At 35.0% G+C, this 72089-nt stretch overlaps 12 protein-coding genes across 17 annotated transcripts; all 12 read right to left on the minus strand.

The window, feature by feature from the left end:
* Positions 1 to 7921: 7921 nt before the first annotated feature.
* On the minus strand, positions 7922 to 8137 carry LOC306638105 (keratin-associated protein 19-7-like; the record flags this gene model as incomplete). The annotated part of the gene is made up of 1 exon (XM_079101208.1): positions 7922 to 8137. The coding sequence occupies one exon, from the start codon at positions 8135 to 8137 to the stop codon at positions 7922 to 7924; it is 216 nt and encodes a 71-aa protein (XP_078957334.1).
* Positions 8138 to 11676: 3539 nt separating this feature from the next.
* Positions 11677 to 11886, minus strand: LOC306638107 (keratin-associated protein 20-2-like; the record flags this gene model as incomplete). The annotated part of the gene is made up of 1 exon (XM_079101209.1): positions 11677 to 11886. One exon carries the CDS (start codon positions 11884 to 11886, stop codon positions 11677 to 11679), a length of 210 nt encoding a protein of 69 aa, XP_078957335.1.
* Positions 11887 to 15570: 3684 nt separating this feature from the next.
* LOC306638099 (keratin-associated protein 20-2-like) lies at positions 15571 to 15822 on the minus strand (the record flags this gene model as incomplete). Of its 2 annotated transcripts, XM_079101202.1 has the most annotated exons (2): positions 15571 to 15659; positions 15735 to 15822. In XM_079101202.1, the coding sequence occupies 2 exons, from the start codon at positions 15820 to 15822 to the stop codon at positions 15571 to 15573; spliced, it is 177 nt and encodes a 58-aa protein (XP_078957328.1). The 2 variants fall into 2 exon arrangements, with proteins under 2 accessions (XP_078957328.1, XP_078957327.1); XM_079101201.1 differs by having other exon boundaries at positions 15571 to 15822.
* Positions 15823 to 27487: 11665 nt separating this feature from the next.
* Positions 27488 to 27790, minus strand: LOC306638091 (keratin-associated protein 20-1-like; the record flags this gene model as incomplete). Of its 2 annotated transcripts, XM_079101189.1 has the most annotated exons (2): positions 27488 to 27576; positions 27700 to 27790. In XM_079101189.1, 2 exons carry the CDS (start codon positions 27788 to 27790, stop codon positions 27488 to 27490), a joined length of 180 nt encoding a protein of 59 aa, XP_078957315.1. The 2 variants fall into 2 exon arrangements, with proteins under 2 accessions (XP_078957315.1, XP_078957314.1); XM_079101188.1 differs by having other exon boundaries at positions 27488 to 27790.
* Positions 27791 to 31310: 3520 nt separating this feature from the next.
* LOC306638104 (uncharacterized protein) lies at positions 31311 to 31544 on the minus strand (the record flags this gene model as incomplete). Its single annotated transcript, XM_079101207.1, has 1 exon — positions 31311 to 31544. The coding sequence occupies one exon, from the start codon at positions 31542 to 31544 to the stop codon at positions 31311 to 31313; it is 234 nt and encodes a 77-aa protein (XP_078957333.1).
* A 3371-nt stretch (positions 31545 to 34915) lies between these two features.
* Positions 34916 to 35098, minus strand: LOC306638108 (uncharacterized protein; the record flags this gene model as incomplete). Its single annotated transcript, XM_079101210.1, has 1 exon — positions 34916 to 35098. The coding sequence occupies one exon, from the start codon at positions 35096 to 35098 to the stop codon at positions 34916 to 34918; it is 183 nt and encodes a 60-aa protein (XP_078957336.1).
* A 6783-nt stretch (positions 35099 to 41881) lies between these two features.
* LOC306638100 (keratin-associated protein 20-2-like) lies at positions 41882 to 42124 on the minus strand (the record flags this gene model as incomplete). The annotated part of the gene is made up of 1 exon (XM_079101203.1): positions 41882 to 42124. One exon carries the CDS (start codon positions 42122 to 42124, stop codon positions 41882 to 41884), a length of 243 nt encoding a protein of 80 aa, XP_078957329.1.
* Positions 42125 to 46266: 4142 nt separating this feature from the next.
* Positions 46267 to 46500, minus strand: LOC306638102 (uncharacterized protein; the record flags this gene model as incomplete). Its single annotated transcript, XM_079101205.1, has 1 exon — positions 46267 to 46500. One exon carries the CDS (start codon positions 46498 to 46500, stop codon positions 46267 to 46269), a length of 234 nt encoding a protein of 77 aa, XP_078957331.1.
* Positions 46501 to 49806: 3306 nt separating this feature from the next.
* On the minus strand, positions 49807 to 49965 carry LOC306638109 (keratin-associated protein 20-2-like; the record flags this gene model as incomplete). Its single annotated transcript, XM_079101211.1, has 1 exon — positions 49807 to 49965. One exon carries the CDS (start codon positions 49963 to 49965, stop codon positions 49807 to 49809), a length of 159 nt encoding a protein of 52 aa, XP_078957337.1.
* Positions 49966 to 52943: 2978 nt separating this feature from the next.
* LOC306638103 (uncharacterized protein) lies at positions 52944 to 53177 on the minus strand (the record flags this gene model as incomplete). Its single annotated transcript, XM_079101206.1, has 1 exon — positions 52944 to 53177. The coding sequence occupies one exon, from the start codon at positions 53175 to 53177 to the stop codon at positions 52944 to 52946; it is 234 nt and encodes a 77-aa protein (XP_078957332.1).
* Positions 53178 to 56600: 3423 nt separating this feature from the next.
* Positions 56601 to 56900, minus strand: LOC306638093 (keratin-associated protein 20-1-like; the record flags this gene model as incomplete). 4 transcript variants are annotated; one of them, XM_079101195.1, is made up of 2 exons in its annotated part: positions 56601 to 56689; positions 56825 to 56900. In XM_079101195.1, the coding sequence occupies 2 exons, from the start codon at positions 56898 to 56900 to the stop codon at positions 56601 to 56603; spliced, it is 165 nt and encodes a 54-aa protein (XP_078957321.1). The 4 variants fall into 4 exon arrangements, with proteins under 4 accessions (XP_078957321.1, XP_078957320.1, XP_078957319.1 ...); XM_079101194.1 differs by having other exon boundaries at positions 56810 to 56900; XM_079101193.1 differs by having other exon boundaries at positions 56786 to 56900.
* A 7398-nt stretch (positions 56901 to 64298) lies between these two features.
* On the minus strand, positions 64299 to 64535 carry LOC306638101 (keratin-associated protein 20-2-like; the record flags this gene model as incomplete). Its single annotated transcript, XM_079101204.1, has 1 exon — positions 64299 to 64535. The coding sequence occupies one exon, from the start codon at positions 64533 to 64535 to the stop codon at positions 64299 to 64301; it is 237 nt and encodes a 78-aa protein (XP_078957330.1).
* Between the last annotated feature and the right edge of the window lie 7554 nt (positions 64536 to 72089).

Below are 72089 nucleotides of genomic sequence, written 5' to 3' on the forward strand. Positions count from 1 at the left end.
GGAAAATCTGTGTAGCTGTATTAATATTAGACATAGTAGGCAATGAAAATTGCTATAAATAAAGAAGAAAATATAACCCTAAAGGGACCAATCATCCAGAAAACAAAAGTAAATTTTATTCAACTTGGTATAAATAGCATAGCTATAATATTAAGCAAAAGTACTTGCCTCTATTGTAATGGGATAAAGTAAGACATGTATCTTAATAACTGAAATTAAAAAAAAAAACTCACAACAGTTCTTTGAAAAGCAAGAACACAGAAGATTTGAATAATGTAATTAATGAAGTTTACCAAAATGTGAAAATAAACCATCAAACACAATATCAGAAAACAGTTTTCAGGAGCAAATGGGGCACTCATGAAACTGATCACGTGTTGAGATATATGCAAGACTTGGACTATTATGGAGGACTTAAAGAACTTATTTTCCCTTATCAAAGGAAATGAATTATAGAAATCAATAGCCAAAATCAACAAGACAAGCACCTAATGTTTCAAATCAAGTGATAGACTTGAGGATCAAATACAAATCCACAATGAAAATTAAACAAAAAAATTAAAAATGGAACTGAAGATTTAGTACCTTCACATTTGTGGGACAGAACAAAAGCAATATTTAGAGGGAAATTCAGAGATTTTAATTGCCTAAATAATTTGACACTGTGTGTACATACCTACCTACAAGAGTTCAACTGAATTTGAATTGAAAATCTTTGGGGAAAATAATTGCATCTTCTGAACATGTACAGACAGTTTTTTTTTCTTGTTATGATTTCCTAAACAATACAATATAACAACTATTAATATAGCATTTATATCATGTAAATACTAGAAGTAATCTAGAAGTGATTTAAGATATAAGGGAGGATGTGCCCAGGTATATGCAAATACTGTATCAGTTTACATAAGGAATTTGAGCACCTGTGGATTTGGTGCATTTGCAGAGGTCTTAGAGCTAATACTCCAGGAATACAGAGGGCTGACTGTATCAACAAAAGCAAAAACAAAAAGGAAGAAAGAGAGAAAAAAACAAGAGGTGTAACAGTAGTCTGTGGGTACATGATTATCTTTTCAGTTTATTGTGTAGTTGATTAGAACTTCATGTGAATAAAAATATTCCTGCCACATTGCACCACATAAAATCACTTTAAAATGGATTACAATTATAAAAGATAAATTAGTAAAATTTTTAGAAGAAAATATAAGAAATTTTATTCATAATCATAAACTAGACTACAACTTGAACAATAAAGTAATTAATTTAACTATATTTAATTAAGAATTTATTTGTAAAAATATCAAGAAAATATAAGATACCTACAGTACATATATGTCATAATTCCAGGATTCTTAAAGAATTATATTAAATAAATAAAAGAGAGACAATCAATTAAAAGCTGTCAAAATACATGAACAGGTACTATGAAAAGGTATTTATCCTCATTTTTTATCTTAAAAATGCAAAATAAATTCACAATAAGGCAAATGAATCCCAAGTGGATAATTTTTAAATTGTAAGTTTTAAGTAAGTGGAGCAACTTAAACTTTTATGTATAGTTAAAAATACTATAGATTTTTACAATCTCTTTGGAACATTGTTTTCTATGGTCCATGGAGTGAACCTCTTACTGTATACAGAGAATGGTACAAATATACTTACTGGAAATTTGTGAAATAATATTTATAGCAGCACTATTCATAATACCTAAAATTCATAAATTACAAATATCCAACTAACAGTCAAGTAAATTGTGGCATATTCATACAAAAGAGTAACTTAATTGTACTATCCCATAGGGCACCCATTATCCACAGGTGGCTATTTACACTTAAATTTTGCAGATACTATATGCTTGGTACATAGTTTTCCAATATTTTCACTTTAAATTTTCCTAGTAATTTTTTGAAAGTGAATTCTTATAGATAGCACATTGTTGCACTGCATGTTTATTCTGCTTATCTCTGTGTTTTAATTGGTATATTTATATTATTTATATTTAACACAATTATTGATATTTTAGAAATTACATTAGCCATTTCATTACTTGTTTTCTATTTGTTTTGTTTCTTAAAATAACTGGTTTTCACACTTAAACCACAAAACTATGGCAATTGAAAGAGACCACTAGAGAAATATCTCTTTTTATCTGTTGAATTAAAAAAATGGACTAAAATTATTGTACAATGTTACTGAGATTTTAAGCCATGACTTCTCCAAATATTAAGTAAATACTTATTCTGATTGAAAATATTTTCAAACAGTGAACATAAATTTAGTGTAGCTAAAATATACTCTAGAAGAATATCTGGCTATATTAAGAATAAGCCAAACGGACTTATTCTTGATAGTTGGAACCATAGCCTAAGTGAAATACTTTGAAGTGCAAAACAATGCATGGTTCAATCCCAACATGCAGTCAGGAACAGGCTAAGAACAGAGATACCAAAATAGCACCATGGAAAATGAGGCTCCCCTTGTGGAACATATTATTAAGTAATGAAGGTAGTTGTTAGATACAGTTTCAGTTTATGCAGAAAAGGTGTATGCAGGGTATGCAGTTTGTGCAGAAAAGGTGTATGCAGGTGTTTATGCAGTGCATGACAAAGGTGTTGATAATGGCGCTGGCTATATTGGTACATGAATGGACATTTGTACGTTAGTGATGCTTAGGATGACTTTGGGAGGCAAATCAGGCAGTCTTCTGTCATGATCACTCAGAACCAATGGAAATGGACCAAGTCAGGGTAAACCAATTAAAACTGACAATGATGGTCCTGTTTTAAAATGAAGTTTGCATTTTATGTCCATGAAAACTTTTTAATTAAAATATATGTAGAATTATAAAGGAAGTATACTTTGAGAGAAAAATTCTAAAACTCAAAACATATTTCATGATTTCTATCAACCAAGCTGAAATGTGATGGCTTTGAACCTTCCTCAGCCTCACCCCCCACTGCTCCTAACAATTCAGAATGAGCCAGCCACTGAAAAGAGATGGAAACAGCCAAGCCAGGAGAGTCTAGTAAACCAAGCTGCTCCAGGAATTCCTATGTGGAATGCATAGGATTGGGATCTTCCACAGCCCAAAAGCAAGGCAGCTACTGCATCCATTAATACCCGAGCCACAGTCCAGACTGACTACAGCCATAACTCTGGTCATCTGGGCAATTTCAGTGGAAGCACATCATGTCAGATGGCCGACTCAGTTGAGAAATAGGGAAAATATACCCGCACAACCTGTAATCAATTGCCCAGGACCCTGTTTATAAAACCCTCGAAAATAGATGGAAGAAAATAAAGGTAGTATTTACCACATATTCTGTGCTAATTTTCATTAGGAATCTTTAGAATCCCTTGATTCATATGACAAAATGAGTTCTTCATAAATGAAGTTCATTTGACACAGCTTTTGTATTCCTACAATTAGATCAACAAAGTTTTAAAATGAGGCATTTCTTCAAAATAAGGGAACAATCAAATTGAATAAAATATGGATAAATATCTGAACAGGTATCTTATCCAAAAAGATCTGTAGATAACAAATAGGCACATTTCATTAGGAAACTATGAATTAAAACAACAGTGAGGTATTACTACATATCTGTTAGGAAGGTCAAATCTAAAATACTGAGGAAAAAAAAAAAAAAAAACAAACACAAAAATTGCCAAGAAAGTAGAGCAACATGAATTCCTGTTCAATGCCAGTGGGAATACAAACTTGTTCAGTCACATTGGAAAATGGTGCAGCAGTCTCTTACAAAATTAAACCTACTTTCACTGTGCTATCTGGCAAATGCAGTCCTTGTTATTTACTCAGAGAGGTTGAAGGTTTATATCCATACAAAATCCTGCACTTGGATGTTTCTAGCAGTTATGCATTACTGCCAAAAAATCGGAACTTATCTAAATGTCCTCCATCAATGAATGATGAACTGCGATGTATATTGGCAATAGAACGATATGCAGCACTAAAAAAGAAAAATCAAGAGGGAAAAGTCAAGGAGGAAACCTAAATGCTTGTTGCTACATTAAAGAAGTGTGTCCGAAAAGGTCACATCCTTTGTACCATATGATTTTGATATAATTAACAAAAACAGTATAATGAAGACAATTATTAATGGTTACCAGGAGTTTGGGAGGTAGCAGGGAGGAATAAATAGGTAAAACAAGGATGATTTTAGGACTATGAAACTATTTTGCATGATACTTTAGTACTGCACATATATTATCATACACTAGTCAAACCCACAGAATGTAAACACAATGTGAACTATGAATGTTAGTTAATAATATATCAATATTGGCTTACCAACATAGCAAATGTACAACAATAATGTTAACAATAGAGGAAAATGGAGGAGGAAGCATGAGAGAATATATGGGAATTCTGTATACATTTTGCTTCATTGTTCATTATTTCTGGAACTGATCAGAAAATAGTCTGTACATTTGAAGAGAGGCATTTGATATAGAGGTCTGCCAAATTGCTCATCTGTTCTCAGGAGAAAGCATACCTTGTTGGTCAGATCATGTTTGGAACAGAATGCTTTTAGAGAACAGGCAACATATATTGTATAGTCCTTAAAAAACAAGAAAACCCTATTTATGAATACTGTATGACATACAAAGTGTTGGTAAGCCTTGAGAGTAGATAGAACTTGATAAATTTTCACAGAGAAAACCTTCTTTAATCAGAACAGGTATCCCCAAATCACATAAAATTAACATCTCAGATTATTCCCATTATACTCTTTCCTATTCAGTACCAGCACAAAGGAATAACCTTGCCTGACTTACAACATCATGGATTTTTCTTAACAATGTTTTAACCTTAAATTAATTGGTTCACATTACTAGGTTTCTTTAGCTCCACATTTTGTTTTAAGACTCATAAATTTATTTTTTGCATTAATTCTTTTTGCATATGAATTCTTAACTGCTATATAAATTTACAATTAGACTGGAACAAGAAGTTCCTGTGTGCTATGTAACAGTAGGGTGACTATAAATAACAGAAATGTAATGCCATTTTAAAAAACTGGAAGAAAGGCTTTTAAAATATTTTACCATAAAGAAATGATGTGTTTTTGATGAGTTTGATATGTCAAATCTGATTTAAATATTATATAATTTATGCATGAATCAAAACATCATCCCATCCCATTAATATGTACAATGTTAAAGTACCAGCTAAAATAAATTTAATTATAAAAATGACCCCTCAAATCATGTCATATAGCATTAGCATTTATGTCTTGCTCATGTGCTTGAGGGTTGACTGGGATTTGGCCAACATAATCTGGGCGGTAGGGGGTTTCAAGCCTTCTCCTAGTGACCATTCTCTTCCTTGGACTGGCAGCTTGCTGGAACATCTTCTCTAGATAGAAAGGAAGGAGTATGACAGACAAATCCCAGACATGCATGCCCAAACATCCTCTCCAAGCGTGTCTGCCAACACTCCACTGGCCAAGGCAGACACCACGGCCAAGCAGGAGGGTGAGGGACATGGAGATGCACTCTGTCCATGCTAAGGTCCAAACAAGTGACACTGGTGACCCTATTACAAGGGGGTAGGTCACAGGCCCCCATTCTAAAGGTGAGAGAGGAAAGAATAACTTCTGTTCAATAATATTCTAACCCAGGGGTACACAAAAATTCTCACTATTTGTGTAGTAAGTAAAATTTTACAGGAAAGCACCCACCTCCCTTCCTTTCCTTGGGATCCACTTATCACTGTCAACTGGATCGACTGTCACTCTTCTTTTCTGCAGAGCCTGGGCCTTAGATCTGGCTGTTCTTTGTACTCTGATATTTTGTGTTGTACATGTTATTTTCTCATTTTCTACACATAAAAACATTGAAAGAAACAGTCATCGGTATTTCTGCACAAATATTTATTTACATTTTTTAGTTAAATGGTGAAGGTCCATATTTGCCTGATGCACTTTCCTTCTGCCTAAATAAGCCTATTATTTTTCAGAGTGCATACTCAAAAGAAAAAAAAAAATTTACTTTGTCTAGAAACTTCTATTTTTATTTTCTTTATTTTAAAGATGATATTCTATTCATGTATTTACTTATTTTATTTTGCTATCTGGACATTTTGTTTGTATGAGAGTCTAGATTGATAGTCATTTGTAATTGACACTTAAAAAATACTATCACCTTTCCATCTAACTGCCTTTGTTTCTGTTAAGGCAATAATGGCAAATTTATTCTCACATTTGTAGATAATATTTTTTTTCACTAGTTAAATTAAGATTTGGATTTTGCATTTAATTTTCACCTATTGAGTTATGCCTACTTGTGATTTTAATTGGAGTTCTCCTTTTTGACAGAGCACAGTATTTAGAATTTGTGGGTTGATGCTATTCAACAGTTTAAAAAAATGCAGTCTATTTTCTATTCAGAAATGCATTCATTTTTTTCTCCCTTGCTGAACTTCAGTTACAGGTATGTCTTACCAGTCCTGAGGTATGATACCCTTAATAATCTTTTCATTACTTTACATTCCAGTTTGTCTATCAGTCTAAGCGTTTTTAAAAGTCTATGTTTCAGTTTAATTATTCAAATTTTTCTTAAGTTAAATTTATTAAATTTTCAACTACATTTTTCATATTCTCTTTATAAGAACTGGAATTTGAATTTGATTATTTGGTATATATCTACTATTTTAGCATGTTTTCTATATTATCTGTTACTTCTTTTGCAAATATCCACTGGCTCAACATATTATATTAAAAATCTCAGAAGATTTAGAACAATATTATATTTCACCATACAATTTTTTGGGTTGTTTTTATTGCTCTTGGGCTGTTAGAAAAGATCTGAAGGTCCAAATTCAAGCACAGACTGACATAAAAAAAAATGACTGCAGAAATTTTGGCTAGAGTCTGTTTACCTATTTTGGTGGAGCCAAAATTCCAGATACTCTTCTGTCTCTTTCAATTAAGAGACTTCTTTGTAGCAGTTCCTGAGTTCTAGTGACTATTTTTCTCATGATTCAGATAAGGACAAAATTTCCATCTAATTTTCAAGATGTACTGTGTGGTGTCAGAAAACTGACCAAGCCACCTGAGAATTTCTAAACACCTCTGTGAAGTTCAGTGCCATCTGGCACGTTCTTATCAGGATGTGTCCTCTCATGTCTCCGACTATGGTTTTCCAGCCCCCAAAATTAAAAAGAAATTCTCGGGCTACTCGTTGTCACAGCAACCTCTTGCCTGGCTCCTAGAAATGTCAAATGTCATTCGACCTTTCACCACACTTTGTCCATCTTCAGAACACTGGTCCTTTATTCTTACTTTTTCTGTCACCATATCGGTATGCTAATGCTGTCAGTTTCAGTTTCCCAAGTGAAATAATTCAATTCTGGAGAAAATTGGCATATGCAGATATCTACAAATATATAAGAAAATATTTTGTAAAAGTGGTAAAAAATTTTAATTGATTTACCCTGTTAATTTTCAGATTCTCGTTTACCACAGAAGAGCACGGCTCCTTCTCTCTCTCATATCTGTAAACCACCACACACCCATGACTAATCACATGCAAATAGACAAATAGTCATTCCACACTGATGAAGACAATTCAATAAAATTGTAACACACCAATGTTTCCAATGAAATACAGTTTATTTCATACTATGTATTTTTTATAAATTGAGAGTCAAATTTGATCACATTTTATATCATATAGTAATGATGTTTATCAAAGGAAACCTTTTCTCCAAATTATCACACAATCCAAGAGGTAATGATGAATCAATACAGTCATGATGACTTCATTTCCCCCAGATAATTCGGTACGTAGTGTCATTGTTGAAGACATCCAAACATTTCTCATGTGAAGAAAGTTTCAGATGATTCCAGTGAGACAGCAGGTTAAAGCCAAAGGGCTCAGCAGTTGAGGAAATTCCTTAGTAGAAGCCATAGGACCAGCATCTTCTATAGCAGAGTGGGCGGCAGCATCCATAACCATAGCCACCATAGCCACCATAGCCACAGCCTAGGCCACCATAGCCACAGCCATAACCACAGCCACCATAGCCACCACAGCCATAGCCATAGCCACAGCCTAGGCCACCATAGCCATAGCCCAGGCCTCCATAGTAGTTGCCATAGTAGCAGCTCATGCTGTCAGGAGTGGAGTGTTCAGGTCAGGATCAGGACAGAGGTGTCTTGAGTCTGGATGTCACTGTCTTCCACCTGCCTTTTATACACCTTGGGTGATGGGTAGGGAAAACCACAGGCAGGGCACAGTCACATTATCTCACTAATGTGCCACAGACAACGTCATGTGTATTTTGAATTATTGCGAAAACAAAGTCCTCATAACTGAGATAACTTTGTTCCTGTGTCAGTATTCCATGATCAATTTATGGGCCTTTAAAATGAAATTCTTGTTCTATTTTAAATGCTGTGTCTCATTCTGTATTTAGTTAATTGAACAAATATATCTGATTATATGGTTTAATGTAAATTATACAAAGAGGTATTTTATTTATATTTTTGTTTTTTGTCGTTTCCATTCTTACAGAGAAAGAAAGATTTTTCTCCTCCCTGCCTCCCTCTTTCCCTCCCTCCCTCCCTTCCTCCTCTCTTTTCCTTCCTTCCTTCCTTCCTTCCTTCCTTCCTTCCTTCCTTCCTTCCTTCCTTCCTTCCTTCCTTCCTTCCTTCCTTCCTTCCTTCCTTCCTTCCTTCCTTCCTGTGTTTCTTATTCTTTTCTTCTTGTGGAATTAATCTTATCTACATCAGACTTTCCAGAAAATACATGCTCATTAATAGAAAAGATACTCACTCCATGGTGCCCTTCATCATCCCAAATGAAGGTTGTAGATGTGAAGGTAAGAACTCTAAGGTCAAGTTCTTTGCTCCCTCCTTGACTCCTTGTTTTTTAAGAGGTGTCACCTATTCTCTAACAAGTGTCTTTCAGGTGCAGGAATGACATGTCCCTTAAAAAGTGTATGGATAGGTCCACATGATCCAGAGGGACCATTGAATCCAGGAAACAATTATTTGTTTCCTCAATATTTAGCTGATACATGAAGTACTGATGGGAACGAAGACATTTATTCACAAAAATTTTTTTCTCAGTTAACATACTACTGACATTATTTAAATTTAATTTACATAAAGTAAATTGGACCTATTATAAGAGGATTATTCAGTCAGTTAGAGAGTCAAGCAGGGTGATAAATCTAAATTATGTTCCACCACTGTAAATGTAGGCACTGGGGTGATTGGTAAGGAAGGAAAGCGCTTTCACTTCGATTTGAAGGTTGCTGACCCCAAATGTCTTCTGACTCATGAATCCTGCCAGTTCTGCTCCTTGCTATGACTGAACACTGAAGCGTCTTAGGTGCACTGATGTGACAAAACCCTGCTTTCCCCATAGTTCTCATTCAGATCATTTGAGAATTTGGAGAGAAAATCACACAGATCTGCTAGCCTCTTTCATATGGAAAGTGGCATTTATTGCTATAAACATGTGTCAATCATATTTAAAATATTGTATTGTGTGAAATTTATTATTATCTCTGTATTTCTTCTTATTATAAGGTTTATGGTCCATATAATGACATTCTAGAAGTGGCAAAAGGACATTGGAAAAAACTCTAGTGTTACAAAAGAAAACAAAGAAACGAGTTCTCTTTCTTTTAAAATGGGCAATAAATCATGTTTCCTGAGTAGGTATGCTATATTGAGTATTATGCATATGATATTGTTTTTCTGAAGCTAACTTTTAAATTCTTCACCACATTATTCATCTGCATTTTTAGAAAATAATTAGATTTTAAATTAGACTCTTTGATACATTTCTCCAAATTTAGCACAAACTGCAGTATGTGGTTGATGTTTTGGTTACACCCTTTGTTGCGTGTGGCTTCCTTTGTACATTTCCTTAGGATTACATAAGCTCAATATATTCTATTAAAATTTTAGAGGATCCAGAACACTATTATATTTCACCATTGAGAGCTGTGTTATGTTTTTGTTTTGGGGGGGCTATTGGAAAAGATCATATTGACCAAATTCAAACAAGGGTTATGATGAAATTCGGCCCTTTGAAGTTTGGTTAGGGTCTATTTACCCATTTTGGTAGAGTCTGTAGGAGATGAATTTTTGTCTTTGTAATAAGGATGAGTCTTCTTAATTCTAATCACTATTTTCTCATTGACTTGATACAAACAATTTTCAATATCATGTTCAAATGATTATGTTTTGTCTTAGGTAATGGACCAGGCAACTCCTAAATTACTAAAATAGCTCAGGGAGAAACCTGGCTTCGTTAAAGTCAGTCATCTCCCAGCACATTCTTACAAGGATTTTGTTTTTTATGTCTCTAACTATGATTTGCCAATCAAGAAAAATTAAAAAATGGACTTAGAATTCTGCTGGTTACTCTATGTCATACCAACTTCTTTCCTGACTCCTACAATCGTGAACTGCAGAATTTCACCCCTCTTTTGAACACTTTTGCCATCTTAAAAAATCAGTTTCCTTGTTCCTTTCTTGTCCATCAGCATTTCATTTCCTTTAATGCTGTCAGTTTGTTTCCTAAGTGAAACATAACCACTTTAAGGGTGAAAACAATTTGATTCTTGAGAAAATTATCATATGTAGGCATATGCATTTGATGAAAACCAGACTTCTGAGGGAAAAATACCCAAATATTAAATTAAGACACAGAAAATATCTCCTACTTTTGATAAAATCATCTTGCTATGCATAATACATGTATTTATTCTAAAGATAATAAATTAATATATATTGAAAGGCTTTGGTTGCCAAGATGGTAATCCAGAAGATGATCATTAGTGCAGACATTTTCAATATGATAAAGTCTGTAGTCATTGTTTAGGAAGGAGATAAACAGATGTATCTATCTATCTCTGTACACACACACACACACACACACACACACACACACACATACTTTTTTTTTAACTTGAGAAACACTTCACAAAGGCAAAACTGTATCTGATATCATCTGATCCCTCGGATTCCAAATAACAGGAGGTATACAATACAGATAATTTTTAAAAAATCTGAAGAAATACAAGCATATTTATAGAAAATAGCTATTTTAAAAACTTATAAGCAAAGAGTAATTGTAGAAAAGATGAAAAAGCATACAAAAAAGATTTTGTATGATCTTAGAAAGAATTTACCATTTTACCCCATTAATTTTAAGACCCTCATTGGCCACAGATAACCTTTGACCTGCTTACTCTTTCTCTCTTGCATGTACACACACGCTCTCTTTGGTAAACAACCACACAAACATGACTAATTACAAGCAAACACACAAATATACATGCTACACATATGGAGACAATTTAGAAGAACTGTAGCAAAGTCATAGTTGGAGTGAAATCAATTTATTAAATATATGTATCTTTTTATACAGTAGTTGTGAATCAAATTTGATCACATTTTACATAGTGTTATAAAGATCATTATCAAAGGAAAACTTTTCTCTGAACTGTCACACAATCTAAGAGAAAATGACGAATCAAGATTGCAATCTGATTTCTTTCATTTTTTTCAGAGGTTAGTATACAGTTGGTATTGTTGAAGAGATGCAAACATTTCTAAAGTGAAGAAAGTTGGAGTTGATTCCAGTAAGAAAGGAGGTTAGAGCTAATAGGCTCAACATTGTGGAAATTCCTCAGTAGAAGCCATAGGACCAGCACCTTCTGTAGCAGAGTGGGCGACAGCATCCATAACCATAGTTACCATAGCCACCATAGCCACAGCCTAGGCCACCATAGCCACCACAGCCGTAGCCATAGCCACCATAGCCACAGCCATAGCCACAGCCTAGGCCACCATAGCCATAGCCCAGGCCTCCATAGTAGTTGCCATAGTAGCAGCTCATACTGTCAGGAGTGGAGTGTTCAGGTCAGGATCAGGACAGAGGTGTCTTGAGTCTGGGTGTCACTGTCTGCCACCTGCCTTTTATACACCCTGGCTGCTGGGTGGGGAAAACCACAGGCAGGGCATGGTCACATTACCTCACTAATGTGCCTCAGACAACGTCATGAACATCTTGAATTATTGCAAAAACAAGACACATAACTGAGATAATTTTTCTCCTGTGTCAGTATTCCATGTTCAATTTATGGGCCTTTAAAGTGAAATTCTTCTTGTAATTTGAATTCCACTTATCATTCCACAATTAGTTAATTGAACACAAATATTTGATTATATGGTATAATGTAAATCATAAAAAACAGGTATTTCATTTTTTAAAAAATTTGTTCTATCTAGTTACATATGGCAGTAGGATGCATTTGTACATTTTGATAAATCATACATAAATGGAGTATAATTTTTCATTTTTCTGATTGTACATATTGTAGTATCACATCAGTCATGCTGTAATATATATTTTACATGAGGTAATTTTTAATATTTTTTTGTGTTGTTTCTATTCTTCCACAGAGATTTTCTTCCTTGTTTTATTACTTCTTTTTTTTCTTTCTCTTTTACCTTCTTCCTTCTTTCCTTCCTTCCTTTCCTTCTTTTCTTTCATCCATTCATTCTTTCCTTCGATCCTTCCTTCCTCCCTTTCTTCTGCCTCTCATTTTTTGTGAAATAATCTTATATATATCTCAGATTTTTCAGAAAATACAGGAATCATTAACAGCTGAAAAGTATATTTGCTCCATGGTTTCCTTCATCGTCACAAATGTGAATGTAAAACACTCTAAGGCAGAGTTGTGTGCTCCATTCTCAACTCTTATAGCTTCTAAACAGGTGTCACGTTTCCTCTTACCAGTGTCTTACAGGTGCAGGAACGCATGTCTTTTCAAAAGGGTATGGCTAGGTCCATGTGATCCAGAGGGACCAAACTATACAGGCAACTGTGATTTTCTTCCTCAATTATTAACTGATACATGGGGTAATGATGGCAAAAAAAAAAAAAAAAAAATACGCATGGAAAGTTTTTTTTTGTTTGTTTGTTAATATATTACATTTATTAAAATATAATTTACTTGACATAAATTAGACCTATTACAAGAGGACAGCTTGATAAGTTAGAGTCAAGCAGGGTGATAAATCTAAATTATGTTCCCCCACTGTGAATGTAGGCACTGAGGGAATTGGTAAGGAAGGAAAGAGCTTCCACTTTGGTTTTAAAGTTGCTGAACCCAAATGTCTTCAGATTCACGAATCCTGCCAGTTCTGCTCCTTGCTGTCATTGAACACTGAAGCGTCTTAGGTGCACTGATGTGACAAAACCCTGCTTTCCCCATAGTTCTCATTCAGATCATTTGAGAATTCGGAGAGAAAAATCACACAGGTCTGCTAGCCTCTTTTGGATAGAAAGTGGCACTTACTGTTATAAACATGTGTCAATCATATTTTAAATATTGCATTGTGTGAAATTTATTATTATTTTTGCATTTTTTCTTATTACAAGACATATAATGACATTCTAGAACTGGCAAAAGGACATTGGAAAAAAACTCTAGTGGTACAGAAGAAAAAACCAACAAACGAGTTCTCTTTCTTTTAAAATGGAACAATAAATCATGTTTCCAGACTAGGTATGCTATATTGAGTATTATGCATATGATATTGTTTTTCTGAAGCTAACTTTTAAATTCTTCACCACATTATTCATCTGCATTTTTAGAAAATAACTAGATTTTAAATTAGACTCTTTGATACATTTCTCCAAATTTAGCACAAACTGCAATATGTGTTTGATGTTTTGGTTACACCCTTTGTTGCGTGTGGCTTCCTTTGTACATTTCCTTAGGATTACATAAGCTAAATATATTCTATTAAAACTTGGGAGGACCCAGACACTATTATATTTCACCATTGAGAGCTGTGTTATGTTTTTGTTTTGGGGGGCTACTAGAAAAGATCATATTGACCAAATTCAAACAAGGGTTATGATGAAATTCGGCCCTTTGAAGTTTGGTTAGGGTCCATTTACCTATTTTGGTAGAGTCTATAGGAGATGAATTTTTATCTTTCTATTAAAGATGGTGCTGCTTAATTCTAATCATTATTTTCTCATCAACTTGATATGAACAGAATTTTTGATATCATGTTCAAATTGTTCTGCTTTGTGTATTAGGTAATGGACCAGACAACTCCTAAAACCTCTAACGTGGTTCAGGGAGAAACCTGACTTTGTTAAACTCAGTCATCCCTGAGCACATTCTTACAAGAATTTTATTTTTTTTTATGTCTCTACCTATGATTTGCTTATGAAGAAAAATTAAAAATGGAGTTAGAATTCTGCTGATTATTCTATGTCATACTGGTCTCTTTCCTGGCTTCTAAAATTGAGAACTGTAATTTCACCCCTGTTTTCAACACTTTTGCCATCTTAAAAAATCAGTTTCTTTTTTCCTTATCCTCTCCATCAGTATTTCCTTGCCTTTAATCCTGTCAGTTTGCTTCCCAAGTGAAACATAACCATTTTAAGAGTGAAAACAATTTGATTCTTGAGAAAATTATAATATGTAGGCATAAGCATTTGTTAAAGACCAGACTTCTGGGTGAAAAAGAAAATACCCAAATGTTGATTTAACACAAAGAAAGTATCTCCTAATTTTAATACATTCATCTTGCTATTCATAATCCATGCATTTTTTTCTAAAGAGAAGAATAAATTGATACATGTTAGAATGCTATTTGGTTGGCATGATGGTAATCCAGAAGGTGATCAATCAGTGCAGATATTTTCAATATAATAAGTCTGCCATCATTGTTTAGTCAGGAGATACAGTTCTGTATCCATTTATCTCTATAAGCACACGCGCACACACACACACACAAACACACAAATATACACAAATACCACATATTTATTTAATTTGAGAAACATTCACAGAGATAGAACTGTAGCTGACATCATCTGATCCCTTGGATTATAAACAACCCAATGAATACAAATACCAAGAATTTTTAAAAATCTGATGAAATGCAAACATATTTGTAGAAAATATCTATTTTAAAAACTTATAAGCAATGCATGGGAGAGATGAAAAGACAGAAACAGATTTAGTATGATATGTTAGAAAGAATGTATGGTTTTGCCCCATTCTGTTTTAGACTGCTATTGACCACAAAAGACCTCTGACTTGTTAACTATGGGTCTCTTGTAAGCACAAACAGTCTCTCCCCTGCTGTGTAAACAACAACACACACACGACTATTCACATGCAAATACACAAATATACATGCTGCACTGGTGGAGACAATTTAAGAGAACTGTAGTACAGCCAACATAGCAGTGAAAAACAATTTATTTAATATATGTATGTTATACAGTATTTGTGAATCAAATTTGATCAAATTTTACATAGTGTTATAATGATAATTTTCAAAGGAGAAATCTTTTCTCCAAATTATCACACAATCCAAGGGGTAATGATGAATCAACACAGGATGCTGATTTCATTCATTTTTCTCAAATAATCTGATACATGTTGATATTGTTGAAGACATCCAAACATTTCTCATGTGAAAAATGTCAGAGATGATTCCAATGAGACAGGAGTTTAGAGCCAACAAGCTCAGCAGCTGAGGAAATTCTTCAGTAGAAGCCATAGGACCAGCACCTTCTGTAGCAGAGTGGGCGACAGCATCCATAACCATAGCCACCATAGCCACCATAGCCACAGCCTAGACCACCATAGCCACCACAGCCATAGCCACCATAGCCACCACAGCCGTAGCCTCCATAGCCACCATAGCCACCATAGCCACAGCCATAGCCATAGCCACAGCCTAGGCCACCATAGCCATAGCCCAGGCCTCCATAGTAGTTGCCGTAGTAGCAGCTCATGCTGTCAGGAGTGGAGTGTTCAGTTCAGGATCAGGACGGAGGTGTCTTGAGTCTGGATGTCACTGTTTGCCACCTGCCTTTTATACACCCCTGGTGCTGGGTGGGGAAAACCACCACAGGTATAGTCATGTTCTCTCACTAATGTGCCTCACACAATGTCATGAACATCTTGATTTATTGCAAAAACAAATTCTCATAACTGAGATAATTTTGTTCCTATGTCAGCATTCCATGATCCATTTATAGGTCTTTAAATGAAAATTTTTTTTCTTTTTTAAATGTCATGTCTCATTCCATTACACATTTATTTAATTGAATACCTATGATCTGATTATATAGTACTGTGTAAATTATGAAAGGAGGTATTTAATTTTTATTTTCATTTTGTGTTTTTTCCATTCTTCCAAAGGAGGATAGGTTTTCTTTCATTCTCTCCTTCCTCCCTTCCTTCCTTCTTTCCTTTCTTCCTTTTTTCCTTCCTTCCTTCCTTCCTTCCTTCCTTTTTTCCTGTTATGGTTTGGATGTTAGGTGTCCCCTCAAAGCTCATGTGTGAGACAGTGCAAGAAGACTTAGTGGTGACATGATTGGGTGATGAAATCCTTAACTAAGTCAGTGTATTAATCCCCTGATAAGTATTAACTGCATGGTAACTGAAGGCAGGTACAATGTGCCTGGAGGAGGTAGGTCATTGGGGGTGTCCCTTTGGGGTCTATATTTGGTGAGTTGAGCTTAGTCTCTCTCTGCTTCCTGATCACCATGTGAGCTGCTTCTCTCCACTATACCTTCCACCATGATGCTCTGTCTCACCTTGAACCCTGAGGAATGGACTGAGACTTCTGAATCTGAGCCCCCAAATAACCTTTTTCTCCTCTAAAATTGTTCTTGTCTCTTTTATTCATTGCAGCAAAAAAGCTGACTAAAACGCTTCCTTTTTTCTTTCCTTCCTTCCTTCCTTCCTTCCTTCCTTCCTTCCTTCCTTCCTTCCTTCCTTCCTTCCTTCCTTCCTTCCTTTCTTCCTTCCTTCCTTCTTGAGAATTTGTTATTACCTTATATTTCAAAGTTACCAGAAAATTAATTACTATTTCATAATGAACAGAAACTATATTTGTTCCATGGTTCACTTGGACAACCCAAATGATGTTTTCAGATGCAAGTGTGAATACCCTAAGGTAAGTTGGGTGCTCCATCCTCAACTCATTGATTTTTTTTTATAACTGTCACTTTTCCTCTTTACAAATGTCTTGCAGGTGCAGGAATGACATGCCTCTTGGGATTGATTAGAGGGACCAAATGAACCATGCACCCCATCTCTGCTTCCTCAGTTTTGGTTGATGATAAAGTATTGGTGGGAACAAGGTTACTCAGTCATGGAAAAATGTTTTTGGTTTGGCTAACAATATATACTGATGCTGATTAAAATACAATTTACCTAATATTAATTAGATCTATTATAAATATAGACACTCACCAAGTTTGACAGTCAAACAGAGATAAATCTAAATTATGTTCCAACGCTCTAAATGCAGGTATTGGAGGATTTCACAAGAAAGAAGAGCATTCACTCAGATTTTACACTTTCTGAACCCAAGTGTCTCTGGTCTCACAATCCCACCATGTCTACTCCTTGCTACACTGAAACTAATCACAGCTTTGTGGGCATGATGAAAACCCTGCTTTTTCCCAGAGTTAGATCATTTGCGACTTCTGAGAGAAATTCATGTAGCTCTGCTTGTCTCTTTCAATTAATATATATTGTTATAAACTTGTCAGTCATTTTAGGACATTGCATTTTGTGCAATTTATCATCCTCTCTTTATCTCTTCTATGTACTAGGTCTCTTGTCCATACCATGGCATGCTAGAAGTGACAAAAGGATATGGGAGGAAATTCTAGTGTTGCAAAAGAAAAAAAAGTAAAACGATTTTTCTTTCTTTTGAAACTAGAAAATAAATTGTATTTCTTGAGCAGGTATGCTATGATTAGTTTCATACATATTACACATTTGTCCAAATAATTAACACATTTTTTTTCAAGTGCCCAGATAATGTTCAGTGCCTATGGTAGTCATCAGCATTTCGTTAATAGTGTTGGTGTTAAAATGCTATGATGTCTACAAAAGGTTGGAGAAAAATTCTCAGCTCATTGAAGACAGCTGTGCTGAGATGGTGAGATCAGAACCTGGGAGATTTTAGTATCAAACACTGGGCAGCCAGCAGCCACTGGAAAAGCAATTCCATCTCTACTGTACCTGTGATCTGATATCCTGTAGCATGCAGACAGAATCATGTGAGGCATACAGAGCAAGTCATCTCTTTTGAGGCACAATGCTAAGGTACTCAGGCTAAAGTTAGGGAGTCAATACATAGACAAAGTGAAGATTGCTATATGCTGTGATAGACAAAGGACTGTTTTTCCTAACAGAAGTGTCATTTAAATGTTTGATATATGAATGCTAACTGATAGTCTGTTCTAATGTAGTAACGGCTTCTGAGTCTCAGGGAAGCAGATTACATAGACAAATATACCTTAGATAAAGGTAACTCATGTTCAGATCCTTGGATGTTTAGGTATGTCAAAATCTCAGGAAACATTTAAAGACAGTGTTGTTCTTTAATGTCTGTCTCTGTCTATCACTGTTCCTTTTCTTGGGTACACACATACATATACAAACAAGTAACACAAAGTTAATGGAGCAAAATTAATATAAATATATTGAAGCACAGTTTATAGGAGTTCACAGCTTATTAAAAATGAATTTTGTTTTATCATATGAAATACATGAAATAAAGTAAGCTCTCTGACTCTGGATTCCTCATCCATAGATTCAACGTTCAAAACTATTTATAATACATCTATACTTAACAAGTTCAGACATTATTTTTCTTGTAATTACTCCCTAAACAATATAGTAATAACTAATTACAAAGAATTTAGATTGTGTTAGGTATTAGGATCTATCTAGAGATGATGTAAATTATACAGGAGGATATGCAGAGTTTATATGCAAAAACTCCACTCCTTTAAACAGGAATTGAGTGTACACACATTCTGGTATCCCCAAGAGTTCTGAAACCAATCTGCTGAGAAACTAAGCTATAACTTTATACTAAATAGAATAAGGCTTTTATCAAATAAAGTGTAAAACTTTTCCACGAATTACATGACATCCCTTTGACTTTGGTTAATCAAAATGGGGAAAGCTGGATCTGAATTTATTTGGTAGTCAGGAAAGATGATGGCATTTCTGGTGTGAGTATGGAGGTGGAGTTGGAAATACAAGTGGAGGAGTCCTGTAGGTTGAGCTGCTCAGGAGGAACCTTAATAGAACCCACAGCACATGAACCAGAGCATTGTACTGCAAATGAGTCGCCCACAGACCAGGCATGACAGAGGCTGCCATTATAGCCTGTGATGTCAGAAATTGAATGTTCAGTGAAGGAGCAGGAATGTGCTTCCTCAGATGGGACGTCAACACCTGTGCAGAGCAGGCACTTTTAAATACTCTGCAACTGGCTTCAGAAGCCATGAGCAGTGCTGTTCTCACATTCAAGACTAATCACTCAAATAAAACGTCATGGCTGACATAAGGGTGAACTACTGCACGATTCAATGTGACAGAGGAAGATTTATTTTTCACTTTTGTTAAGAAGTAATTATGATTTACTCAATTTTAGTTCTGCCCACATTTTATTCAGTCATTATGTTGGCCTAGGAAAGTGATCATTACCTACATCATATTATTCATAGTTACAGGAGAGTTGAGGGATAGAAAAGAACCGCCAAACCCTAATTCTCCGTTGCTCATCAATGTGCAGCATTACGTACGATGCCGTCATTTGGATAATGGAATAATGGAAATGTGTCTGTGTATGCAGGTGTGAAGCTCTGGTTTCACTCATGTTCCTAATCGAATTAATGGAATTCATTAGAGTGGTATGATTTTATATGGTCCATCATTTAAGCAAATGACATTCAATTATTTAGGAGTTGGTAATTGAGGGTCTACAATATGCCAATCATAATAATATTACATTAATATTATTAGTGTGGGTATGCTTTCCAATGTAACCTGTTTTCTCATTCATAGCCTTATATACTATAAGATGTAGTAATGTTGAAAAGTCGTTTGAAAGTATTGAGATTTTCCCACACCAGAGTAATTCCTAAACTGAATTCCTTTAATTGGCTATCTCTAATGTTAGGATGCTGATCATACATCTTTAAATTATTTATGTTAGAACAATGTGGCTTTACAATCCCATAACAGATGAAATATGAAATATGGTCAGAATATGATAATGAAGTGGTTATATTCTATATAAGATGTTTGAGCTAACCAATAGGAAGACATTGAGTTCACAGGAAGATACATCTCATGCAAAACCGAAAGTCTAAGACCTATTCAAATATTTACACTAAAACTAAAAAGAGTAGGAATGAAATGAATTGTCTTTATGAGAAAAAAGAAATGCACACAAAATTAGACTAGTACAAATAATTTTGGGGAATATAGATATTGAGAATATAACAAATTTAACAGTAAGAAAATTAAAAAGTGATATTTTGCTGATTTGTGAACATCACATAGCCATTTCTCAGATTGCAAATTGGATTGAGTTTGGTTGTGGGGTATAGACACTGCTTCTATGCTTGATTTTCTGGAATTTTCTTCTGTTTTACAGTTGCCCTGTTGCTCCTGCAGTGACATGTCTGTTTAAAGTGTTTGATAGTCAGAAAGACCCCAGTAAGGCATGTACGGGTCTTGATCTTTCTCAGCTCCTGAGAAGTATGTGCTTTGTGAAAGCAAATCTGTACTTAGGTGGGACTGTGCTCCGGGTTGTCCTTAAGATGAATATTTGAATGCAGTGGAGATAACCTTTTCTGATCCTTTATGGATCAAGTGTCAAAAGCTATACATTGTGTGAACAAAAAGAGCACAGCAAAGTGTTTCAGTGAAATTTGCTTCAGATGAATAGCTGAAGAAACTAAAATGGCATACACAAATATACTCTTGTTATTGATATATTTTAACATTATTAAATGCCATTTTTTTCTATTTTATTTAACATTTTTAAGGATACTTTATATGAGTTGCATCTGAGTCTCTCATCAGAGGTCGAAATTTCTTTCAAAATATATAAATATAATCCACTCAATAATATTATCTACTATAATCTAGTAATATTTTAGAGCTATATATTATTATATTGCAGTAATATATCCATGAGATTGGATTATCTTCATAGGATTTAATTGTCGAAATGTGGAGGAAGAATTTTTAGAAAAATACTTCTAAGGGAACTTCACAGTAAAAATATACAATATAAATATTTTAACGTACATTGAGTTAAAATGACTTATATTACCTGATGTTATAAATATTGCAGGTTTCTGAGAATACTTTATATGAATTTGCTTTCAGCGTGGCCATTGTTCTTTTGCCATGCCTTTGGTAATGTTGACATTTCAAATCTGGATGATGTGCAGAGATGGTGATGGTGAGCTTTTCCTGAAGGATGTTTATACACAATTTGCAAAAACACAGAGTCAGCAACCAGGATGCATGACAGAATTTTCCTTCTCTCTTTGAACTGTAGTGCCGCAGTCCCAAGAATGTGAGGTGGAGGGGACCAAATGCAATCACACAGGAGCAAAGAAACTACCAAAGATGTGTCTAGATAGGAATGATGCATTTTTGCAGGCAATGCATTAATTAAAATCTTAACATCTGGGAATAGAACACATCTGGTTTAGATAACAGGAGAGACAGTCACACAGAAACATTTTATGCAAACAATTTAGAAAAAAAACTGGGGAACAGATATCAGTGTTTGTGTATGTCTTTGAAATATTTTATATAATTTATATTGGTATATTTTAATGAGAACAGAGTAAGGGCAGTAAAAAGAATTGCCATAACCTTTTTGCTAAGATCCTCTGTTAACATTTAAGTACATCTACATTCTACATTTCACTGTCTCCATCAGTCTTGATCTCCTATCACTTAAATCACCAAGTATCACAATTCTATAAATGTCACTGTCCCCAATGTGGGTACCGTAGAGACATCACATTGACTTTCAGGTTCTAGGATTGGGCTCCCCCAAGCACAATACAGCGTTGTTCTCTGGGTTCCCTTATGTCTTACGGTTGTCCAGAGATTGCTGTAGCTGCTTTCTTACAGCATCAGAAAGCATGTGACCACTCTTCATCTTTCTTTCCTTTCAATGGAGAATGCAGGTGCTTTGTGTAGATGCAGTGAGGTTTGTACCTGTGGACATTCTAAACCAGAAATTGGAGAAAGCGTGGCTGGAGATTTTCTTTAAGATCAACTGCAACATTTTACATGGCATTTGTGGCTTAGCTTGGAGTCAGGTAGAAGCAGGAAGTTGTGTTGCTAGAAAGTAAAAAACACAATTAGAGCTCTGTTGAGCAAACTCTAGCTATGAAAGGTATGCACAGAGAATCCTTCAAATAATCTGTTTGCACTTACACACTACTCAGTTGCTATTGGTATGTTTAGCCTGTGCTTGGGTAATTTTATTTATTAATCTACAACTGAAGGAGGCTTGGTCAGATTAAATGATCCATATAAATCAAATGTCCTCACTTTTCTTAGAGTGATTGAATGAGAAACAGAATGTCTCTCTTTACCCTGCTGCTGAGTTAACACCATTACCTGACACACAGTCCTATTTACACATTGTTATTATTTAACCATTCAGAACATCTTGATGTATTTATGGAAAATCTCCTATTATTGCTCATAAACAGGCATAGAAAATGAAAAAGGTATAGACACCACAGCATGCACAAAAATGACAAAGAAAAGTGAATATAAATGCAAAGCATTTTTCAAGGAAGGACAATATTTTTTGGAAAAGCAACAAAATTTTCACATTGATGTTTTTAAGTTACAGTGAATGGCAAAATAATAACATATCAGATGTAAACACTCCTACGAATGGGGAGGGGTTATATGTGACTTTGGTCAATCAAGTGGAAGCATGCTGTATCTAAGTAGTCAATTTGAAGATGAAATACTGTGTAATAAACTTTTTGCTGTTGAGAAACAGAAATAAACTTCTTATAGGAAGAATTGTGGGAGAATTGTTGGAAGTAGAGGAGGAATAGTTCTATTGGCTAAGTGACTCCAGAAGTTTCTCAGTAGGCCATAGGATGAGTATCTGCCACAGCAAGATGGACAAAGAAAATATTTCAGACACACACACACACAATGTGATATTATTGAGTTTTAAGACAGAAGGAAATGCTCCTGACAACATGGATAAATCTGGAAGATATTATGTTCAATGAAATAAGTGAGACTAAGACAAATACTACAACCATAATAACTTCTGTAAACAAACATGTAACATGCTGTAAAAGGACAAGAGTCCCTCATCATTGAAAGAGTAGTCCTAATGGAAAAGATATTGCAGTGGACTGATATGGGGTGACACAGAGGCATATCAATACATGGTTCAATACAAATATGTAGTCAGGGATGGGTTAAGAACACATACCAAAATAGCATCATGGAGAAAGAAGCTGTCTTTGTGGAACATATTATTAAGTGATTAAGGTAATTATTAGTTACAGTTTCAGTTTATGAAGATAAGGTTCTTGTATGAAGGTGTTGATAAAACGCTGATTATAGTTGTACGTGAATGCACATTGTACACCAGTGTTGCCTAGGAAGACTTTGGGAGGCAAGTCAGGCACTGTCTTCACTCATGATCCCTCAGAACCAATGGAAATGGAGTGAGTGAAAACAAAGTAAAACTGACAATGATGATGCTGTTTTAAAATAAAGATTACTGCTCTGCCCTTGTATCCTGTCAAATTAAACTATATGAAGGATTGAAATGGAATAGAATTTAATAAAAATATTCTGTAAATCACAATATATTTCAACCAATTTTAATCAACTAATATAAAATATGACAAATTTGAATTTTCCACAACCTTTCCCCACACTGCTCCTGTCAGCTAAGACTGGGTTGGCTGGTATTTGAAAAAGAATAAAAAAGATTTAGGATTCAAAACAAGCCCTGGAAACAGAGCCAAGCCAGTTGATCACAGAGAAGGAATCAAATAATCTAATCTGCTTCAGAGATTCCTCAATAGAATCCACAAGACCAGAATCCCCCACAGGAACGTGGCCAGTGTCAACTAGTCCGACTCCTATCCAGCTGCAGTCCCACCCACCGCTGCTGTAATAATTTCTATAAACAAACATGGAACATACTATAGAAACATGGGAATGGATTATTCAGTTGAGAAACAGGGAAATAATGCCCCAGACTGCCTGTAACCATCTACATGTTACCTTTTATGAAATCCTTAACAGTGGATGGACGAAGTCCAGGATAGCATTTATCACACATTCTACCTTGAATTGAATCGTATGGTGAAATCTTCATAAACAAGATTACTTTGCTATAGATGTCAGGAACCCGGAAGTCATAGATAGTGACTCTAATATGAGGTGTTTCTACAATGATTAGAAAACCAAAACCCAGTAACTTAATTGAAAATGAGCAGAAGATCTGAAGAAACACATCATCAAATAAGATATATAGATGGTAGTATATATTAAAATGCTTAAAATCATGTCATTAAGGAATTGCAAACTTAAACTATTAGAAAGGATAATATCCAAAATGCTGCAAACACCAAAAACAACCAAAGAAAGGGAACAGCATGAACTTCCATTCATTGCTGCTATAATCCAAAATGATCTAGCGACTTTGGAAAACAGCACATATCAGTTTCTTATTAAATTAAAAATTCTTCTAGTTTGCAATCCAGAAATTGCCCTCCTTTATTGAAAAGAATACAAAAATTATGCCCATATAACCACTTTCATGTAGATGTGTATGGCAATAATATAGATAATTACCAAAATTTGGAACTGAGAAGATATCCTCCAGTAGGTTTCTGGAAAAATAAGTCATGGTACCTCTAAATAATGGGAATTTATTCAGCACTAAAAATAGGCAAGTTATTAAGTGGTGAGAAGACATGGAGGAATCCTGAATGTCTATTTTTGATTTCAAGAAACCCATCTGCAAAGGGCACAAGCCAAGTGATCCCAAGTATAATGCAGAACTATGCAGCCAATGAAATGATTCTGGGTAACCAACCAAAGCATTTATATGATTTATTAGTATTTATTTATTTCATTTCATCTCCTGAACATTTTTGACCATGGGATTCTAGATTGAGAGTTACATGTAATCCATTATTAAAATATCATTGTACATTACTTCAGCTTCCTTTGCTTCTGTGGAGGAGATTATAGTCAGCATTATTGCTTCTCTTTGTAGATGATTTGTTTCTTTACTCCAGCTTCATCAGGTTCTTGGCTTTGCATACAATTTTCAGCTGTTGAATTATGACTTGTTGTGATTTTGACTGGATTTATCCCTCTTGACAGAGCGCAGTGTTTAGAATTGGTAGGTTGATGCTATTCAACACTTTCAGAAAGTGATACTGTTTTCTCCAACTAAACATCTTATGCCTCATTCTTTCCTCCCCTGCAGAACTTCAGTTACATGGATGTTTTACCAGTTGAAGAGATATGACACATACTTTATAATCTTCAAAATTTACCTTCCAATTTTTCTATTTTTAGTCAGTCAAATTGATTTTACAAACCTGGATTTAAGTTTAATAACTGAGATTTTTCTGAAGAAAAATTTATTAAATTCTTAATACACTATTCACCTGCTCTTTTTAAGTATTTGAATTTGAATTTGATTATTTGGTACATTTCTAGTATTATAACACTCATTTTATATGTTTCCTTGAAGTTTCTTGTTTTTTTCAATCATGACTATTTAAAAATTTCTTCTCTGCAAGCTCCAACCTGTAACTCATGATGTGGTTAGCTTTTGTTATCAGTGTTTCTTTTGCATACTTCCGTAGGGTTCCACAGGCCCAACATACTGCATTAAAATCATAGAAGATACAGAACAATATTATATTGTACCATAGAATTTTTGGGTTGTTTTTGTTGCTCTTGGGCTGTTAGAAATAGTCTGAAGGTCCTAATTGGCATAAACACTAACATAAAACTAGGCTACTAGAATTTTGGCTATGGTCTGTTTACCTGTTTTGGTGGAACCAATAGAGGATATCTGTGTCTCTTTCAATTAAGAAGTCTTCTTAGCTGTTCTTTAGTTCTAGTGACAATTTTCTCGCCACTGGGATAAGGACAAAATTTCTGTCTAATTTTTAAAAATTTTCACTTGACGTCATAGAAAACTGAGCCAAGTCACTTCAGAGTTTCTAAGACACCTCTGTGAAGCTCAGTGTCCTTTCAGAATGTTTTTAGCAGCTTGGGATCTCCTATGTCACCAACAATGGTTTGCTAGCCCAGAAAGAAAAAAAAAAAAAGAGGAAAAACAGACCCAGAATGATACTGGCTACTCTGTCACAGTGGCCTCTTGCCTGACTCCTAGAACCGCCAATTTCACCAATACCAGATTATTGGTACCTTTATACTTCACTTTACCCTTCACATTTCAGTGCACCCCTGCTGTCAGTTTGAGTTTTCCAACGAAACATAATTACTTTAAGAGTGGAAAGAATTTGATTCTGGAGAAAATTAGCATATGCAGGCCTCTACATTCTGTAAAGACAAGATTTTGGGGTGAAAAAGAAAATGAACTAATGCTAATTTGGTACTGAGAAAGTAACTCATGGTTTTGATAGATTTATCTTGCTGTGCATAATACATGGATTTTTCTAAATAGCAGATTAAACTGACATTTTGAAGGGCAATTTGGTTGCCATGATGGTAATCCAGGACGTCATTATTACTGCAGACAATTTCAGTGTGATTGAAGATTGAAGTCCTTGTTTAGGGAGGAGATATGGATATAAATATAAAGATCTTTATCTCTATATCTATGTCTATATTTATATCCATCAAAGTCTATTGGTTTGCATTCATGCACAACACACATATGTACTTAATTTGAGAAACAGAGGTGGAGCTGGTATAATAACTGGTGAGCCAAACCATACAAAATGTATAAATATAAAGAATTTTTTTAATGATCTAATGTGAAATACACACATTTTTGTAGAAAAGTGCCATTTTAAAAACTTAACAAGGAAAGGGAAATTGTAAGACAGAAAAAGAGACAAATAAAAGAATGGTTTTTGTCTGACATTTTGGAAAGAATTCATATTTTTACCCTATTAATTTTTAGATACTTAATTGCCACAAAAAGACTTGTTCTTTCTTTCTCCCACATTGCTACAAACAGACAATAGATAAACATATGCAAATGCAAAATAGACATGACACACCAGTTGAGACAACTTAATAGAATTATAACACGGTAATTTTTCCAGTGAAATACAGTTTATTTCATAACATGCTTTTTTTACACATTGAGAGTCAAAGTTGGTCATATTTGACATAGTGTTATAATGATAATTCTCAAACGAAAACTTTTCTCCACATTATCACACAATCCAAGAGATAAGGATGAATTAAAATAGGTAGCTATTTCATTCATTTTTCTGAGTTTGGTATGTAGTTGGTATTGTTGAAGACATTCAAACATTTCTCATGTGAAGAACGTCGGAGATGATTGCAGGGAGACAGGAATTTAGAGGCAACAGGCTCAGCAGCTGTGGAAATTCCTCAGTAGAAGCCATAGGACCAGCACCTTCTGTAGCAGAGTGGACGACAGCATCCATAACCATAGCCACCATAGCCACCATAGCCACAGCCTAGGCCACCATAGCCACCACAGCCGTAGCCATAGCCACCATAGCCACCATAGCCACAGCCTAGGCCACCATAGCCACCACAGCCATAGCCACCATAGCCTCCATAGCCACAGCCTAGGCCACCATAGCCACCATAGCCACAGCCATAGCCACAGCCTAGGCCACCATAGCCATAGCCCAGGCCTCCATAGTAGTTGCCGTAGTAGCAGCTCATGCTGTCAGGAGTGGAGTGCTCAGTTCAGGATCAGGACGGAGGTGTCTTGAGTCTGGATGTCACTGTCTGCCACCTGCCTTTTATACACCCTGGGTGCTGGTTGGGGAAACCACAGGCATTGCATGGTCACATTATGTCACTAATGTGCCTCAGACAATGTCATGCATATCTTGACTTGTTGCACAAACAAACCCTCACTCCTATGTAAGGATTCCTTGATCTGTTTATGAGTCTTTAAAATGAAATTCTTCTTGTATTTTGAATGCCATATGTCATTCTGCATTTACTCAATTGAATGCTAAGATATGATTATATAAGACTATGTGAATTATGAAAGGTATTTCATTTTTATTTTTGTTTTGTGTTGTTTCCATTCTTCAAAAGAAAAAAAGATTTTCCTTCTTTCCTTCTTTCTTTTCTTTCTTTGTTTCTTTCTTCCTTTCCTTCCCTCCCTTTCTATCTTTTCCTCCCTTCCTCCCCCTTCTTCTCCTTCCTTCCTTCCTTCCTTCCTTCCTTCCTTCTTTTCTTTCTTTCTTTCTTTCTTTCTTTCTTTCTTTCTTTCTTTCTTTCTTTCTTTCTTTCTTTCTTTCTTTCTTTCTTTCCTTCTTTCTTTCTTTCCTTCTTTCTTTCTTTCTCTCTCTCTCTCTCTCTCTCTCTCTCTCTCTCTCTCTTTCTTTCTTTCTTTCTTTCTTTCTTTCTTCGTGTGAAATTAGCATTAACATGTTTCAAACTTTCCAGAAAATAAATGACCATTCTCCAGATAGAAACATCATTTGCTCCATAATTTTCTCATCCCAAATGAAGGTTATAGATCAAGTGTAAAATTCCCTAAAGGGAAGTCAGGTGCTCTACCTTCCTCTCTTATTTTTTTTAAACAGATGTTTCATTTTACAAGTGCCTTTCAGTTACAGGAATGAGACATGTCATTCCTGTAACTGATTGTAACATGGATTGGTCAGTGGGACCATACGAGCCATGTGTTGTTCTTTCTTTGCCTCCTCAATTTTTAGCTGATGATGAAGTATCATTGGGAACAAGGATATTCAGTCATGGAAAGATGTTTTTGGTTTGATATCAACATTCAATGAAATTTATTAAAATTCTGTTTACATAAAATACCTTAGACCTATTATTAGAGAATAGCTCAACACCTTAGGCAGTCAGAGACAAATCTAAATTATGCTGAACCACTCTAAATGTAGGCATTGGGGGAATTGGTAGGAAGGAAGAAGCTTCCACTCTGATTTTACACTTGCTGAACCAAAATGTCCTCTGGCTCACAAATTCTGCCAGTCACTGAACATGGAAAATAGTCACGGGTGCATAAACATGACAAAAACCTCCTTTTCCCACAGACCATTTAATATTTTCCAGGGAGATTCCTACAGGTCTGCCAGTCTCTTTCACCTACCAATTGACGTTTGTCATAAACTTTATGCCAATAATTTTAAAATTATTGTGTAAAATTTATGATCATCTCTGTGTTTCTTCTCATTACTAGGTGTTTTGTCCCTCTCATGACATGCTAGAAGTGGCAAAAGGACAATGCAGAAAATGCAAGTGTTGCAAAAGAAAAAAAAAAGCTTTCTTTCTTTTGAAAGTGGACAATAAATCCTATTTTTGGTCAGGTATAATAAATTAAGTATTACACGTATTTTTTTTTCTGAAGGTGAATGTATTACATTCTTTACCACATTATTTATTTGCTTTTAAAAAGAACTAGAATTTAAATTTCATTCTTTGGTTCATTTCTCCAATTTTTGTACAAACTCCAATATGCAGCTCTGATTATGCTTATTTTTGTTATCTGTTGCCTCTTTTGTATATTTACTTGGGAATCCATAAGCTCAAATTTTTTTATTAAAATTGTTGAGGATCCAGAACAATATTTATTTCACCCTAGAGAGTTGTGTTGTTGTTGCTCTTGGACTGTTAGAAAATATATGGTTGATCCTATTCAAACAAGAACAAACACAAAATTAGGATCTGAATTTTGGGTAGGGTCCATTTACCTCTTTTGGTCTTTCCTATGGGGGATACTCTTTTTTCTCCTTTTAAGGATTTTTTTTTTTCTAAATTTCAGCAATGATTTTCTCATCACCTTGATATAAACTCATATTTTTTTTAAATTTCATTTTGAAATGATTCTGATATCTCAAGGAGAAACCTGGATCTCTGAAGTCAGTATTCTCCCAGCACATTCTTGTAAATTATGTCTTTTTCATCTCTAACTATGATTGCCAGCCCTAAAAAAATTGAAAATGGACTCAGAATTCTGTTGCTATTTTGTGTCACAGAAGCTTCTTGCCTGGCTCCAAGAATGGAGAACTGTAGAATTTCTCCCAACTTTTAAAAACTTTTTCCATCTTCAAAGTATCACTATCCTTATTCATTACTTTTCCCATCAGCATTTCATTGCATTATATGCTGTCAGTTTGGGTTTCCCAAATGAAACATCACCACGTTAAGAGTGGAAAGAATTTGATTCTGGAGAAAATTAACATAGGTAGGTATATACATGGGGTGAAGACCTGACTGTGGGGTGAAAAAGAAAATAATGCTATTTTAATACTGAGAACATAGCTTATGGTTTTGATAAATTTATCTCACTATGCATAATGCATGTGTTTTTTCTAAAGAGAAGAGTAAACTGATATATGTTGAAATGCTACTTGGTTGCCATGGTGGTAATTCAGAAAATGATTATTAGTGCAGGCATTTTCAATATGTTAAAGCCTGTAGTCATTATTTATGGAGGATGTATATTGCTGTATACTACACACACGTATATTTTGAGATTCTTTTCACAGAGGCAGAGCTATAGATGATATAATCTGATCACTGGTGGTACTAACAGCATAAAGCATATAAACAGAGATTTTTGAATAAGTCGATGTGAAATAATAAATGTATTGTAGAAAATAGCCATTTCAAAACATACAAAGGGTAATTTTAGAATACATGAAAAGACATATAAGACAGATTTTATGTGATCTCTGAGAAAGAATTAAGATTTTTACACCATTAAGTTTTAGACCCCTAATGACCACAAAAGTGTTTTGACACTCTCTCTCTCTCTCTCTCTCTCTCCCCTCTCTCTTTCTTCCCTCCATTTCTATAAACAAACTACACACATGATTACACATGCAATTACAGAAATATACATGTCATAACAATGGAGATAATTTAATAGAATTGTAAAGCAGCCATATTTCTAGTGAAATACAGTTTATTTCATAATATGTAATTTTGTTACACAGGAGTTGAGTCCAATTTGATCACATTTACATAGTGTTACAATGATAATTATCAAAGGAAAACATTTCTTCAAACTGTCACAGAATCCCAAGGGATAATGAATCAAAACAGACATGCTGATTTCATTTGCTTTTCTCAGATAGTTTGGTATATAGTTGGTATTGTTAAAGACATTAAGATCTTTCTCATGTGAAGAAAGTTTCAGATGATTCCAGTGAGACAGGAGTTTAGAGCCAACAGGCTCAGCAGCTGGGGAAATTCCTCAGTAGAAGCCATAGGACCAGCACCTTCTGTAGCAGAGTGGACGACAGCATCCATAACCATAGCCACCATAGCCACCATAGCCACAGCCTAGGCCTCCATAGCCACCACAGCCATAGCCACCATAGCCACCACAGCCGTAGCCATAGCCACCATAGCCACAGCCATAGCCACAGCCTAGGCCACCATAGCCATAGCCCAGGCCTCCATAGTAGTTGCCATAGTAGCAGCTCATGCTGTCAGGAGTGGAGTGTTCAGTTCAGGATCAGGACGGAGGTGTCTTGAGTCTGGATGTCACTGTCTGCCACCTGCCTTTTATACACCCTGGGTGCTGGGTGGGGAAAACCACAGGCATTGCATGGTCACTTTAGCTCACTAATGTGCCTCATTGCATGGTGTTATCTTACTAATGGGCCTCTCACAACTTCATGAACATCTTGATTTATTGCAAAAACAAACTGTCATAACTGAGATAATTTTGTTCCTACGTCAGAATAGTAGATCAATTTATGGGCCTTTAAAATGAAATTCTTGTTCTATTTTGAATGTCATGTCTCTTTTATATGTACTTAACGGAGTGCCTATGAGTATATTGTATAATATGATGAAGATCATGAAAATAGCTCTTTCATTTTTATTCTGTTTTGTGTTATTTTCATGCTTCAAAAGAAGTATTTTCTTTCCTTTCTTCCTTCTTTCTCATTTATCCATTTCTTTCTTTCCTCTTTTTTTCTTCTTGTGAAATTGATCTTGACTTATATTTCAAACATTCCAGAAAATAAATGACCATTTTCCAGTTGAAAATTACAGTTGTTCAATTTTTACCTTCCTTATCCCAAATAAAGTTTATAGATGCAAGTGTAAATCACTCCAAGTTAAGTTGCGTCCTCCATCCTCAACTATTATTTGAGATACGGTACTAAGTATTTAACCCAGGACTGCTTCAGTGCTGAGCCACATTCCCAGCCCCTTTTATTTTCTTATTTCCTAGTCATTCTAAGTTGCTTGGGGCCTCTCTGTGCTGCTGAGGCTGGCTTTGGACTTGTGAGCCCCCAGCCACACCCTCCTGAGATCCTGGGACTACAGGCCTATGCCCTTGTGCCAGGTTTTATTTGTTCTTAACACCTGTCACATTTTCTCATACAAGTGCCTTGCATGTGCAGGAATGACATGATACTTAAAAAAGTGAAGGAATAGGTAAGAGGGACCAAAGACACATGCAATTCTTCTTTGCTTTCTCAACTTTTATCTGATGCTGAAGTATTGGTAGAAACAAGCTACTCAGTAATAGAAAGATAATATTTGTTTGATAGTAATATTAAATGAAATTTATTAAAGCATACTATCCATATAATAAATTAGACATATTATAAGAGGACTGCTCAATGAATTAGTCCAAAATAAATCTAAACTATGTTCCACTACTGTAAATGTAGGCATTGGGGGAAATGGCAAAGAAGGAATGAGCTTCTGCTCTGATTTTACGGTTGCTGAACCCAAATGTTCTCTAACCTCAAAAGTCCTGTTAGTTCTGCTCCTTACTGTCACTGAACACTGAAGCTAGTTATAGAAGCACAGATATGACAAAAATCTGCCTTTTTCCATGGTTCTCATTGAGATGAATTGAGAGTTCTGAGAGTTTTACATAGACCTGCAAACTTCTTCCAACTGCCAAATGACATTTATTTGTCATAGATCACGTGCCAATAATTTTTAAGTCATTGTATTAGGTGTTTAAAAAGAAAAAAAAAGCAAGTTTTCTTTATTTTGTAATTGGACTATAAATCATGTTTCTTGAGCACATTTAATGCGTTAAGTATTATGTATATTACATTGTTTTTCTGAAGCTAAATTTGTTAAATAATTTACCATATTATTCACCTGATTTTTTAAAAAGGATCTAGAATTTTAATTTGATTCTTGGTTCGTTTCTACAATTTTAGTACAAGCTCCAATATGTGACTTTCATGATCTGTCCCTCTTTTACATTTTTCCAAGGGAGTCCATAAGACTAGCCTTGTCTATTTAAATCCTAGAAGATCAAGAACAATATTATATTTCATCTTAAAGAACACTGATGTTAGTCTTGCCCTTGAACCTTTAGAAAATGTCCAACTGAATGATTCTACTTTGTATCTTAGGAAATGGACCCTGCGACTTCAAATTTCTAAAATATCTCAAGGAGAAACCTGGCTCTGTAAAGTCAGTACTCTCCCAGCACATTCTTGTCAATGGCTTCTTTGTATGCCTCCAACTAAGTTTTGCCAGCCCTGAAAAACTAACAATGGACTCAGAAATTCTGCTGGTTACTCTTTTTCACATCACCTTCTTGCCTGGCTCCTATGACTGCTGTTTCACACCTTTACCAAATTTCTCCATCCTCAGAAAGTTCGCCCCTTACTCCTAATTTCCCATGTCAGCATTTCATTCCATTGAATGCTGTCATTTTGCTTTCTAAGTGTAACACAAACACTTTAAGAGTGCAAAGAATTTGATTACAGAGAAAATTAGCCTATGTAGGTATACACATTTGATGAAGACCAGTTTGGGGTGAAAAAAAAATAATGTCCTTCTACTTTGATACTGAGACAGTAGCTCATGATTTTGATAAATATATTTTTCTATGCATAGTAACTAATACTTTCCACACAGAAGAAGAAATTTATATATTTTGAAAAACTATTTAGTTGCTATGATGATAATCCATAATGTCAATCAAAACTATTTAGTTGCCATGATGATAATTCATAATGTCATTACTACATTTTCAATATGGTAACGTCTGGTGTCATTTGTTTGGGAGGAGATATAGATACAGATATATCGATATGGCTACAGAGATGTAGATGTGCATGTGGTACATACACATATGTTTACATATACATATGTTTAAAGATCTGTATCAATGTATCACTGTGCACACACTTTTAATTTGAGATACTTTTCAAAGAGGCAGAGCTAGATGATATAATCCATTCACTGGTGGTACTAATGACACAAAACATTAAATACTAAAATTTTCAAACTATTGTGTTATATACAAATATTATTATATAAATTTGTTATTTAAAAAACTCCTGTAGCATAATTTTAGGAGAGATGAAAAGACATAAAAAATAGACTTTGTATGATCTCTTAGAAAGAATTAAAATTTTTGCACCATTAATTTTTGGACTCCTAGTTACCACAGAAGAGTTCTCTCTCCCATTTCTATAAAAACCCCTATACATGACTAATCACATCCAAATACACAAAAGGACATGCTTCAATGACATATAAATTAAAACAATTGTAACAAGTTATATTTATGATGAAATAGTTTATTTAACAACATGGAAGTTTTACACAGAAATCAACAATTTCAAGCATATTTTACAGAGTGATATAATTATCAAAGAAAAAAATATTCCTTCAAACTATCACACAATCCAAGAGATACGGATGTATCAAAACAGATATGCTGATTTCATTCAATTTCCTCAGATGGTTTGGTGTATAGTTGGTATTGTTGAAGACATTCAAACATTTCTTGTGTGAAGAATATCGGAGATGATTCCAGTGAGACAGCAGGTTACAGCCAATAGGCTCAGCAGTTGAGGAAATTCCTCAGTAGAAGCCATAGGACCAGCACCTTCTGTAGCAGAGTGGGCGACAGCATCCATAACCATAGCCACCATAGCCACCATAGCCACAGCCTAGGCCACCATAGCCACCACAGCCATAGCCACAGCCTAGGCCACCATAGCCATAGCCCAGGCCTCCATAGTAGTTGCCATAGTAGCAGCTCATGTTGGTAAGAGTGGAATGTTCAGTTCACGATCAGGACAGAGGTGTCTTGAGCCTGGATATTACTGTCTGCCACCTGCCTTTTATACACCCTGCATGCTGGGTGGGGAAACCACAGGCATTTCATGATCATATTATCTCACTAATGTGCCTCAGACGTCGTCATGCATATCTCGATTTATGGCAAAAACAAACCCTCATAACTGAGATAATTTCATTCCTATGTAAAAATTTCATGATCCATTTACAAGTGTTAAAAATGAAATTCTTCATGTATTTTGAATGCCATGTCTCCATTTATATTTAGCTAATGGAATTCATATGATCTAGTTATAAGATATGATGTAAATCATGAAAATAGGTATTTTACATTTATTTTGCTTTGTTTTGCTTCCATGCTTCAATAGAAGCAAAATATTTTCCTTCCTTTCTTCCTATCTTCCCTCTCTTTTCTTTCTTTTCTCTTTTCTTCTTTGAAATTATTCTTAATTTATATGTCAAACTTTCCAAAAATCCATGTCCATTTTCCAGTTAGAAATTTGCTCCAAGGTTACCTACTTCATCCCCTATGAAGCTTACAGATGCACATGTAAGGCACCCTAAGGAAAAGCTGGGTGCTCCACCCTCAGCTCTTCCTGTTTTATACTCCTTGTCACATTCACTCTTCAAATGCCCTGCAGATGCAGGATTGACATGTCTCTTAAAAAGTGCACTCATGGATCAGAAGGACCAAATGAGCCATGAGCACCTTCTTTGCTTCCTTAATTTTTAGCTGATGATGAAATATTGATGGAAGCAAGTATACTCAGTCATGGAAAGGTATTTACTTCCTTCCTTATCAATAGCTAATTAAATTTATTAAAATTAAATTCACATAAAATGAATTAATCCTATTATAAGAGCTCAACACCTGAGACAGAGATAAAACTAAATTATGTTCCACTACTCATAAGGCAGGCATTGGAGGAACTGGTTAAAAAGCAAGGATCTTCCACCCTGATTTTACAGTTGCTGAACTCAACTGTCCTCTGATTGGACAAATCCTGCCAGTTCTGCTCCTTGCTGTCACTGAACACTGAAAATAATCATAGGTACATAAAGATGATGAAAACTTGCTTTTCCCCAAGGTTTTTGTTCAGAGCTCATGTGACTTCTGAGAGAAATCCACACGTCTGCTAAGCTCTTTGAGCTACACATTGACATTTATTTGTCATAGACCATGTGCCAATACTTTTTAAGTCATTGTATTGCGTGTCACAAAAAAAAAAAAAAAATCAGATATTTTTCCTTTGGAAATTGGACCATAAATCAAGTTTCTTAAGCAGGATTAATGTATTTAGTATTAGGCATATTACATTGCTTTTTCTGAAGCAAAACTTGTTAAACAATTAACCATATTGTTCATTTGCTGTTTTAAAAAGAATCTAGAATTTTAATTTGATTCTTGATTCAATAATCTCCAATTTTAGTACAAATTCTGATATGTGATTGCTCTTATCTGTTGCATCTTCTATATATTTCCAAGGGAATCCATAAGTTCAAACTTTCGTAATAAGATTTTATAGTTCCAGAAGAATATTATATTGCACCTTAGAAAATCCTGTTGTTAGTGTTGCCTTTGAACTGTTAGAAAAGGTCTGACTGGTCAAAGGCAAACAAGGACTAATGGAAAATTAGACTTGAATTTCGGTTAGATTCCATTTACCTCCCTTGGTCTAGTCTATAGTGGATGCTCTTTTGTCCCCTCTGTTAAGGATGATTCTTCTTAATTCTAGTGGTGATTTTCTCATCACCTTGACATGAAGATGGTTCTTTTTTCTTTTCCTCATTTTGAAATGATTCTGCTTTGTCATAGGAAATGGACCCTGTGACTTCAAATTTCTAAAATATCTCCAGGAGCAAACAGGCTCTGTAAAGTCAGTATTCTTCCAGCACATTCTTGTCAGATTGTGTCTTCGTATGTCTCCAACTATGGTTTGACAGGCCTGAAAATATTAGAAATGGACTCAGAATTCTGCTGGTTACTCTTTTTCCTAGTGCCATCTTGCCTGCCTCCTAGGACTGCGAAATTTCACACCTTTACCAAATTTCTCCCTCCTCAGAAAGTTCATCCCTTATTCCTTCCATCAGCATTTCTTTGCATTTGATACTGTCAATTTGTATCTAAGTGAAACATAACCACTTTAAGAGTGCAAAGAATTTGATGACAGAGAAATTTAGCCTATATAGGCATATACATTTGATGAAGACCAGCCTTTGGGTTGAAAAAGTACACGACCTACTGCTAACTTGACACTGAGAAAATAGCTCATGGTTTTGATAAATTTATCTTGCTATGCATAGTACCTAATAGTTTCTAAGTAGAAGAATAAATTTATATGTTTTGAAAAACTATTTAGTTGCCTTGATGACAATCCATGATATTATAATTAGTGCATAAATTTAAATATGATAAATTCTGTAGTTGCTTTTAGAGAGGAGATATAGATACAGATATATTTATGGATATCAATGTGGATACAGAGATGTATATGTGTATATAGTACCTACACATATCTATATATACAGGTATACTTATGTTTAAAGATCTTTGTCTATGTATCACTGTACACATACATTTAATTTGAGATACTTTTCACAGAGGCAGAGCTGCCCATGATATAATCTATTCTCTGGTAGTGCAAATGACACAAAACTTCAAAAAGATATTGAAATTATCTCGTTATATACAAACATTATTTTACAAATTCAGCATTTAAAAAACTTATGAATGGTAATTTTCAGAGAGATAAAAAGATAAAAGAAAACAGACATTGTATGATCTCTTAGAAAGAATTAAAATTTTTATGCCATTAATTTTTGGATCCCTAAATACCACTGAAGAATTCTGGCATTCTTTTTCTCTCATTTCTATAAAACCCACTACACATGGCTAATCACATCCAAATACACAAATGAACATGCTTCAATGATGGAGGTAAATTAAAAGATCAAAACAGAGTTATAATTGGGATAAAATAGTTTATTTAACACCATGGATGTTTTACACAGCAGTTGACAAATTCAATCACATTTTAATAGTGATATAATTATCAAGGAAAAAAATATTTCCTCAAGCCAGCACACAATTCAAGAGATAAGGATGAATCAGAACAGGCTTGCTGATTTCATTCCTTTTTCTCAGACGGTTTGGTATATAGTTGTCATTGTTGAAGACATGCAAACATTTCTCACGTGAAGAAAGTCGGAGATGATTCCAGGTTAGAACCAATAGGCTCAGTAGAAGTGAAAATTCATCAGTAGAAGCCATAGGACCAGCATCTTCTGAAGCAGGGTGGGTGGCAGCATCCATAACCATAGCCACCATAGCCACCATAGCCACCACAGCCTAGGCCACCATAGCCATAGCCACCATAGCCACAGCCATAGCCATAGCCCAGGCCTCCATAGTAGTTGCCATAGCAGCGGCTCATGCTGTCAGGAGTGGAGTGTTCAATTCAAGTTCAGGACGGAGGTGTCTTGAGTCTGGATGTCACTGTCTGCCACCTGCCTTTTATACACCCTGGGTAGGGAAAAACCACAGCCATTCCATGGTCATATTATCTCACTGATGTGCCTCAGACAATGTGTGTCATGCATATCTTGAATTACTGCAAAATCAAGAGATAATTTTACTACTACATGAGGATTTCATGATCCATTTATATCTTTAAAATGAAAGACTTGTTCTGTTTTGAATGCCATTCCTTTATTTAGCTAAAGAATGCATATGATCTGATTATATGATATGATGTAAATCATGAAATTAGGTGTTTTATTTTTATTTTGCTTTGTGTTGTTTCCATGCTTTCTTCCTTTCTTCCTATCTTCCCTGTCTTTCCCTTCCTTTCTTCCTATCTTCCCTCTCCTTTCTTTCTTTTCTTTTCTTCTTTGAAATGGATAATAATTTATATTTCAAACTTTCCAAAAATCTATGTCCATTTTCCAGTTAGAAATCACATTTCCTTCATGGTTACATTCTTCATCCGAAGCTTATAGATGCAAATGTAAGTCACCCTAAAGAAAAGTTGGGTCCTCCGCCCTCAGCTCTTCCTGTTTTATAATCCTTGTCACATTCAGACCTTCAAATGACCGGCAGGTGCAGGACTGGCATGTTTCTTAAAAACTGCACTCATAGATCAGAGGGACCAAATGGGCCATGGGCTCCTTCTTTGCTTCCTCAGATTTTAGCTGATGATGAAGTTTTGGTGGAAACAAGGATACTCTGTCATGGAAAGATATTTATTTGTTTGGTTATCAATAGTTAATTAAATTCATTAAAATTCAATTCACATAAAATCAATTAGACCTATTATAAGAGATGAGCTCAACACCTGAGACAGAAATAAAACTGAATTATGTTCCACCAGTCTTAAGGCAGGCATTGGAGGAACTGGATAAAAAGCAAGGATTTTCCACCCTGATTTTACAGTTACTGAACCTAACTGTCCTCAGATTGGACAAATCCTGCCAGTTTTGCTCCTTGCTGTCACTGAACACTGAAAATAATCACAGGTACATAAAGATGATGAAAATCAGCCTTTCCCCAAGTTTCTTGTTCAGATCATATGTGACTTCTGAGAGAAATCCACACATGTCTGCTAAGTTCAGCTACACATTTACATTTATTTGTCAGAGACCATGTACCAATATTTTCTAATTGTATTGTGTATCCCCAAAAATAAATTTCAAATATTTTTCCTTTGTAAATTAGACAATAAATCAAGTTCTTAAGCAGGAGTAGCATATTTAGCATTAGGCATATTACATTGCTTTTTCTGAAGCAAAATTTGTAAATAATTTACCATTTTGATCAATGGCTGTTTTAAAAGAAAACAAGAATTTTAACTAGATTCATGATTAATTTCTCCACTTTTATACAAATTCTGATATGAGGTTGATGTTATCTGTTGCCTTTTTATATTTCTATGGGAGTTCATAAGTTCAACAAATTGTATTAATATTTTAGAGGATTCAGAAGAATAGTCTATTTCACCTTAGAGAATTCTATTTTCATTGTTGCCTTTAGACTATTAGAAAAGGTCTGAATGGCCAAACTCAGAAAAGCACTAATGGAAAATTAGGCTGTGAATTTTGGTTAGGGTCCATTTACCTCCTTTGGTCCAGTCTATAGTGTGTGCTTTTTGTCTCCTCTGTTAAGGATGATTCTTCTTAATTCTAGTGGTGATTTTCTCATCATCTTGACATGAAGGTGGTTCATTTTTCTTTTCCTCATTTTGAGATGATTCTGCTTTGTGTCATAGGAAATGGACCCTGTGACTTCAAATTTCTAAAATATCTCAAGGAATAACCTGGCTGTATAAAGTCAGTATTCTTCCAGCACATTCTTGTCAGTTGTGTCTTCATATGTCTACAACTATGATTTGCCAGCTCTGCAAAGTTTAGAAATGGACTCAGGATTCTGCTGGTTGCTCTTTCTCATAGCACAGTCCTGCCTGGCTCTTGGACTGCCAGTTTCAGCCCTTTACCAAATTTCTCCATCTTCAGAGTATTCAACCCTTTTGCCCTTACTTTCCCCACCAGAATTTCCTTCCATTTACTGCTGTCATTTTGTTTTCCAAGTGAGACATGACCACATTAGGAATGCAAAGAATTAGATTTTGGAGAAATTAACTTATGTAGGTATATTTATGTTATGAACACCAGTCTGTAGGGTCAAAAAGAAAATAATCTCCTACTAGTTTGATAATGAGAAAGTAGCTCATGGTTTTGATGAATGCATATTTCAATGCATAGTATCTAATATTTTCTAAATAGTACAATAAATTTAAAAACATTGAAAACTTTTTATATGCCATGATGATAATCCATAATGTCAGTAGTAGTGCGCACATTTTTAGTATGGTACTTCATGTATTGTTTAGGCAGGCAATATAGATAGAGGATACAGATACAGATATAGAGTAAAAACTGAATATAGATAGAGATATTTATATGTACTTATGCACATAAAATACATCTATACATATAGATATAGAGATATCCATATATCTTTATCTATACTATATAGGAACACTCGCACATAATTAATGTGAGGTACTTTTCACAGAGGCAGAATTACAGATGACAAAATCCAACCACATGTGCTTCAAATGAGAAAATAATATTAAATACAAAGATTTAAATGATCTTATGCTTTATGCATACATCATTGTATAAAAAGGCCATTTAAAAATTTACAAAGGGTGATTTTAGGAGAGATGAAGAGCCACATATAAAAATAAATTTGGCATGATCTTTTAGAAAGAATTATTTTTACCTTTGATTTTTAGTCCTGGAATAACTCCAAAAGAGTAATGCATATGCCTTCTCTCCCATTTCTAGAAAAACCCCACCCATGACAAATCACACCAAATATATGAATGGCAGCCACACTATTAGAGAAAAATAAAAACAATTGCAATACGTAAAATTTCTAATGAAATACACTTTATTTAATAATATGGACTTTTTTACACAGAAGTTGACATCCAAATTTTATTGCATTTTTACATAGTGATTTCATTATCAAAGAAAAATCATTTCTCCAAACTATCAAAACTATCACACCATTGAAGAGATTAGGTGAATCAAACAGGTAGCTATTTCATTCCTTTTTCTCAGGTATTTTGGTATATAAGTGGTATTGTTGAAGATATTCAAACAATTCTCATGTGAAGGAAGCCAGAGATGATTCCACTGACACAGCAGGTTACAGCCAATGGGCTCAGCAGCTGAAGAAATTCCTCAGTAGAAGCCATAGGACCAGCACCTTCTGTAGCAGAGTGGGCGACAGCATCCATAACCATAGCCTCCATAGCCACCATAGCCACAGCCTAGTCCACCATAGCCACCACAGCCATAGCCACCATAGCCACCACAGCCGTAGCCATAGCCACCATAGCCACCATAGCCACAGCCATAGCCACAGCCTAGGCCACCATAGCCATAGCCCAGGCCTCTATAGTAGTTGTTGTAGTAGCAGCTCATGCTGTCAGGAGTGGAGTGTTCAGTTCAGGATCAGGACAGAGGGGTCTTGAGTCTGGGTGTCACTGTCTGCCACCTGCCTTTTATACACCCTGGCTGCTGGGTGGGGAAAACCACAGGCATTGCATGGTCACATTATCTCACTAACGTGCCTCAGACAACGTCAAGCATATCTTGACTTGTAGTAAAAACAAGCCTCATAACTGAGATGATTTCTCTCTTATGTAAGGATTCCTACATCCATTGTGAGCCTTTAAAATGAAATTCTTTTTGAATTTTGAATGCCACCTCTTTATTCATCTTTAGTCAACAGAACACATATGATTCGATTTTATGACATGATGTAAATTTTGAAAATAGGTATTTTCTTTTTATTTTTCTTTCTATTGTTTCCATGTTTCCTTCCTTTCTTCCTATCTCCCCTCGGTTTTCCTTCTTTTATCTTGTCTTCTTTTAAATCATTCTTAATTTATATTTCAAACTTTTCAAAAATCCATGTCCATTTTCCAGTTAGAAAGTTGCTCCATGGTTACCTTCTTCATCCTCATTGAAGCTTATGGATGCAAATGTAAGGCACCCTAAGGAAAAGCTGGGTGCTCCACCCTCAGCTCTTCCTGTTTTATACTCCTTGTCACATTCACTCTTCAAATGCCCTGCAGATGCAGGATTGACATGTCTCTTAAAAAGTGCACTCATGGATCAGAAGGACCAAATGAGCCATGAGCACCTTCTTTGCTTCCTTAATTTTTAGCTGATGATGAAATATTGATGGAAGCAAGTATACTCAGTCATGGAAAGGTATTTACTTCCTTCCTTATCAATAGCTAATTAAATTTATTAAAATTAAATTCACATAAAATGAATTAATCCTATTATAAGTGAAGAGCTCAACACCTGAGACAGAGATAAAACTAAATTATGTTCCACCACTCATAAGGCAGGCATTGGAGGACCAGGTTATAAAGCAAGGATCTTCCACCCTGATTTTACAGTTGCTGAACTCAACTGTCCTCTGACTGGACAAATCTTGCCAGTTCTGCTCCTTGCTGTCACTGAACACTAAAAATAGTCACAGGTACATAAAGTTGATGAAAACTTGCTTTTCCCCAAGGTTCTTGTTCAGATCATAAGTGACTTTTGAGAGGAATCCACATGTCTGGGAACCTCTTTCAGCTATGCATAGACCAAGTGCCAATAAATTTTAAGTCATTGTATTGTGTGTCACCAAAAAAAAAAAAAAAAAAAATGAAAGAAAGAAAGAAAAAAGGAAAAGAAATCAAGTTTCTTTCCTTTGGAAATTGAACAATAAATCAAGTTTCTTAAGCAGGATTAATGTACTTAGTATTGGGCAGATAACATTGGCTTTCTGAAATTAAATTTATTAAATAATTTATCATATTATTCATTCATTATTTTGAAAAGAGACCTATAATTTTAATTTAATTCTTGGTTCATTTCTATATTTTTTTGCTTTGGCAAAATGCCCTTTGTTTAAATCCTATTTATCTAGTATAATATAGTTCATTAATTGAGAACTATAAAAAGAACAAAGTCTTAACATCTAGTCCAAGGGTAGGTTAGATTCAGACTGTCCATATATTGTTAGATAATACTGTGTGGAAGGTAAAATATTCTTGAAATTATTGATACCATATCAGTGAAATCATGGTCCCATTTCTTTTTTATTTCAATTGTACCTTTTCTACTAAGGTGTACAAATGATGTTTAGAAAAGCATAATAAAATGATTAGTACAATCAAGTCAAATAACATATCTGTCATTCCACAGTTATCTTCATGATATTTTCTATTAGGATAATTTTTTTTCTTAATTATGTATTGTTTTTGATTCATTGTAAACAAATTGGGTACAAATTTTCATGCAATTTTAATACAAGCTTCGTTATAGGACTTTTGGGATCTGCTGCCTATTTTTCATATTTCCAAGGGATCCCATAAGATTAATCTTGTGAATTAAGATTTTAGAGGATCCAGAAGAATATTATATTTTACCTTAGAGAAGTCTGTTGTTAGTGTTGCCCTTGGACTATTAAAAAAGGTCTGACTGGACAAACACAAACAAGGAATGATGCAAACTTAGGGTATGAATTTGGTTTAGGGTCCATTTACCTGCTTTGGTCTAGTCTATAGAGGATGCTTTTTTTCTCATCTGTTAAGGATGATTCTTCTTAATTCTAGTGGTGACTTTCTCATCACCTTGACATGAAGATGGTTCTTTTTTCTTTTCCTCATTTTGAAATGATTCTGCTTTGTGTCATAGGAAATGGACCCTGTGACTTCAAATTTCTAAAATATCTCCAGGAGTAACCTGGCTCTGTGAAGTCAGTATTCTCCCAGCACATTTTGTTAAGTTGTGTCTTTGTCTCCAACTATGGTTAGTCAGTCCTGAAAAGTTCATAAATGGACTCAGGATTCTGCTGCTTGCTCTTTCTCATAGCACAGTCCTGCCTGGCCCCTCAACGGCCAGTTTCGGCCCTTTACCAAATTCTCCATCTTCAGAATATTCAACCCTTTTGCCCTTACTTTCCCCACCAGCATTCCTTCCACTTTATGCTGCCATTTTGTTTTCCAAGAGAGACATGACCATGTTAGGAGGGCAAAGAATCTGATTCTGGAGAAAATTAGCCTATGTAGATATATTTTTTTGGTGAAGACCGGGCTATGTGGTGAAAAAGAGAAGAACCACCTGCTAATTTGATACTGAGAAAGTAGGTCATGGTTTTGATGAATATATCTTTCAATGTATCTTCCCTAACAGTTTCTAAATAGAAGAATAAATTTATATATTTTGAAAAATTCTGTAGGTGCTGTGGCGGGCAAAACCCGGGGCCCAGGGTTACGCCATGTACATCTAAAGATGGCGACTGGCAGATAGCAAATGGCATCCTAATTATGCCTGGAGAATGGCATGAAGCGTTTACAATTGGCTGCATAATAATCAGTTCAGCTGCCTAGTGTGTGGACAGATATACTTTACATGTATGCTCGAGCGAGTGATCCCTTGACCTTTAACAGGATTGGATGGACATATCTGGTTACAATTGCTTATGCATGAGACTGCTTATATATTGAGGGTGTTATTTGAATAAACAGGAAGCTGCTTCATGAACCTTTGAAGTGTATGTGTCTTTCGTCAGGCTGGTCAGGCCGTAAGAGAAGCGGCTGTGGAGCCGCTTGAAGCAGCCCCGGTGGGAAGCGCGGTTTTCCGTAGGTGCCATGATAATAATCTGTAATGCCAGCATTAGTGCATACATTTTTAATATGATACTTCCTGTATTCACTGTTTATGCAGGCAATATAGATACAGGATACAGATACAGATATAGAGTAAAAATTGAATATATAGATGTATTTATATTAACTAATACACATACATACATCTATACATTTAGATCTACATATATCTATATATCTTTATCTATCTATACTGTACAGTCACACACACACAATTAATTTGAGGTGGTTTTCACAGGAGCAGAACTGTAGATGACATACTCCAATCAGGGGTCACTCAAATCATTAAATACAAAGATTTTAAATGATCCTATATGTGTACATCTTGTATAAAATAGCAATATAAAATATTACAAAGGGTAATTTTATGAATGATGAAAAGACACATAAAAACAGATTTTCTATGATCCCTTATAAGGAATCATTTTTACCATAAATTTTTCCTCAAATAACTCCAAAATAGTAATACATACCCTTTCTCTTTCTCCCATTTCAAAAGATAACCCAAACATGACAAATCACACTAAATATATGAATGGCATGTTACACTATTAGAGACAAATAAAAACGATTGCAACAAAGTAAAATTTCTGATGAAGTACACTTTATTTAATAATATGGACCTTTATACACAGAAGTTGACATCCAAATTCTATTTCATTGTACATAGTGTTTTAATTATTAAAGAAAAATCATTTCTCTAAACTATCACACCATTGAGAGATAAGGTGAATCAAAACAGGTAGCTATTTCATTCATTTTTCTCAGGTAATTTGGTATATAGGTGGTTTTGTTGAAGACATTCAATGATTTCTCATGTGAAGAATGTCAGAGACGATTCCAGTGAGACAGGAGTTTAGAGGCAACAGGCTCAGAAGGTGAGGAAATTCCTCAGTAGAAGCCATAGGACCAGCACCTTCTGTAGCAGAGTGGGCGGCAGCATCCATAACCATAGCCACCATAGCCACCATAGCCACAGCCTAGGCCACCATAGCCACCACAGTCATAGCCACCATAGCCACAGCCTAGGCCACCATAGCCACCATAGCCACAGCCATAGCCACAGCCTAGGCCACCATAGCCATAGCCCAGGCCTCCATAGTAGTTGCCGTAGTAGCAGCTCATGCTGTCAGGAGTGGAGTGTTCAGTTCAGGATCAGGACAGAGGTGTCTTGAGTCTGGATGTCACTGTCTGCCACCTGCCTTTTATGTACCCTGGTACTGGGTGGGGAAAACCACAGGCATTGCATGGTCATATTATCTCATTAATGAGCCTCACACTACGACAAACATATCTTGACTTGTAGTAAAAACAAGCCTCAAAAGTGAGATAATTTCATTCCTATGTAAGGATTCCTTGATCCCTTTATGAGTCTTTAAAATGAAATTCTTCTTCTATTTTGAATTCCATGTCTTTATCATACTTAGTCAATGGAATACATATGATTTGATTTTATGATATGATATAAATTTTGAAAACAGTTTTTTATTTTTATTTTGCTTCATGTTGTTTCTATGCTTCAATAAAAGTAAAAAATTTGTTTTCCTTTCTTTCTTCATTCCTCTTTGGAATCATTCTTTATTTTATTTTGAGCTTTCCAAAATCACCTCTCCATTTTCCAGTTAGAAACCACATTTGCTCCATGGTTACCTTCTTCATCCCTGATGATGCTTATAGATGCAAATGTAAGGCACCCTAAGGAAAAGCTGGGTGCTCCACCCTCAGCTCTTCCTGTTTTATACTCCTTGTCACATTCACTCTTCAAATGCCCTACAGGTGCAGGATTGGCAAGTGTCTTAACAAGTGCACTGATGGATCAGAGGGACCAAATAAGCCAAGGGCTCCTTCTTTGCTACCTCAGTTTTTAGCTCATGATGACATTTTGGTGGAAACAAGAATGCTCAGTCTCAGAAAGATATTTATTTGTTTGGTTATTCATAGTTTATTTAAATTTATTGAAATTCAATTCACATAAAATGAATTAGACGTATTATAAGAGGAGAGCTCAACGCTTGAGACAAAGATAAAACTAAATTATGTTCCACCACTCTTAAGACAGGCATTGGAGGAACTAGTTTAAACGGAAGGATCTTCCACCTCATTATGTGCCAATAATTTTTAAGTCATTGCATTGCATATTTTAAGAAAAAAAATAGAAAAGAAAAAAAAAAGGAAGGAAAGGAAGAGAAAAAAGCAATGAAATTGGAAAATAAATTCTTCTTTCCAAAATTGGAAAATAAAATAAGTTTATTAAGTAGGAACAATGTATTTGGTATTAAGCATATAATATTTCATTTCCTGAAGTTAAATTTTTAAAGTAATTTACAATATTGTTCTTTTTTTTTAAAAAAAACCCAAAATTTTTATTTCATTCTTGGTTCATTTCTACAATTTTATTTGCTTTACCAAAATGTACTTTAATTAAATTCTACTCAACTAGTATAATATACTTCATTAATTGAAATCTATAAAAAGAAAATTTTGTTAACATCCAGTGCATGGGTAGGTTAGATTCAGACTGTCCATTTATTGTTAGATAACAATTTCTGGAAGGTACAAGCTCCATTATGTGGCTTTTGTGAAGTTTTGCCTCTTGTTTTAAATTTACAAGGGAGTTCATAGGTTCAAAATTTGGTATTAAGATTTTACAGGATCCAGAAGAATATTATATATTACCTTAGAGAATTCTGTTGTTAGTGTTGTCCTTAGATGCTTAGAAAATGTCTGACTGGCTGAAATCAAACAAGGACTGATGCACAATTAGTGTGTGAATTTTGGTTAGGAACTGTTTATCTCATTTGGTCTTGTCTCTAGTGGATGTTCTTTTTATCTCCTGTGTGAAGGATGGTTCTTAATTCTAGTGGCAATTTTCTCATCATCTTGACATGAAGATGGTTCTTTTTCCCTATTCTCATTTTGAAATGATTCTGCAGTGTGTTATAGGAAATGGACCCTGTGACTTCAAATTTCTAAAATATCTCAAGGAGTAACCTGGCTGTGTAACGTCAGTATTCTCCCAGCATATTCTTGTCAGATTGTGTCTTTTTATGTCTGCAACTATGATGCCACCCTGAAAAGTTTAGAAATGGACTCAGAATTCTGCTGGTTGCTCTTTCTCACAGCACAGTCCGGCCTGGCTGCTCGACTGCCAGTTTCAACCCTTTACCAATTTCTCCACCTTCAGAATAATCAACGCTTTTTCCTTACTTTCCCCACCAGCATTCCTTCCACTTAATGCTGCCATTTTGTTTTCCAAGGGAGACATGACCACGTTAGGAGGGTAAAGAATTAGATTATGGAGGAAATTATCCTATGTAGGTATATTTATTTGATGAAGATGGGGCTGTGGGGTGAAAAGGAAAATAACCTCCTACTACTTTGATAATGAGAAAGTATCTCATGGTTTTGATGAATATATCTTCTTATGCATAGTCCCTTATACTTTCTAAATAGAAGATTAAATTTATATATCTTGAAAAACTATTCATTTGCATGATAATAATTTATAATGTCAGTATTAAGGTGCACATTTTTAATATGATAGTTCCTGGATTCATTGTTGGAACAAACAATATAGAGAGATACACATACAGATATAGAGTAAAAATTGAATATATATTGAGATATTTGTATGTACGGATGCCCATAATATATCTATACATAGATATATATATCTATATATCTTTATCTATCTATAACTGTACAGGAACACATACACATGATTAATTTGAGGTACTTTTCACAGAGGCAGAACTATAGATGACAAAATCCAACCACGTGTGCTTCAAATGAGAAAAAAACATTAAATACAAAGATTTTAAATGATCTTATGCTATATGTGTACATCATTGTATAAAATAGCCATTTAAAAAATTCACAAACAGAGGGTGATTGTAGGAGAGATGAAGAGCCACATATAAAAACAGATTTTGCATGATCCCTTAGAAAGAATTATTTTTACCTTTGATTTTTAGACCTGGAATAACTCCAAAGAGTTAATGCACACACCTTCTCTCTCTCCCTCCCATTTCTAGAAAAATCCCACATATGATGAATCACACCAAATATATGAATGGCATGTTACACTATTAGAGACAAATAAAAACAATTGCAACAAAGTACAATTTCTGATGAGATGCACTTTATTTAATAATATGTACCTTTCTACACAGAAATTGACATCCTAATTGTATTGCATTTTTACATAGTGTTTAAATTATCAAAGAAAAATCATTTCTCCAAACTATCACACCATTGAAGAGATAAAGTGAATCAAAACGGGTAGCTATTTCATTCCTTTTTCTCAGGTATTTTGGTATTATAAGTGGTATTGTTGAAGATGTTCAACGATTACTCATGTGAAGGAAGCCAGAGATGATTCCACTGACACAGCAGGTTACAGCCAATGGGCTCAGCAGCTGAGGAAATTCCTCAGTAGAAGCCATAGGACCAGCACCTTCTGTAGCAGAGTGGGCGACAGCATCCATAACCATAGCCACCATAGCCACCATAGCCACAGCCATAGCCACAGCCTAGGCCACCAGAGCCATAGCCCAGGCCTCTATAGTAGTTGCCGTAGTAGCAGCTCATGCTGTCACGAGTGGAGTGTTCAATTCAGGTTCAGGACGGAGGTGTCTTGAGTCTGGATGTCACTGTCTGCCACCTGCCTTTTATATATCCTGGTGCTGGGTGGGGAAAACCACAGGCATCGCATGGTCACATTATCTCACTAACGTGCCTCAGACAACGTCAAGCATATCTTGACTTGTAGTAAAAACAAGCCTCATAACTGAGATGATTTCTCTCCTATGTAAGGATTCCTTGATCCCTTTATGAGTCTTTAAAATGAAATTCTTCTTGTATTTTGAATGTCATGTCTTTATTCATATTTAGTCAACAGAGTAGATGAGATATGTGATGTAAGTTTTGAACGTAGGTATTTTCTTTTTATTTTGTTTTCTGTTGTTTCCGTGCTTCCTTCCTTTCTTCCTATCTCCCCTTGGTTTTCCTTCTATTCTCTTGTCTTCTTTTAAATCATTCTTAATTTATATTTCAAACTTTCCAAAAATCCATGATGTTTCCCAGTTAGAAACCACATTTGCTCCATGGTTACCTACTTCATCCCTGATGAAGCTTACAGATGCAAATGTAAGCCCACCCTAAGGAAATGTTGGGTGCTATACCCTCAGCTCTTCCTGTTTTATAATCTTTGTCACATTCACTCTTTCAAATGCCCTTCAGGTGCAGGATTGACATGTCTCTTAAAAAAGAGCACTCATGGATCAGAGGGACCAAATGAACCATGAGCACCTTCTTTGCTTCCTTAATTTTTAGCTGAAGATGGAGATATTTTGGTGGAAACAATGATACTCAGTCATGGGAAGATATTTATTTGTTTGTATATCAATAGTTAATTAAATTTATTAAAATTCAATTCACATAAATGAATTAGACATATTATAAGAGGAGAGTGCAACACCTGAGACAAAGATAAAACTAAATTATGTTCCACCACTCTTAAGGCAGGCCTTGGAGGAACTGGTTTAAAAGGAAGGATCTTCCACCCTGATTATGTGCCAATAATTTTTAAGTCTTGCTTTGCATGTTGCCAAAAAAAAGAAAAAAAAAAAAAAAAAAAAGAATGAAAAGAAAAGAAAGCAAGTTTTCTTCTTTCTAAATTGGAAAGTATATCAAGTTTCTTAAGGAGGATTAGTACATTTAGTATTAGGCACATAATACTGGTTTTCTGAAGTTAAATTTTTAAAATAATTTACCACATTGTTCATTGATTTTTTTAAAGACCCAAAATTTTAGTTTCATTCTTCGTTCATTTCTACAGTTTTATTTGCTTTGAAAATGTACTTTAATGAAACTCTACTCTACTAGTATAATATAGTTCATTATTTGAAAATTATAAAATGAAACGGTTCTTAATATCCAGTCTAAGGGTGGGTTAGGTTCAGACTTTTCATATATTGTTAGATAGTAATATCTGGAAGGTAAAAAATTATTATTGATACCATATGATTAGAAATCATGAATCATTTCTTTTTAAGTACAATTGTACCTTTTCTACTAAAGTGTACAAATGATGTTTTGATATACATAATGATATCAATGTCAAGTCAAATAACATATCTATAATCAAGTCAAATAACATGTCTATCATTTCACATAGTTATCTTCATGATAACATTTTCTATTAGAACTTTTTTTTCTTAATTTTGTTTTTCTTTGATTCATTGTACACAAATTGGGCACAACTTTTCATACAATTTTATTATAGAACTTTTGTGATCTGCTATCACTTCTCATATTTCCGAGGGATCCCATAAGATTAATCTTTTGAATTAAGATTTTAGGCGATCCAGAAGAATATTATATTTCACCTTAGAGAAGTCTGTTGTTAGTGTTGCCCTTGGACTATTAGAAAAGGTCTGACTGGACAATCTCAAACAAGGAATGATGCAAAATTAGGGTATGAATTTGTTTTAGGGTCCATTTACCTGCTTTGGTCTAGCCTATAGTGGATGCTCTTTTTTTCTCCTCTTTTAAGGATGATTCTTCTTAATTCTGGTGGAATTCTGGTGGTGAGTTTCTCATCCCTAATATTTTCTAGTAGAATAAATTTATATATTTTGAAAAATTCTGTATTTGCCAGGATGATAATCTATAATGCAAGCATTAGTGCACACATTTTTAATATGATACTTCCTGTATTCACTGTTTATGCAGGCAATATAGATACAGGATACAGATACAGATATAGAGTAAAAACTGAATATGTAGACCTATTTATATGTACTTATACACATACATACATGTATACATATGGATCTACATATATCTATATCTATAACTGTACAGTCTCATACACACAATTTTCAGGTTGTTTTCACAGAGGCAGAGCTGTAGATGACATAATCCAAACAGGGGTACTTCATATGACTCAAACCATTAAACATAAAGATTTTAAATGATCTTCTATGTGTGCACCTTGTGTAAAATAGCCATTTAAAAAACGTACAGGCCAAGGGTAATTTTAGGAATGATGACATCTCACATAAAAACAGATTTTGTATGATTCCTTAGAAAGAATTATTTTTACCATAAATTTTTGGACCCTGAAAAACTCCAAAAGAGTAATGCATACTACTTCTCTCTCTCCCTTTTCTAAAGAAACACAACACATGACAAATCACACCATATATATGAATGGCCTTCTATACTATTAGAGACAAAAACAATCGCAACAAAATAAAATTTCTGATGAAATATACTTTATTTAATAATATGAACTTTTTTATACAGAAGTTGACATCCTAATTGTATTGCATTTTTACATAGTGTTTAAATTATCAAAGAAAAATTATTTCTCCAAACTATCACACCATTGAGAGATAAGGTGAATCAAAACAGGTAGCTATTTCATTCATTTTTCTCAGATATTTTGGTATATAGGTGGTATTGTTGAAGACATTCAACGATTTCTCATGTGAAGGAAGCCAGAGATGATTCCACTGACACAGCAGGTTACAGCCAATGGGCTCAGCAGCTGTGGAAATTCCTCAGTAGAAGCCATAGGACCAGCACCTTCTGTAGCAGAGTGGGCGACAGCATCCATAACCATAGCCACCATAGCCACCATAGCCACAGCCTAGGCCACCATAGCCACCACAGCCATAGCCACCATAGCCACCACAGCCGTAGCCATAGCCACCATAGCCACAGCCATAGCCACAGCCTAGGCCACCATAGCCATAGCCCAGGCCTCCATAGTAGTTGCCATAGCAGCAGCTCATGCTGTCAGGAGTGGAGTGTTCAGTTCAGGATCAGGACAGAGGTGTCTTGAGTCTGGATGTCACTGTCTGCCACCTGCCTTTTATACACCCTGGTGCTGGGTGGGGAAAACCACAGGCATTGCATGGTCACATTATCTCACTAACGTGCCTCAGCCTACGTCAAGCATATCTTGACTTGTGGTAAAAAAAAGCCTGAGATGATTTCACTCCTATGTAAGGATTCCTTGATCCATTTATGAGTCTTTAAAATGAAATTCTTTTTGTATTTTGAATTCCATGCCTTTATCATATGTAATTAATGTAATACTTATGATTTGATTATATGATATGATGTAAATCATGAAAACATGTATTTTATTTTTTATTGTGCTTTGTGTTGTTTCTATGCTTCAATAAAAGCAAAAGATTTTCTTACCTTTCTTTATTCATCCTTATCTTTTATTTCTTTTCTTCCTCAGAATCATTCTTTATTTTATTTTGAGCTTTCCAAAATCACCTCTCCATTTTCCAGTTAGAAACCACATTTGCTCCATGGTTACCTTCTTCATCCCTGATGATGCTTATAGATGCAAATGTAAGGCACCCTAAGGAAAAGCTGGGTGCTCCACCCTCAGCTCTTCCTGTTTTATACCCCTTGTCACATTCACTCTTCAAATGCCCTACAGGTGCAGGATTGGCAAGTGTCTTAACAAGTGCACTGATGGATCAGAGGGACCAAATAAGCCATGGGTTCCTTCTTTGCTTCCTCAGTTTTTAGCTCATGATGACATTTTGGTGGAAACAAGAATACTCAGTCTCAGAAAGGTATTTATTTGTTTGGTTATTCATAGTTTATTTAAATTTATTAAAATTCAATTCACATAAATGAATTAGACATATTATAAGAGGAGAGTACAACATCTAAGTCATGGATAAAACTAAATTATGTTCCACCACTCTTAAGGCAGGCATTGGAGGAACTGGTTTAAAAGGAAGGATCTTCCACCCTGATTATGTGCCAATAATTTTTAAGTCATTTCATTGCATGCTGAAAAAAAAAAAAAAAAGAATGAAAGGAAAGCAAGTTTTCTTCTTTACAAAATTGGAAAATAAATCTAGTTTGGCCCAAAAGTACTTTATTAAATTATACTCAACTAGTATAATGTAGTTCATTAATTGAAAACTATAAAATGAAAAAGGTTCTTAATATTCAGTCCAAGGGTAGTTTAGGTTCAGACTTCAGACTGCCCATATATTGTTAGATAATATTATCTGGAAGGTTAAAAAATTCTTAAAATTGTTAATATCATATGAGTGAAATCATGGTCCCTTTTCTTTTCTGATTCAATTATACCTTTTCTACTACAGTGTGCAACATGATGTTTTGATATACATTGTGAAATAATTACTACAATCAATCAGATAACATATCTATCATTTCACATAGTTACGTTCATGATAACAGTTTCTATTAGAACAGTTTTCTTTTTCTTTTTATTTTTTTTGATTCATTGTATACAAATTTTGTACAACTTTTCATACAATTAGTACAAACATTATTATGTGGCTGTTGTGATGTTGTGCCTCTTTTTTTACATTTCCAAGGGAGTTCATAAGTTCAACATTTGGTATTAAGATTTCATAGGATCCAGAAAAAATATTATATTTTATCTTAGAGAATGCTGTTGTTATTGTATCCTTAGATGATTACAAATGTCTTCCAGCCAAACTCAAAGAAGGAATAATGCACAATTAGGCTGTGAATTTTGGTTAGGAACCATTTACCTCCTTTGGTCCAGTCTATAGTGGATGCTCTTTTGTCTCCTCTGTTAAGGATGGTTCTTCTTAATTCTAGTGGTGATTTTCTCATCACCTTGACATGAAGATGGTTCTTTTCCTCATTTTGAAATGATTCTGCTGTGTGTCATAGGAAAAGGACCCTGTGACTTCAAATTTCTAAAATATCTCCAGGAATAACCTGGCTGTATAAAGTCAGTATTCTTCCAGCACATTCTGGTCAGATTGTGTATTTTTATGTCTCCAACTATAGTTAGTCAGTCCTGAAAAGTTTATAAATGGACTCAGGATTCTGCTGGTTGCTCTTTCTCACAGCATAGTCCTGCCTGGCTGCTCGACTGCCGGTTTCAATCCTTTATCAATTTCTCCATCTTCAGAATAATCAACCCTTTTTCCTTACTTTCCCCTCCTGCATTTCTTCCACTTAATGCTGCCATTTTGTTTCCCAAGGGAGACATGACCATGTTAGGAGTGTAAAGAATTAGATTATGGAGGAAATTATCCTATTTTGAAGACCTATTGATATCAATTATCCTGTTGATGAAGGCCGGGCTGTGGGGTGAAAAGGAAAATAACCTCCTACTACTTTGATAATGAGAAAGTATCTCATGGTTTTCATGAATATATCTTTCTATGCATAGTCCCTTATACTTTGTAAATAGAACAATAAATTTATATATTTTGAAAAACTATTTATTTGCCATGATGATAATTTGTAATGTCAGTATTAGTGTGCACATTTGTAATATGATACTTCTTGTGTTCATAGTTGGGGCACGCTATATAGAAACAGGATATGTGTACAGATATTGAGTAAAAGTTGAGTGTATAGACATTTATATGTACTTATGCACATACATACATCTATACATATAGATCTACATATATTTATATATCTTTATCAATCTATAACAGTACAGGTGCGCGTGCGCACACACACACACACACACACACACACACACAATTAATTTGAGGTTCTTTTCACAGAGGCAGAAGTTAGATGACATATTCCATACAGGGGCACTTCAAATGACTGAAACTATTAAATAAAAAGATTTTAAATGAACTTGTATGCATACTTCTTACATAAAATTGTCATTTAAAAAACTTACAAACAAAGGGTGATTTTTAGGAGTGATAAAAAGACATATATAAAAAGAAAATTTGTATATACTTTAGCGAGAATTATTTTTACCATTAATTTTTGGATTTCTAATAAATCCAAAATCGTAATGGAAACTCCTTCTCTCTCTCCCATGTCTAAAAGAAAACCCACCCATGACAAATCACACATAATATATGAATGGCATGTTACACTATTAGAGACAAATAAAAGCAATTGCAACAAAATAATTTTTCTGTTGAAACACAGTTTTTTTAATAATAAGGAGTTTTTACAGAAGTTGACAGTCAAATTCTACATAGTGTTATAGTTGCCAAAGAAAAAACGTTTCTCTAAACTATCACAACATTGAAGAGATAAGGTGAATCATAACAGGTAGCTCTTTAATTCCTTTTTTTCAGATAATTTGGTATATAGTTGGTATTGTTGAAGATAGTCAAACATTTCTTGTTTGAAGAAAGTTGGAGATGAATCCAGTGAGACAGTAGGTTAGGGTCAATAGGCTCAATAGCCAAGGAAATTCCTCAGTAGAAGCCATAGGACCAGCACCTTCTGTAGCAGAGTGGGCGACAGCATCCATAACCATAGCCACCATAGCCACCATAGCCACAGCCTAGGCCACCATAGCCACCACAGCCATAGCCACCATAACCACCATAGCCACCACAGCCATAGCCACCATAGCCACCACAGCCGTAGCCATAGCCACCATAGCCACCACAGCCATAGCCACCACAGCCATAGCCACCACAGCCGTAGCCACAGCCTAGGCCACCATAGCCATAGCCCAGGCCTCCATAGTAGTTGCCATAGCAGCAGCTCATGCTGTCAGGAGTGGAGTGTTCAGTTCAGGATCAGGACGGAGGTGTCTTGAGTCTGGATGTCACTGTCTGCCACCTGCCTTTTATACACCCTGGTGCTGGGTGGGGAAAACCACAGGCATCGCATGGTCACATTACCTCACTAATGTGTCTCAGACAACATCATGAATATCTTAATTTATTGTAAAAACAAGCCTCATACCTGAGATAATTTTGTTCCTATATCACCATTCCATGTCCATTTGGGGCCTTTGAAAGGAAATTATTGTTCCATTTTGAATGTCATCTATCACTGTACATTTAGTTAAGTGAAAACTTATGATATGATCATATAGGAAAATGTAAATTTTAAAAGTAGGTATTTTATTTTTATTTTCATTTATATCGTTACCATTCCCTAATGTAAAATCGTCCTTCCCTTCTTTCTTCCTTCCTTTCTTCTTCCTTCCTTTCTTCTCTTTCTTTTTTTATAAATTATTCTTACTTTATATTTCAATCTTTCCAGAAAACACATGATCATTTTCTAGTTAGCAACAACATTCATTTCATGGTTTTCTTTTTCACCCCAATGAAGATTATAGTTACATGTGTAAAACCCCCTGATGTAAGTCGGGTGCTCTACCCTCAACTCTTATTGTTTTATTATTGTTATCACATTCACTCTTTCAAAATAAGAACACATTAACACCAAAAGCAATAGGATACAGGAAATAATCAAAATCAGAGCTGGAATCAATGAAATTGAAACAAAAGGAACAATCCAAAAAACTGATAAAACAATAAAGTTGTTTCTTTGAAAACATAAATAAAATTGATAAACCCTTAACCAAGCTAATGAAGAGAAAGAGAAAACTCAAGTTACTAAAATTCACAATGAGGAAGGTAATATCACAATGGTCACTAATGAAATACAGATGATAATCAGAAACTATTTGGAAAATTTTCATGCTAATATAATAGAAAATCTTGAACAACATCAAAGACCTAGAGACATATGACCTACCCAAATTGAATCAGGAGAACATAGAAAATTTAAACAGATCCATATCAAGCAATGAAATTGAAGAAACCACCAAAATTGTACCAGAAAAGAAGAGCCCAGGACCAGACAGATTTTTAGTCAAGTTCTACTAGACCTTCAAAGAAGAACTAACATAAATACTCAAATTATTTCATGTACTTGAAAAGGAAAGTTCCCTTCTAAATTCATTCTCTGAAGCTAATGTCACATTGATTCCAAAACCAGACAAAGATGCATCAAGGAAAGACAATTTCTAACCAATATTTATGATGAAGAGAGATGCAAAATTTCTTAATAAAATATTGCCAAGTGTCATACAAAAATATATTTGAAAGACAGTGTACCATGATCAAATGGGATTCATCTCAGGGATGCAAAGTTGGGTAACAGATGGATATCAATAAACATAAATCATCATATCAATAGACTTAAAAACAAGAATCACATGATTATTGCAATAGGTGCATAAGAAGCATTTGACAAAGTGCAGCATCCATTCAGGTTTAAAAGATTTGAAAAAATAGGGGTAGTAGGAACACACCTCAAAATTGTAAAAGCTATTTATAATAAACCTAAGGCCTACACCATTCTAAATGGAGAAAAATTGAAAACATTCTTTCTAAAAACTGGAACAAGGCAGGGATGCCCTCTTTCACAACTTCTATTCAATATAGTCCTGGAAACTAACCAGAGCAATTAGACAGATGAAAGAAATTAAAGGGATACAAATAGGAAACTATCCTTATTTGCTCATGATATAGTCCTATACTTAGGAGACCCAAAAAGCTCCACTAGAAAACTTCTAGAACTTATAAATGAATTCAGCAAAGTAGCAGGATGTAAAATTAACACCCATAAATCAGCTCAAAGAGAAATTAGGAAAACTATCCCATTCACAGTAGCCCAAAAAAAAGAATAAAATATTTGAGAATCAATTACTAAAAGCTGAGAAAACTTTCATTATAGTTTTTATAATGAAAACTATAGAACTCTAAAGAAAAAAATTTAAGAAGACCTTAGAAGATGGAAAGATCTTCCATGTTCTTGGATACACAGAATTAATATTGTCAAAATGTCCTTACTACCAAAAGTGCTATACAGATTTAATGTAATCCCTGTAAGATTCCAATGAGATTTTTCATAGATATAAAAAAAGCAGTCATGAAATTCAGCTGAAAAAATAAGAGGCCCAGAATAGCCAAAGCAATCCTTAGTAAGAAAAGTGAAGCAGGTGACATCACGATACCAGATGTTAAATTATACTACAGAGATACAGTAACAAAAACAGAATGGTATTGGCTCCAAGCAGCCATGAACCCAATGGTAAAGAACAGAAGACACATAGATAAACCCACATAAATATAGTTAGTTCATACTAGACAAAGGCACCATAAACATATATTGGAGAAAAGATAGCCTCTTCAGCAAATGGTTCTGGGAAAACTGGAAATCCAAATGTAAAAAAGAAATTAGACCTCTATCTCTCACCCTACATAAACCCACCTCAATGTGAATCAAAGACCTAGGCTTTAGACTCTGTGTGTACTAGAATTAGAAGTAGACCCAAATCTCCATCATGTCAACTTAGGAACCAAATTCCTCAACAAAACTTCTAAAGGGCAGGAAGTAAAATCAAGAATCAATAAATGGAATGGCATCAAACTAAAAAGCTTCTTCATAGCAAAACAAGCAATCAAAAATGTGGAGAATGCCTGTTGGATGGGCGAAAATCTTTACCACATATGCCTCAGATATAGTGTTAATCTCCAGGATATGTAAAGAACTCAAAAAACTTACCACCAGAAAAGCAAACAACCCAATCAATAAATGAACTGAGGAACTGAACAGACACCTCACAAAAGAAGAAACACAATTGATCAATGAATACATAAAAAAATGTTCAACATCTCTAGCAATTAGAGAAATTCAAATCAGAACTACTCTAAGATTCCATCTCACTCAAGTCAGAATGGCAATTATCAAGAACACAAGCAACAAAAAATGTTGGTGAGGATGTGGGGAAAAAGGCACACCAATGCATTGTTGGTGGGACTGCAATTGGTGCAGCCACTCTGGAAAGCAGTGTGGAGATTTCTCAGAAAGCTTGGAATGGAACCACCATTTGACCCAGCTATCCCACTTCTTGGTTTATACCAAAGGACTTAAAATCAGCATACTACAGTGATACAGGCACATCAATTTTTATAGCAGTTCAACTCACACTAGCAAAATAGTGGAACCAACCTAGGTATCCTTCAACAGATGAATGGATAAATAAAATGTGGTGTATATACACAAGGGATGATTACTCCACTTTAAAGAATAATAAAATGATGGCATTTGCCAGTGAATGGATGAAGCTGGAGAATATCATGCTAAGCAAAATAAGCTTGTCTCAAAAACTTAAAGGCTGAATGTTTTCTCTGATATGCGGATGTGAATTTACAATAAGGTGTGTGGGGGAGTCTGCTAGGGAAAAATAGATTTACTTTGGATTAGGCAAAGAAAAGGGAAGGAAAGGAAAGGAGTATGGGAGTAGGAATGGTAGGAGAATGAATTGGACATTATTACCCTATGTGCATATATGGCTACATGACCAGTGTGATTCTGCATCATGTACAACCAGAAGAATGATAAGTAATACTGCATTTATGTATGATGTCCCAAAGTGCATTCTACTGTCATGTATAACTAATTAGGACAAATTTTAAAAAAAGAATGCAAGCAACAATAAATGTTGGCAAGGATGTGGAGAAAAAAGTACATTTGTTTTGCTGGCAGGAATGCAAATTGAAATTGGTGCAGCCACTCCAGAAGGCAGTATGAATATTCCTCAGAAATCTTGGAATGGATCCACCATTTGACCCACTTATCCCATCCTTGGTATATACCAAAAGGACTTAAAAACATCATACTGTGGTGATACAGCCACATCCTTGTTTTTAGCAGCTCAATTCACAAAAACTAAGCTATGGAATCAACCATGGTGCCTTTCAGCAGATAAATGAATAAAAAAAAAAATGTAGTACATTTATAAAGTGGAATATTACTCAGCCATAAATAAGAATGAAATTATGATATTTGCTGGTAAATGAATGAAACTGAAGACTATCTTAAGTGAAATAAGCCAATCCCAAAAAACAAAGGCCACAAATGTTCTCTCTGATCTGTGGATGCTCACACACAATTAGCTGTGAGGAGGGAGAAGCAGAGGTTCACTGGATTGGATGGGGGTGGGGAGTGGGAGGGAAAGAGAATCAGAATGGGAAAGAATTGGGCATACCATTCCTATATGCATATATGGCTACATGACCAGTGTAACTCCATGTCATGTACAACCATATAAATGGGAAGTTATACTCCATGTGCATATGATGTGTCAGAATACATTCTGCCTTCATTAAAAGAACACTTTTTTTTTTTAAGCAAAGAAAGAAGAAAAACAAAAAGTAACATTCACTCTTTCAAACGCCTTGCAGGTGCAGGAATGGCAGGTCTCTTGAAAGTTCATGGATAGATTGGAGGAACCAAAGAAGCCATTGGCTCCTTCTTTGTTTTCCCAATTTTTAGCAGCTGCTGAAGTTTTGGTGGAAACAAGTATATTCAGACATACAAGGAATTTTTTTTTTTTGGTTTGGTTATCAACAGTTTATGAAATTTATTAAAATTCAATTCACATAAAATAAATTGGATCTATTAGCTGAGGAGAGCTCAATACCTGAGACAGAGACAAATCTCAATTATGTTCCACCACTCTTAACGCAAGCATTGGAACAATCTGGAAAGAAGAAAGGCGCTTCCACTCTGATTTTACAGTTGCTCAACCCAAATGTCCTCTGACTCACAAACCCTGCCAGCTCTGCTCCTTGCTGTCACTGAGTACTGAAAGGGGTCACAGGTGCAGAGACATGAAGAAAACCTGCTTTTGCCCAAGTTTCTCATTCAGATCATTTGAGACTTATTTAAGAGATTCATATAGGTCTGCTTCCCTCTTTGTACTACCAATTGATATTTATTTGCCATAGATCATGTGCCAATGATTTTAAGTCATTGTATTGTGTGGAATTTAATATTGTCTCTGCATTTCTTCTTATTACAGAGTCTCTTGTTCATATCATGACATGTTAGATGTGACAAAAGGACTATGTATTAAATGCTCATGTTGCAAAAGTTGCAAAGAAAACAAGTTTTCATCCTTTTGAAATTGGACAATAAATTATGTTTCTTGAGCAGGTATAATATATTTAGTATTATGCTTATTACATTTATTTTATGATACTAATTTGTTAAATTGTTGACCACATGGCTCATTTGCTTTTATAAAATAGAACTAGAATTTTAGTTTGATTCTTTGGTTCATTTCTCCAGTTTTAGTACAGACTTCATATGTGGATGAAGGCTTGGTTTGCTTTGATAACTGTTGCCTCTTTCACATATTTCCATAGGAGTCCATAAATTCAATATTTTTTATTAAAGTTTTAGAAGACCCAGAACATATTACATTTCACATTAGAGGATGTGTTTTGTTGTTGCTTTTGCCATTGGGCTATTAGAAAAGATCAGTTTGACCTAATTTAAATAAGGACAATCATGAAGTTATGCTATGAATTTTGGTTAGGGTGGTACTGACACTGGCCTCAAGCTTGTGATCCTCTTGCTTTGGCCTCCCATGCTGCTGAGATTACAGGTGTGAGCCACAGTGCCTAAAGGGTAATGAGAGTTTTAACCCATTCAGTACACTCTTTCCTGATAGGGATTACTCGGTGGCAATTGTAAGTAGGTGGGGTGTGGTTGGAGGAGTAGGGTCACTGGGGCACATGCCTTGGAATGTATATTTTATTCTTGGTGATGGGAGATCTCTCTCTCTCTCTCTCTCTCTCTCTCTCTCTCTCTCTCTCTCTCTCTCTCTCTCTCTCTCTTTCTCTCTCTCTTTCTCTCTCCATCTGGTTCCTGGTGGCCATGTCCCTGTCACTTTCTTCAAGCACTCTCTTCTACCATGATGTCCTGCCCCATCTTGGACCTAGAGAAATGAAGTCTGCCATTTAGGAAATGAGATCAATGAAATCATAAGCACTAAATAAGCTTTTTGTCCTCTGAATTTATTCTTGTCAGGTCTTTTGGTCTCAGCAATGATAAAATTGACTAAAATACCAAGTATGCTTTGCCAGCCCTGAAAAATTAACAACGGACTCAGAATTCTGATTACTGTGTCATACAAGCCTTTTGCCTGACTCCTAGAATTGAGAACTTCACATGTCACCCCATATTTAAACACTTTCTCCGACTTAAGAATATTAGTTTTCTTATTTCTTACTTCTCCATCAGCATGTTATTGCATTTATTATTATCAGTTTGTCTCCCAGGTGGAACATAATTACTTTAAGAGTAGAAACAATTTGATTCTGGAGAAAATTAGTGTATGTAGGCATATATCTTTGATAAATACCACACTTGGGGATGAAAAAGAAAATAAACTAATGCTAATTTGACACTGAGAACATAACTCAAGGTTTTGACAAACTTATCTTACAATGCATAATACATGAATTTTTTCTAAATGAAAGAATAAATTGATACATTTTGAAATGCTATTTGGTTGCCATGATGGTAATTCAGAACATGATTATTAGTAAAGACATTTTCAATATAATAAAACCTGTGGTCATTGTTTAGGGAGCATTTGTTTTTTAAATGAGAAACATTTCACAGAGGCAGATCTGTAGCAGAAGTGATACAAACCATTTTATGCAAACACACAAAGAATACAAATATGGATAATTTTAAATAATCTGATACAAAATATAATTATCTTTGTAGCCATTTGAAGAACTGGAACAGGAGTCATTAGCAAATAAAAATATTAAGAGAGTCAAACAAATATAAAGCACACTTTGCATGATCAATTAGAAATAATTATTATTTTTCTCTTTTCATTAATGAACACGAAAGAGCTCTGGGGTGTTTCCACCCCCACATTTTTATAAACAGCCACACATACACAACAAATAACACACAAATACACAGACAGATGTGTCACACTGATGGAAAGAATTTAATGGAACTGCAACAAAGCAATATTTCCAGTGAAATACAGTTTATTTCATAATATGCATTTTTATAAAGGTTGAGAGTCAAATTTGATCACATTTTACATAGTGTTATAAAGATAATTACTAAAGGAAAACTTTTCTCCAAACTATCACACAATCTAAGAGATAATGATGAATTAAAACAGGTAGCTATTTCAGTCATTTATTTCATTTTGGTGCAGAGTTGGTATTGTTGAAGAGATGCAAACATTTCTAAAGTGAAGAAAGTTGGAGTTGATTCCAGGGAGACAGCAGGTTACAGCCAATAGGCTCAGCAGCTGAGGAAATTCCTCAGTAGAAGCCATAGGACCAGCACCTTCTGTAGCAGAGTGGGCGACAGCATCCATAACCATAGCCACCATAGCCACCATAGCCACAGCCTAGGCCACCATAGCCACCATAGCCATAGCCACCATAGCCACCACAGCCATAGCCATAGCCACCATAGCCACCACAGCCGTAGCCACAGCCTAGGCCACCATAGCCATAGCCCAGGCCTCTATAGTAGTTGCCGTAGTAGCAGCTCATGCTGTCAGGAGTGGAGAGTTCAGTTCAGGATCAGGACGGGGGTGTCTTGAGTCTGGATGTCACTGTCTGCCACCTGCCTTTTATACACCCTGGCTGCTGGGTGGGGAAAACCACAGGCATTGCATGGTCATATTATCTCACTAATGTGTCTCGACAACATCATGGATATCTTGAATTATTGCAAAAACAAGCCTCATAACTGAAATGATTTTGTTCCCCCATCAGGATCACATGATCAATTTATGGGCCTTTAAAATGAAATTCTTGTCCTATTTTGAATGCTGTGTTTCATTCTATATTTAGTTAATTGAATGCCTATGAAATGATTCCATGGTATAATGTAAATCTTGAAATAGGTGTCCTGTGTGCTTTTATTGTTTTATTTTTTCCATTACTCTGTAGCTGTGACTTTTTTAAAATTTTGTTTTGTTTTCACAAAATAATCTTACTGGAGAAACAGCCTGAGTTTTATTCTTTAAGAATGAGATAGCAGTAATTTCTGTAAGTTAGTACTATGATAGTAAGTTACTGCCTTATGTACATGTGCCTGGTATTTATTCTAAGCCTTTGCTTTGGAATATTTTCTTTCTTTTTAACATAAAATAAATGGTCATTTTTTACAATATGAAACTACATATTCCCTAAGCTTCTCTTTCTCACCCAACATAAAGTGTTATAGATGAACTATAAAACTTACCAAGGTTAAGTTGGGTGCTCCATCCTGTACTCTCATGTACTTATTTGTGTATTTATTTTTACCACTGTTCTTATGTGCTATTTTTGAAGACTTACAAGTATCTAGGTGGACATTTTTCTTAAGAAACTTATAGAGTCCAAAAATCATGCACTCCTTTGCAGTTTGTGACTGAATGAAGTATTGGTGGGGTTGGTGCCCCCAATCATGGAAATACATTTGTTTGGTTTGGTTTAAAAATATTAACCAGGGGCTGGGGAGATAGCTCAGTTGGTAGAGTGCTTGCCTTGTAATCATAAAGCCCCGGGTTCGATCCCCAGCACCCAAAAAACAACAACAAAAAAAATAAGAATATTAATCAAATTTGATAAATTATAATTTACATTACACAAATTATACCTAGTATGAGAGCACAGCTCAGTAGGTTTGATGAGCAGAGATCAATATAAATTTTGTATCACCCCTGTACATATAGCTATTGAAGATTTCATAAGGAAGGAAGAAGCTTCCACTCAAATTCCATTGATGCTGAGAGGAAACTTCCTTGACCCCAGTAGTTTATACTTTTATCATTGGACACTGCGACTGTGGTAAGTATTTGTGCGTGATTAAAACCTGACTTTCCCTATTCTGCTAATTTAGACTATTTGAGACTCAGAGAGAAATTCACACAGATTCCGCACCCTCTTTCAGTCACTCAAGTGTCATTTAATTTTTTATCACCTGTGTGCCAATCATTTTAAAGATATTGTTTATACAACATTTATTATTTGCCCTTTGTAGCCTCTTATTTCTGGTTTCTTGCCTATAGCATGAAATGGTAGAAATGGTTGAAGGATATTAGAGACACTTCTAGTTTGGGAAAATAAAATTAAAGTTTTTTCATTTGAAATGGAAAATGAATTATTATTTTAATAAATCAGGTAAAATATTTACCTACCATTTATACATATTCACATTTGTTCAAATATGTGCTCGTTTGCATTTTGTAATTGATAGATGAAGTATTGGTGGAAGTAGGGTTACCCAATCATGGCAAATTTTTTAAATTTGTTGTTTGTTTGTTTGATTAATTTTTGGTTTAAAATTAATATCAATTATATCAAACCCAAATAATGCTTACAATTTGTGTTGGTCAGTGCAAATCCCATTATTAACATTGACTTTTCAAATACAATGAGAGCAAATAACTTTTGGGCATGATGTAATTTCTTGAAAATCAAATTAAAAGTCAACAGATTTTTGGGGGGGGAGGGGGCTGGAATGGTACATTGTGCCACATTTATCATTTCCAAATGTCATGTGAAATTTTTAGAAAAAAGGGGATAAGTGAGTGTATTCATTTGGGGAAATTAAAAGGAAAAGTATGGATTCATGAGATTCAAGGAGAGTCAATGACTCAGGATACTGAAGATTATTGCTAATGTGTGCTGGTGTGTTAGTCAGCTTTCCATCACTACAGTGAAATAACTGAGGCAATCAACTTATAGAGAGGAGTTTTACTTTTGCTCATGTTTTGTGTGTGTCCATTCCAGAATCAATACCCACTATGCGTTAAGTCTGTAGTAAGGCAGCACAACATGGTGGGAGCATTTGTTGGTACAAAAATGCTTACCTCATGACAGAAAAAAAAGAAAAAATGAAAGGAAGGGTCTGAGGTTACATGATCCTTTTGGGGGGCATGACCTAAAGACTTGAGGTTCTCCTACTGAGTTTCATCTCTCAAAGGATTCATCATTTACCAATAGTTCTACCCTGTGGAGCAAACCTTAAATATGTCCTTTTAGGGATGTTTAAGATCTCAACAATAACATCTGATAGATAGCAGATCCTTTCTGGAGGATTTTAATATCAAACATTCAGAAGTCAGTGGCCACCAGCCAAGGGTTCTCTTGGTACTATGCATGTCATGTGATGATAAGTAGAAAGTGGACAGAATCATGTGCTGTATGAGGAGTAGATTACCTCTCTTCAGAGGCAGGTGATAAGGAATCCAAGATGTGGGGAATCAAGAAATAGACAAAGGTAGGGATTGTTATATATTGTGATAGGAAAAAAAAAAAAAAAAAAAACTTCAACAGGCAAAGGTATCATTTAAAACTTTGGAATATGAACGTAATTGGTAGTCTGATTGGATAGAAGAATGGCTTTTATATCACGTGGAAGTCAGATTACAAACGACCTGAGGTAATGATAATAAACTGAACTGATGTTCAGTTTATTGAAATTTTAGGTGCATCAAAATCTCAGGAGACATCCAAGGCAGGGATGCTCCTCAGAATGTTTGTCTACCTCTGATTTTTTTTCTGTCTGCTTTTATTTTTCCAACAGTATACCTCTCTCTCACATATATATATACATACAAACAGAAAAAGAAAAAATAATTTAGATAAATAAACATAAATATGCGGCACAATTTATAGAGACAGATAAATGCAGTTTACTAACGATGAACTGTATTGTTCCACATGCAGTATATGTATGAACATATGTGAAGGAGAATAACGCTAATGCAAACTAAATGCAATACTTTTCTATAAATTATAAAACATTCCATTTAGATTAAGCAAAATGGGGAATGCTGGATCTAAATTTTGTTCCCTTGGTAGTCAGGGAAGATGTTAGCATTTATTTTTACTTTATTTCATTGGTTCTTTTTAGCTGTACATGGCAGTATGATCCATTTTGATATAATTATGCAAGCATGGAATGTATCTTATTCTAAGATGTGAGTTTGGAGTTAAGAGACACAAGTGGAGCTGTTCAAGAAGAACTGTGAAAGAGCACCTTGGACCAGGACACTCTACTGCAAATGAGCAGACCATAGTCAGGGACCAGGTGTGACAGAGGTTGACATTACGGCTGCAGTGTCAGAAATTGAATATTCCTTCAAGGAGCAGGATGGTGCTTCCTGCTTCCTCAGAAGGAACACCAACACATGTGCAGTGCAGGGATTTTTAAACCCTCTGCTGCTGGCTGCAGAAACCATGAGCCGTGCAGGCCTCACAATTTAGACTAATCACTCACATAAGAAAATGTCCTCAGCTAAAAACAGGTGAATTATCTCTGTTTTGCATGTAATATATTAATGCATTTCCACTTGTGTTTAAAAAGTAATTACCATCTACTTTATTTAAAGATATTTTCATGCAACCTGATCTTTAAGTTCATCACATTAGCTAAACAAAGTAATTATTATCTAAATCAGATATATCTTAGTTACAGAAGAGTTGAGAGACAGAAAAGAAATGCCAAGCTCCAATTCTCCATCACTCATGCATGCAGATTCCTTAAAGTAATGCCACTGCACACACAATGTCATCGTTTAGTCAGTGCAACTTTGCTGATAGAAATGTGTACTGAGATTCATAACTCCGATTTCTCTCAAGTTCCCAAATGAATTAATGAAATTCATTAAAAATACATAGTTTTCAATGTTCCATAATTTAAGTAAATAACATTTCCTCAGTTAGGTGAAATTTATTAAGCTCCTAATATATGCTAGAGACATTTAAGACAACGGATTATACTACTCATATTAGTGTGGTTGCGTTTGCCAATATGATCTGTTTTCTTGTTTATAACATTATGTCCTATAAGTTGTAGCAATGTTGCAAAGCAATTTAAATATATCAAATTATTTCATGAAACCTATATTAAATTAAATTATTTTACTTGGAGACATTCAATGTTGAGATGATAAATAGGTACCTCCAAAATATTTGAATTAAGATAATGGAGTTTTATGTTCCCATAACAAATTAAATATAAAGAATAAATTGATTACAATGTATGTGAAATGTTTAATCTTATAAATATTAATATGATGGTTTCATAAATTAAGAGATAAATAATGATCCGCAGATGTACGTCACTTGTAGAAAATATGGCTAGCATGCATGAGACCCTGGGTTCAATCCACAGTACCACCAACAAATAAATAAATAATTAAAAAAAAGAAGTCATATGTAAAATAGTAAACTCAGCAAAACCTATTGAAAGACTCATGCTAAGAAAAATCGAAATGAAACAAGGGTTGTTTTTGTAGGAAAATAGAAGTATATGTGAAGTGGAGTAGTCTGGATCATTCTCAAGAAACTGATACTAGAGACTGCTAGTCAGCATTTGTCACTGTAAAGAAAATGCCAGACAAGAATAACTTGGTGGAGGGAAAGTTCATTTGGGGGTCGTGGTTTCAGAGATCTCAATCCATGGTCCATGGACTACCTTCCTCTGTGTCCAATGTGAGGCACAGCATCATGGTGAAGGGCATGGAGGAAATCTGCTCCACCACAAGGTAGCAGGCAAGCAGAGAGTGAGGAAGAGGCCAAGGGCAGATAAAGTCCCAAAGGCACACCAGTGACCCACTTCCTCCAGACATGCCCCACCTGCCAACCGTTACCAAATAGTAGGCCATTCATGTTTATTTTTTATCTTTCCAGTACTGGGGATTGACCTCAGGTGTGCATTCATCACTGAGCTTCAGCTACAGTCTTTTAATTTATGTATATTTTAAATTTTGAGACAGGGTCTTGCTAAGTTGCCAAGATGAGCCTTAAGCTTTTGATTCTCCTGCCTTTGCCTCCGGAAGTCCCTGAGATTATAGTCCTAGGCCACCATGCCTGACTTTAGTCTGCTATCTACCAATGAATTAATCCAGCCAATAGTTTGATCCACTCATGAGGGAGAGCTCTCGTGATCCAATCATTGCCTAAAATCCCCACCTCTGAACTCATACTTTGGAGATCATGTTTTCAGCACATGAGATTTTGGGGAGACATTCCACATCCTTAGCATGACAGAGACATAATGAATTAGCCTATAATTATGAAAAAAGTGAAATTTTAGCCAATTATATGCTCTTTCTTATAACTACATATATTTACAGACAATTCTCAGACTGCAAATCTGATTGACTTTGGTTGTGGGGTATTAGACATTGTTCCTGTGCTTGATTTTCTAGAATTACCTTCTGTTTTGTGTTGTCCTATTGGTCCTGCAGGGACCTGTCTGTTCAAAGTGTTTGACAGTCAGAGGGCCCATGTGATGCTTGGACTGGTCTTGATCTTTCTCATTTGTCTTCTGAGAAGCCTGGTGCTTTGTGAAGGCAAATTTTTTACTTAGGTGAGACTATGCTCCATCTTGTCCTTAAGATGAATATTTGAATGCAATGAAGATAACCTCTTCTGATCCTTTATGGGTCAAGTGTCAAAGGTTAGGCACTGTCTGAACAAAAAGCACAACAAAGTGTTTCAGTGAAATTTGCTTTATCGTCAAAATGGCATTCACAATGCCTCTCTCAGTTGGTGCATTTTATCACGTTTTAAAGTGGAATTTTGACTTATTTTATACAAAGTTTATGAAGATAGGGATGGAGATGTGACTCAGTGCTAGAGGTTTGCTTTGGATGCATGAAGCCCGGTTCCTATCCTTAGCACCACACACACAAAGATGGGGAGGGCAGGGGTGCTGAGGATGTAGCTCAGTTGTAAATCCTCCCCTGGTTCAATCCCCAGTACTAAAGTAAAATAAAGTTTACAAAGATAGTTTACATCAGCTAATTCTAATTTCCTTACCAAAGAGGCAAAAAAGTTCTTATTTAAATGTCATTTATTCAATAAATATTTTTATCTAATATAAGGTAGTAATATTTAAAGTCATGGATTATTGTCTTTCATTAACATATTTTATGAAATCAATGATTCTTCATAGAATGAGATGAAAAATTTGGAAGGAGGAATTTTCAGAGTTACTTCTAAATGGATGAGAAAAAAGAATACTGTAATATATTAATGTAATAATATAAAATATTAAATAATTTATCATATATCACATATATCATATATATATCAAATATATTTTGCAAACTTCTACAATTATTACTAAGCATTTCTTTTAAACTTGGTCACATGTGTTGGTCTTTTACAAAACCTTTGATAATACTGACATTTAAACTATAAATATGTATACATTTATTTTCTGTTCTGAGGAGTAAAATTTCTTACAAATAAAATAATAAATAAAATATTGATTCAAAACTAGATTTTGCCAGACAACAATCTCTTTACAGAAAGTGCTATTATGTTTGTTCATTGTTGAAATGAATGCACTGATAGAAATTTTAAGTGAATTGAAAGGTTACATTTTATGACTTCAGAGAAATTCCTGGATTCACAAATTAAAAATCCAGTACCTTAGGTAGGAATGAAGTAATTCTTGGTGTCAACATTTATTAAGTTATTTGTTTTTACATGTGTTGTGATGATGATCAATCACTAATCTTTCCTGGAAGGCTCCGCTACACTAGAATCTCGGGCAGATAAATCCTTTAAGCAGCTTCTGCCTTCTGTGCTGCAGTCACCTTTTACCTGATGAGAGTCTCTTTGCACTTAGTGGAGTTACATTGGTAGCTTTAGGTCAGAAATAGGGGGGGTATTTACAGTGAAGAAATCTGCACAGACCACAAGTCAGGACTTCTCCTCATGCATCTGAGAGTGGTTTACCAACACACCAGGACAGCCCACCTAAATGAATTTGCTTGCTGCCTATGGGCAGAAGAACTGCTGATTCGGCAACATGTGGAAATGCAGAGCATGGGGCTAGGACTGTGCTGGTCAGAAAAAAGAGCATTGACTGAAGAATCACAAGACAGTACACACACACACACACACACACAGACACACACACACACACACTTTTGGAGCATTCTGAGGAATAGTTCTCTCAGAATATATATCTATATCTATCTATCTATATCTATCTATCTATCTATCTATCTATCTATCTATCTATCTATCTATCTATCTATATATCTATTTTGTGTGTGTGTGTGTGTGTGAGCTGATGTCAAACTCTTGTCT

Source organism: Sciurus vulgaris (genome assembly GCF_902686455.1).
Source record: "Sciurus vulgaris genome assembly, chromosome: 10".
Classification (NCBI taxonomy): domain Eukaryota; kingdom Metazoa; phylum Chordata; class Mammalia; order Rodentia; family Sciuridae; genus Sciurus; species Sciurus vulgaris.